The sequence below is a fragment of the Cornus florida genome, unplaced genomic scaffold (assembly GCF_030987335.1).
Source record: "Cornus florida cultivar Cherokee Brave unplaced genomic scaffold, ASM3098733v1 CherokeeBrave_3.0.0_Hap2_Chr09, whole genome shotgun sequence".
NCBI lineage: Eukaryota > Viridiplantae > Streptophyta > Magnoliopsida > Cornales > Cornaceae > Cornus > Cornus florida.
In genome coordinates this window covers 35,173,930-35,246,018 of record NW_026775579.1, presented here as the reverse complement: position 1 = coordinate 35,246,018, position 72,089 = coordinate 35,173,930, and the positions used below count along the sequence as shown (strand labels likewise).

At 38.2% G+C, this 72,089-nt stretch overlaps 2 protein-coding genes across 7 annotated transcripts; one reads left to right on the top strand and one right to left on the bottom strand.

Annotated features, from left to right (window-relative positions):
• Positions 1-3,742: 3,742 nt before the first annotated feature.
• LOC132272479 (uncharacterized) lies at positions 3,743-5,608 on the top strand. Its single transcript, XM_059773623.1, has 4 exons — positions 3,743-4,129; positions 4,217-4,589; positions 4,785-5,186; positions 5,529-5,608. The coding sequence occupies exons 1-4, from the start codon at positions 3,743-3,745 to the stop codon at positions 5,606-5,608; spliced, it is 1,242 nt and encodes a 413-aa protein (XP_059629606.1).
• Positions 5,609-34,190: 28,582 nt separating this feature from the next.
• On the bottom strand, positions 34,191-64,461 carry LOC132273664 (ubinuclein-1-like). 6 transcript variants are annotated; one of them, XM_059774658.1, is made up of 13 exons: positions 63,948-64,461; positions 60,456-60,545; positions 60,216-60,308; positions 59,997-60,073; positions 52,309-52,912; positions 47,346-47,445; positions 47,135-47,247; positions 46,902-46,988; positions 37,044-37,169; positions 36,515-36,646; positions 36,367-36,414; positions 35,276-35,377; positions 34,191-34,967 (listed from the first exon to the last, which is right to left on the bottom strand). In XM_059774658.1, exons 1-13 carry the CDS (start codon positions 64,179-64,181, stop codon positions 34,473-34,475), a joined length of 2,301 nt encoding a protein of 766 aa, XP_059630641.1. In that variant the 5' UTR covers positions 64,182-64,461; the 3' UTR covers positions 34,191-34,472. The 6 variants fall into 6 exon arrangements, with proteins under 6 accessions (XP_059630641.1, XP_059630644.1, XP_059630642.1 ...); XM_059774661.1 differs by having other exon boundaries at positions 46,902-46,985; XM_059774659.1 differs by having other exon boundaries at positions 47,135-47,244.
• Between the last annotated feature and the right edge of the window lie 7,628 nt (positions 64,462-72,089).

Below are 72,089 nucleotides of genomic sequence, written 5' to 3'. Positions count from 1 at the left end.
TGTTGATTTTGTGGTGAAACCACTTGGAGGCTTAATCTCATGACACATGGAGGGTGGAGATTCACCCACTTATTGTCCTAGGATTGGTGCACTTGTTGGCATGGATGGTTGACAAGTGTAGGGTTAATATTTTATCTTGGAAGCTTACTTGGATTCATGACAAGTGTAGGACTCACCTTTAGTCTTGCATGAGTGTGTGTGTGAAAGGTAGTGCAAGAGCAGCTAGTGAGTGGAGAAGCTCACCAAATTAGCTTAGGGTTTACACATTTTAATTCATTCATCACTTTCCTCTCAAGAACCCTAAGGAAGCCACCATTGGAGAAAAGCTTGACTAGTAGCTTTGACTTCCTTTTTGGTGCCCTTTCACTCACCTTAGAACTTTGAACTTAGAATACTTTAGGTTCCTCCCACTCCCCTCTACAAAACCCTTGTTTGGTTTTTCATTTTTAAGCTTGGCTGCCTTGGATTCAAGAGGAACAATCCACTTATGAGGTAGGGGGTGTTATCATTTATCTTCTAAGTGATTTTATTTGTTCCTATAGTGATATCTAAGTTATATGTTTGTCTTGTATTAAAATGTGAAATAAATGATTAATTGTAACTTGAATGTATTTCACCTTAGACTTGATAAATAACATGATCATGGCTTGATTCATAACATATGTTAATTTGAGGTCATTTAGAGTCGTTTTAAAAATCTAGAGGGATTAATGAATTAATTTAATTAATTTTTATTTATATGCTCCTATGACTTAAATCAAGTTTTGAAGTGATTTATATAATAACCATGACATGAACTACAACATACATTAAATTGAGCATGTTTAGATGAGAAGTGAAATCTAGGGAATTTAGTTGTTTTATTTAATTGTTCAAATTATGATTTTAAACTTATATCATACTTGTGAGGCTATGTTCTTGTTGTTGAATGATATTGTTGTAATTAGTGGCAAATTGCATAATAATTATTCAATATTCTTCATACCATTTTAGTTGAGAACTTAGGGCTTGTATTGTGTTTCCAAAATTGATTTGTGCATATTGATGGCTTTACACTGTATATATATATATGTTATGTAGATACGTATATGTAATGTGCACAAAATGTTGATTTTGAAAACTTGGGGATGTCGTTGCTATGACTATGGCTAGCGCATGGTTTTAGTACGGGGGAAAGTCCCTCTACAAGTCTAGTGCGCACATAGGGAGGTTACCCATGGGCTAGTAACCCTAAAGTAATCACATTGTCGGTTTGATCCGGCGTGATGTCCAAGTATCCACTTTGGTTTGATTTCGCATTTAAATTCCAAGTTGTTAACTTTGTGAAATTACATCTCATTGTATTATATTGAAAGTTCTATTGTCACTTGATAGCATGAATTAAATGGTATTGGATTATAACTTGGTACAAAGATAAACCCATGCATTCCCTACGAGTAAACTTGTTTACTCACCCCTAAGTTAATGGGTGTTTTGCAGGTAAAGAAGCCTTAGTGTGGGATGCACAACATTCTTAGACTTACTAGAGTTCTTGAAGTATTTTTTATGACATAGAATATGCATATGTTAGCATATCTTGTTCTACTTTGCTTACTTTGATAAAACTTGTACTTATTGTCTAAGTTACGTAATGTGCACTTAAGTGCACCTTTTGACACTCTTAGAATATGTATGTAATGAGGCCAATGGCCAAGGACACATATATGCCATGTATGCTACTTTATCTTTATAGTTTGTATGTGAAACTTAAGGGATTTCATCCATTGAAGGGTCATATTTTGCGTATGACGTCCCATGAGGCCATAGGCCATTGTAGCACGTCTATTTCATCATAATACATTTGCGTGCATGCTAACTTGGGCAAAATTCACACTATTTCATGAAATGAACTTCCTTTGGACACTTTTTGACATTTTAAATTGCAAATCTGATGTGAGGGCATTTTAGGGATTTTACCTTGACAAATTAATTCCGTTCTTCACATGGTCACTTAGAAAATGTGATTTTAGAAGGCTTTCTTCTTTGTGTTTTTCCAAAAAATGCCATCTTGGCATCAGAAATCGCATCCGAAGTTCAGCTCTCAGTTTTTAAATTTAGCAGCTTTTTGGACCCTCTGGACCAGTTTTCTTGGGAGGGCATTTTGCGCTTTTCACATTCATATTTTTTTATTTTTCTCATATGTCACATAGGAAACTCGAATTTAAGGGTGGTTTCTTCTTTGAGTTTTTCCAGAAAATGTCATCTTGACCCTCAAATTACCATTTTTCCCGGAAAAACCCTTGCTGCCAGGGTTTCTTGCTAACCATTTTGCCGCCTTCACATCTAAACGGTAACAAGGGGTTTTGTAACCAGTTAGATGAGTGTGGGCAGTGTTTTTCTTGTGAATTTTGGCCTCATAACCGGTTAGGAAGGTCTCATAACCGGTTAGATGTTCATGGGTTGCCTCTTTTGGACCGTTTTGGCCCTTCTTCTTCCGTTAGCCATATCTTCTTCATCCGGACTCCGAATCAAGTGATTCTTGAGTCTAAATTCATTAATTTTTCATTGTCTTTCCAATGGTGTGCTTGGTGGCACCCACTTTTAAGCTGGAAATGGTGATTTTTCCCCTAGGTTCATTCTTGTTTGTTTTTGAAACGTTGCTTCCGCAATTGATTCCTTTAGGTTCCGTGACCTCGTTGAGGGTCATAGTGGTGTCTTAGAGCCATGTTGTATCTCTAGAGACCATTGTTTTGTCTTTTGCTTCCACATTTTGGATCCGTTATTGGGTCATCTTTCGGTTCATCACTGACGCACCGGGTTGAAAAACTTGGGCCGTCACAAGTGGTATCAGAGCCCCTACGTTTGAAAACCTTAGGAAGACGGGTTTTAGGTGCATAAAATTCTTTTGTTAGTGTACTTTAATTTATTAGCATACCTTTGATAACATGTTTTTGGCATTATAACATAATTACATGTTTCTTGGTGACATACTTGTTATTATGATACGTCTCTATGTTTGTATGCTTATATGTTTAAGAAGCATCCTTGTTTGACATATTGCTTAAGTGCTTAACTGTTTAACAGCCTTCCTTGATTGCTTTAACATGACCGTATGTTACATATCTCATCTTACTTCGTATCTCTTACTTTCATAGTACGAGTTGCATTTGGTCATAATAACTTGTGTTATTGTTGACCTCTTTTATTGCATATGCTTAGCATCATGGTTGTCACACGTGGGGAGTCTTCGCGTCAGGGTGTTGAGGAGCAGGTGGATGACACCGAGTTTACGAGGGGTCCAGGGAGGCCTAGGATTCCAGTTCGTGGCACGGGTCCAAATCCACCACGAGCTCCGACTTACGAGGAGCAGATTGCACAGGGAGTGGCTCTGGGGATGTCAAAGTCCATTTAGGCGATGTTTCGCCAGCAAATGGAGGGGATACAGATTCCGGTACCGGCACCAGCACCGGCACCAGTTGCTAATGAGGCATTGGACTACTTCATGAAGTTACAGAGGGTTAAGATCAACCAGTTTGCAGGGAGTATGGATCCGCTTGCCTTAGAGGCATGGTTTGATCTCATGGTATGCAAGCTCGATAGCATGGCAGTACCTATAGACCGATTGAGGATCTCCTTGACAGCCTCTATGTTCATGGGAGATGCCGATATCTGGTGGAGGTCTATGACCAATATCCACGATGTAGAGGTGATGACTTGGGAGGAGTTCAGGACATTGTTCTTTGACCGCTTCTTTCCAAGGGCTATGAGGCATGATATGAGAGTGCAGTTTATAGGTCTCTATCAGGGCAGGATGAGTGTTATTGAGTATGAGACACGCTTCACTTCTCTTTCCCGCTATGCACCGGAGATGGTAGCCACCGATGAGCTCAGGACGAAAAAGTTTCAGGATGGGTTACATCTTGATATTAGGCCACGGATTTCAGTATTGGATCTAAGAACTTATGGGGAGGTAGTACAGAAGGCTATGCTAGTTGAGGCAGAGGACCGAGATCAACTTAGGATCAAGGGTTCATATAAGCAGCCACGTGGAGAGGCTTCATCAGTATCCGTTGGGGGTCAGTGGAAGAAGGCTAAGGCCGAGGATAGTTCACGCACTCAGGGACAGTCACAGCAGGCTCAGTCTACATCTGTAGGTCCAGTATCTTCGGGGTCAGCCCGAGGAGTCATTTGTCACCACTGTTAGCAGCCGGGGCACATCAAGCCTCGTTGCCCACAGTTGCAGTCTCAAGGCAGTCGTTCTCAGACTAGTAAGTCTTCAGCTTCGACGCAAGGACTTCAGGGGGTTTGCAATTATTGCAAGCAGCCTGGATATGTCAAGATGGGAGTATCCATGCCTACAGAACAGGGCACAGAGTGGCGCAGGCCCACAGGCCACACCGGCACAGTCGACAGTTGCACAGTCAGGTTTCAGGGTGCCTCAAGCACCACAGCCAGTTGCACCAGTCAGTTCGTATCTAGTAGGAACCCTACACCTACTGTTTCTGGACATCAGTCAGCTCAGCAGGGCAGTTCACAGCAGTCGGGGGCTCAGGAACGAGTTTACGCACTGTCACAGGCCGATACCTCCGCAGGGACTTCTACAGTTCGAGGTATCTTTCCAGTTTTCAGTTCTTGGGCTAGAGTTCTTGTTAACACAGGTGCATCACATTTATTCATATCTACATCGTTTGCACATTCTTTGGGTCTGGAGGTCACACAACGGGATGGTTTCCTTTGTGTTGACACACCAGTTGGTGGTCCAGTGTTTTTGGACCGTGTTTGTCGGGGTTGTGCTATCGAGATAGCTGAACGGATATTGGAGTTTGATTTCATTGTTCTCGACATGATGGGCTTTGACGTCGTTCTCGGGATGGATTGGTTGTCCTTTTTACGTGTCACGATCGATTGCTTCCATGGGCAAGTGTCTGTTTGCACTCCCGCGAGGTATTGTTTTCACTTCATGGGAGATCGGAGCGATTCCCACCCGACGATGATTTTTAGTATCGGTGATTGGAGTCGCCACAGGTCCTACTTGGCTAGCCTGTTAGTTGACGAGGGTAGCAGTCTAGGCCGCATTTTTCCAACAGTTGTAGACGAGTTTCTGGATGTCTTCCCGGAGGAGTTGACAAAACTCCCTCCTCTTCGGGAGGTTGTCTTTGCCATCGATGTTATTCCCGATACTGCACCTATTTCTATGGCACCATACCGTATGGCACCGGTAGAGCTTGATGAGCTGAAGGCTCAATTGGAGGATTTGAAAGCTAAGGGTTTTATACGTCCTAGTGCTTCACCCTGGGGAGCATCGGTTCTTTTTATGAAGAAGAAGGATGGGTCTTTGAGACTTTGCATCAATTATCGCAAGCTGAACCATGTCACAATCAAGAATAGGTATCCTTTGCCTAGGATTGATGACTTGTTTGATCAGTTGAAGGGAGCGACATGCTTTTCAAAGATTAATCTGAGATCAGGTTACTATCAATTGAGGGTTAAGGATGAGGATGTATCCAAGACCGCTTTCTGCACACGGTATGGCCATTATGAGTTTCTAGTGATGCCATTCGGTTTGACAAATGCTCCAGTAGCTTTTATGGACTTGATGAACCATGTATTTAGTGACCATCTTGGTTAGTTCGTTGTAGTCTTTGTTGATGACATTCTTGTATACTCAACTTCGGTGGAGGAGCATGAGTATCATTTAAGGACAGTGTTGCAGATCCTTAGGGATAATCGGTTATACTCCAAATTCAAGAAATGCGAATTTTGGCTACCAGAAGTGAAGTTCCTTGGACATGTTGTGTCAAGGGGCGGTGTTACAGTGGATCCAATGAAGATTGAGTCAGTGATGGATTGGGAGCATCCGAAGACAGTGTTTGAGATTCGGAGTTTTCTTGGCCTAGCTGGCTATTACCGGAGATTTGTTCAGGATTTCTCTCGTTTAGCAGCACCTATGACTCGACTTACCCGCAAGGGGGTCAAGTTCATATAGAACGAGGCATGTGAGTTTGCTTTTCAGGAGTTGAAGGTCAGGTTGACATTGGCTCCAGTTTTGATCATTCCTGAATGTGGTTTAGGTTATGTGATCTTTTGTGATGCTTCACAAGAAGGTTTGGGTTGTGTCTTGATGCAGACATAGCGGGTGGTTGCTTATGGGTCTCGATAGTTGAAGACTCACGAGTTAAACTATCCAGCACATGACTTAGAGTTAGCAGCAGTTATCTTTGCCCTGAAGGGGTGGAGACACTATTTGTACGGGGAGAAGTTTGAAGTTTTCTCCGACCACAAGAGTCTCAAGTATCTCTTCTCTCAGAAGGATTTGAACTTGAGACAGCGCAAATGGGTTGAGTTTATGGAGGATTACGATTTTGAATTACAGTATCACCCGGGTAAGGCCAGTGTGGTGGCCGATGCATTGAGTAGGAAGTCATGGGGAACTCTTGCTAGCATTTCCATTCACAGATGGAAGATGCTAGAAGAGCTTGCAGATCTTGGTTTACAGTGTTATGAGGATGTTTCACCGGCTATTTTGTTTAGCCTTGTGGCTCAACCAGCATTTGTTAGCAGAGTTATTGAGGCACAGTTGGAGGATGGGGAGATGAAGGCCATCCATGTTCGGATTTCAGGAGGCGAGAATGTAGAGGGTTGGACCTTACATTCAGATGGTGGTCTCAGGTACAAGGGGATGATGTTTCTTCCATTGTCTTGTCGTGAGGACATTCTTTGGAATTTCCACCACTCTAGGCTCGCAGTTCATCTTGGTGGTACAAAGATGTATCACAATCTGCGACGACAGTTTTGGTGGCAGGGCATGAAACGGGATGTTTCATAATTCATGGCTCAATGCCTTACTTGTCAACAAGCGTAGGCAGAGCATCAGCGATCGGCAGGATTGTTGCAACCATTACCAGTAGCTGAGTGGAAATGGGAGCATATCACTATGGATTTTGTGACGGGACTTTCGAGGTCTCAAGCAGGGAATAATGCCGTTTGGGTCATAGTTGACAGGTTGACTAAGACGGCTCACTTCTTACCCATGACAATGACAGATAGTGCAGAGAGACTGAGTGGACTGTATGTGAGACAGATTGTCAAGCTTCACGAGGTTCCTGTATCCATTATTTCGGATAGGGATCAGCGGTTCACCTCTCACTTTTGGCAGAGTTTTCAGGAGGCTCTTGACACGGGGCTTCATTTTAGCACGGCATTCGATCCTCAGACTGATGGACAGTCAGAACGCACCATTCAGGTATTGGAGGATATGTTACGGGCTTGTATCTTGGATTTCGGTGGTAGTTGGGAGGACTACTTGCCTTTAGTTGAGTTTGCCTATAACAATAGTTACCAGTCCAGTATTGGCATGGCACCTTTTGAGGCGTTGTATGGCAAACCTTGCAGATCTCCAGTTTGTTGGACCGAGGTGCCTTGGGTTCCAACATTGTTATTGAGACTACAGAGATGATCAAGTTGATTCGGGAGCGGTTGGCTACCGCACAAAGTAGACAGAAGAGTTACGCTGACAGGAGGAGGCGATCATTGTCTTTTGAGGTAGGGGACCATGTCTTTCTTAAGATTTCTCCACGTAAGGGGCTCCTGAGATTTCGACAGACTGGTAAGTTGTCTCCTAGGTTCATCGGACCATTTGAGATTTTGGAGCGCGTCGACGAAGTTGCTTATCAGTTGGTATTGCCGCCAGACCTAGATAGGGTTCACGATGTCTTTCATGTCTCTAGGTTGAAGAAGTACGAGCCAGACCCATCGCATGTTCTGCAGTGGACTGATGTGTTTATTAATGAGGACGTGACCTACGAGGAAGGTCTGGTCCAAATTCTTGATTCACGGGAACAGGTCTTGCGGACCAAGACCATCCCATTGGTCAAGGTCTTGTGGAGACACCATGGCATTGAGGAGGCTACCTGGGAGCTCGAACAGGAGGTTCGCTCTCAGTATCCCCATTTGTTCTCTCTTTCAGGTACGGTTCGATTTCGGGGACGAAATCCCTTTAAGGAGGGTAGGTTGTAATGACCCTGTCATTTTACGTCCTTTCTTTTTTCGGAAATTATCTTTTTTCGTCTTTTCCTTATTTCGTCCTCTTCTCGTTTTTCACTTTTACTTGCACAACCTCATTTTTTTTTTGTGTTTGGATTTGATTCTGGTTTTGCATACGTGCATGATATTTAAATTCCATGACATCTACATTTTTACTTTTGAAGAAATGCATATTAAATGCTTACTTTCTTTGTAAAAGCCATGAAAACAAGACTTTTTGTAATTATCTATAACTTGAGGGGTTTTTGGGTATTTAAGTAAAGTAATTATTTTTCGTCTTAGGGACCATTTTGCAAATTAATTTGGAAGATATTTTCAAGAAGGACGTTTTTGTAATTTTCAGAAAATGTGACAAGTGTCACATTCCTATGGTGCCACTTGTTGATTTTGTGGTGAAACCACTTGGAGGCTTAATCTCATGACACATGGAGGGTGGAGATTCACCCACTTGTTGTCCTAGGATTGGTGCACATGTTGGCATGGATGGTTGACAAGTGTACGGTTAATATTTAATCTTGGAAGCTTACTTGGATTCATGACAAGTGTAGGACTCACTTTTAGTATTGCATTAGTGTGTGTGTAAGAGATAGTGCAAGAGCACCTAGTGAATGGAGAAGCCCACCAAATTAGCTTAGGGTTTACACATTTTAATTCATTCATCACTTTCCTTTCAAGAACCCTAAGTAAGCCACCATTGGAGAAAAGCTTGACTAGTAGCTTTGACTTCCTTTTTGGTGCCCTTTCACTCACCTTAGAACTTTGAACTTGGAATACTTTAGGTTCCTCCCACTCCCCTCTACAAAACCCTTGTTTGGTTTTTCATTTTTAAGCTTGGTTGCCTTGGATTCAAGAGGAACAATCCTTTTGTAAGGTATGGGGTGTTATCATTTATCTTCCAAGTGATTTTATTTGTTCCTATAGTGATATCTAAGTTATATGTTTGTCTTGTATTAAAATGTGAAATAAATGATTAATTGTAACTTGAATGTAATTCACCTTAGACTTGATAAATAACATGACCATGGCTTGATTCATAACATATGTTAATTTGAGGTCATTTAGAGTCATTTTAAAAATCTAGAGGGATTAACGAATTAATTTAATTAATTTTTATTTATATGCTCCAATGACTTAAATCAAGTTTTGAAGTGATTTATATAATAATCATGACATGTACTACAACATATATTAAATTGAGTATGTTTAGATGAGAAGTGAAATCTAGGGAATTTAGTTGTTTTATTTAATTGTTCAAATTATGATTTTAAATTTATATCATACTTGTGAGACTATGTTCTTGTTGTTGAATGATATTGTTGTAATTAGTGGCAAATTGCATAATGATTATTCAATATTCTTCATGTAATTTTAGTTGAGAACTTAGGGCATGTATTGTGTTTCTAAAATTGATTTGTGCATGTTGATGGCTTTACATTGTATATATATATGTTATGTTGATACATATATGTAATGTGCACAAAATGTTGATTTTGGGAACTTGGGGATGTCGTTGTTATGACTATGGCTAGGGCATGGTTCTAGTACGGGGGAAAGTCCCTCTACGAGTCTAGTGCGCACATAGGGAGGTTACCCATGGGCTAGTAACCCTAAAGTAATCACATTATCGGTTTGATCCGGCGTGACGTCCAAGTATCCACTTTGGTTTGATTTCGCATTTAAATTCCAGGTTGTTAACTTTGTGAAATTACATCTCATTGTGTTATGTTGAAAGTTCTATTATCACTTGATAGCATGAATTAAATGGTATTGGATTGTAACTTGGTACAAAGATAAAACCATGCATTCCCTACGAGTAAACTTGTTTACTCACCCCTAAGTTAATGGGTGTTTTGCAGGTAAAGAGCCTTAGTGTGGGACGCACAACATTCTTAGACTTACTAGAGTTCTTGAAATATTTTTTATGACATAGAATATGCATATGTTAGCATATCTTGTCCTACTTTGCTTACTTTGATAAAACTTGTACTTATTGTCTAAGTTACGTAATGTGCACTTAAGTGCACCTTTTGACACTCTTAGAATATGTATGTAATGAGGCCAATGGCCAAGGACACATATATGCCATGTATGCTACTTTATCTTTATAGTTTGTATGTGAAACTTAAGGGATTTCATCCATTGAAGGGTCATATTTTGCGTATGACATCCCATGAGGCCGTAGGCCATTATAGTACATCTATTTCATCATAATACATTTGCGTGCATGCTCACTTGGGCAAAATTCACACCATTTCATGAAATGAACTTCCTTTGGACACTTTTTGACATTTTAAATTGCAAATCTGATGTGAGGGCATTTTAGGGATTTTACCTTGACAAATTAATTCCGTTCTTCACATGGTCACTTAGAAAATGTGATTTTAGAGGGGCTTTCTTCTTTGTGTTTTTCCAGAAAATGCCATCTTGGCGTCGGAAATTGCATCCGAAGTTCAGCTCTCAGTTTTTAAATTTAGCAGCTTTTTGGACCCTTTGGACCTGTTTTCTTGGGAGGGTATTTTGGGCATTTCAATTTTTCAATTTTTCTTGCTAGTCACGTGTAAAACTCAATTTTGAGGGGGGTTTCTTCTTTGAGTTTTTCCAGAAAATGTCATCTTGACCCTCAAATTACCATTTTTCCCAGAAAAACCCCTACTGTCAGGGTTTCTTGCTAACCATTCTGCCGCCTTCACATCTAAACGGTTACGAGGGGTTTCGTAACCGGTTAGATGAGTGTGGGCAGTGTTTTTCTCGTGAATTTTGGCCTCATAACCGGTTAGGAAGGTCTCCTAACCGGTTAGATGTTCATGGGTTGCCTCTTTTGAACCGTTTTGCCCCTTCTTCTTCCGTTAGCCATATCTTCTTCATCCGGACTCCGAATCAAGTGATTCTTAAGTCTAAATTCATTAATTTTTCGTTGTATTTCCAATGGTGTGCTTGGTGGCACCCACTTTTAAGCTGGAAATAATGATTTTGCCCCTAGGTTCATTCTTGTTCGTTTTTGAAACGTTGCTTCCGTAATTGATTCCTTTGGGTTCCGTGACCTCGTTGAGGGTCATAGTGGTGTCTTAGAGCCATGTAGTATCTCTAGAGACCGTTGTTTTTTTTTTTTGCTTCCGCATTTTGGATCTATTATTGGGTCATCTTTCGGTTCATCACTGACGCACCGGGTTGAAAAACTTGGGCTGTCATAAACTCGATCTTTAAAGGAAGTTGTCAATCCAAAGGAAAGAGTTTCAGAAACGATTTCCGAGCACTCGCGACGACACTAAGTGATGAGTAACTGAACTCAGAAAGAAAAATTCAACGAAAAAAAAATATCCGTAAAATTTGAGGAAAAAAAAAAAAAAAGAAAGAAAAAGGAAGGAAAATGACCGGGTCATTACAACTTACCCTCCTTAAGGAAATTTCGTCTCCGAAATTAGGAACATCACCGGAAGAACCAAACAAGGACCGAACACAAGGTCATACCGAGGAAAGGATCATAAAGCACTAAAGGACAACTCCAGAAGGCTCGAGATCAAACTGAAGGAATGCGAAACTACGAACCAAAGACAATACCTCAAATGAATCGGCTTGTCAACTCAATGTCAATGACCGAGAGAATCCCTAGACAACAAAACGTCGAAACACGACAAAAGAAAAGAGCAACATGGCAGTACGAACAGTGACCAGAACTCGCCCACGACGTACTCAAAAGTGTGGTAGCAATGACAGTGCCTAGCGCTTACCCACACTTACTCGTTAGTAAGGTAGCATCGACGACAACTAGCACTCGCCCACAACACACAACTTTGCACGGTAGCATGACAGTATAAGTCACTAATTCATAACCTACCCCTAATGAGTTCACCCGTGAAACCTATCGTTACAAATGACATCAATGTCAAATGATCTTTACCAAAAGTGCCATGGAAACCAGGCATTTCATGAGAGTTGCGATATGGTCCAAAGATGTCTGGCCGGACCATTCTAGCCAATCCCAAAACTCTGACAACAATGTCATAGGCACCGCTACACTTAAGGCCTTAAATCCTCAATATTGAAAAAACTGACAACCCTAAGTCTCAAAACACCATTGTTAACCACACCAGTCATGACTCCAAAGCCTGACGAGTCTGTACCCTCAAGCCAATGGATCAGCCTTTAAAAAATCAAGCAACATCACCATTGCCCAAGTCACAATGACTCCCAACAAGACAATGCATCCCAGAATCCCCCATGTCGTCCTAAAGCTGACCTACTACAAAGCTACGCCTAGGAATCCAGACACCGGATCAAGCTCACACGTACAATCCCAACAACCAAGGTTATATAACCCCAAGAACAGTACAGGAATGATAAAATAATGAACTAAATAAAGCAATTAGTCACAATACATATATATATAAGATGACCATGTTAGGACTCATAAAATTAAATCATAAGAACCAGATCACACCATATAACTAAACACATAGTGTACAAGGGCAATCAAATATGCTACCTATCACATAGGGGTCCAGTAATAGAGACACGATACATATCACCTATGACGTTAACATGTTAGAACAAATATAGTAAATGGAAAACACATCATCTATATCATCACACAACTACAAATTAGTCACATCCCCTAACATGTTTCTAAGGCATGCTTAAAACAACAAGGCATATAAACTTGTAAGAAGGACTATACAATTAATAATCCCGCAAAATCATACGAAATAAGGGATGAAATGCCTCTCAAAAGAAAAAACTCGCTGAAAGTGAAGCCCAAAAACCCGGATGGTTCCAATCTCTTTCCATGTGTGACTGCCCAAGTTTTGTAAACCTGGTGCGTCAGTGATAACCAAAAGCTGACCCGATAATGGTGAAATGCGGAAGCGAAAGGTGAAACAACGGTTTCTAGAGATACAATGCATCTCTAAGACACCAATGTGACCCTCAATGAGGTCACGGAAACCAAATGAAACAAATGCAAAAGTGTCGTTTCAAAAAGGGACAGAAAGAACCTAGAAAAATGGTCATTTTGCGAAAAGTGGATTCAGGTGCTATTGAGCACACCACTGGAAAGACAATGACAAATTAGTCAAGTTTAAAAAAAATTTTACTCAATTTGGAGTCCGGACGGGGGAGAAAGGTCAAAAACAAAAATGATGTCATGGCTGCAACTGAGAGTAAAAACGGGCATCTAAATGGACTTTTTTGGAAAAACTCAAAGAAGAAACCCCCCCTAAAATCAAGTTTCCTACCCCAATTGCAAATGGAAACAAAAAAAAATGCATTGTAAAATGCCCAGAATGCCCCCGAGAAAATCAGGTCAAGAGGAAAAAAACTAATCCGAGCTACAGCCCAAGTTTTGGAAATAGGGCTTCGGGAGGTTTTAAAATTGCCTAAATTGAAAATGCACCCACAAGACCTCTAGAAGTTTCGGATCGATTGCGATGAATTTCAAAAAAACGTCGATGAATAGTACCAACTACATTTGTACTAAAAATTTGCAAAACCTGGCAGTAAGGATTTTCTGGAAAAATATGAATTTTTGAGGGCCAAGATGATGTTTTCTGGAAAAACACAAAAAAGAAACCCCCCTCAAAATCAAGTTTTCTACATGATAAGTGAGGAAAAATGAAAAAAACTCATTGTAAAATTCCCAAAATGCCCCTGTAACAGAATAGGGTCAAACTCAAATATATGCAACTTTGGGTTTTTGTTTCATCAAGGAAAGTATTGTTTGCTAAAGTGAGCATGCAAGTGTATGTAATATGATAAAATAGATGTGCTACAATGGCCTATGGCCTCATTACAATATATTTACAACATTTGACATGTCAAACCTCCAAGTTAGAAAAATTACATTTCATAGACAAATGACGACGGCCGTTCTAATACGCCAAACTGAATGTAGTGAATGTGTGGTTCAAGAAAAGCCTTTTATGTCAAATTTAAATTTATAAAAACCACTACCAACACTACTACTAACGTAGCAAGAGTGAGTAAGGATCGTCCCAAGGGATTATACGTGTTGGAATTTCAACTTCGACTCTAGCGTACCAAATGATTGCAAAAGAGAATTGGGTTGGTTGATTACTTCTAGAAAAGAATTAATTAAAATGCAATAAGATAAAGAGTAAGTAAGAAGGAAAGGTCTTGGGGTGTAGAGATCACCACCAAACAATACTATTCCAAACCATAATCAAGTGACTAATGAGGGAAATGAATGTGTTGCAACAATGTTGTGTGTATAAAAGACATTCAATTGGTAAGGGTGACTCAACAAGTGCAAATTGTCTCAATCAACATGTGTGAGGCCACAATACATCTATTGGTAGAGGAATATATTGTCTAGACATCATGTGAAGAGAACAAAATATCAAATCAAGTCATTGAACCTTTCATTAAGCTCATAGTCCAAGCAATCCATAAGGATGACTTAGTTAAACATGCATTATCTAAACATCATGTGAGAGGCCACAATTTATCTATTGGGAGAGGAATAAATTGTCTAAACACATGTGAAAGATACAACATATCATAACTAGTCATTAATCCTTCATTAAGCTCACAATCCACATACAACACAATATTAGAGGAATATGCCATTTGGACTCACAAGCATGGAACATCAAACATCAAGAGTAGATTATCCTCCCATCTAACATTATACTACCACTACACTAAATCTACACTACTAGCATGAAAATAAAGCTATCTAGACTAGGGGAGAGGCACAAGCCATCAAGAATAGGCATAAACCATCAAATGAACCAAAATAGCATTCATTTAGCATATCATCTTGATAATCTCTAGATCTATAGCATCAATACACATAGATATGCATCAAAAACACTAAATCTAGAGATAAGCACATGAATATCCTACTCTAGCATACATAGACATATGGGTAGAATAGAATAGTCAATTGGAAGCATTAAACCATACAAACCATGAAATAATCAAGATTTATATATACATGAATATCAAGATGTATCATACAACACTAATCCCTCAATAATACACAAGATTATAGTATAGAAAGCATGCTTGGGGCTAACTCTAGCCCCAAGAGGATGTCTAGCCACTCATGGTAGTGATGATCCAACCCTCAAGGGCTAACTCCATGGCTGCTCCTTGTTGGTGAAGATCTCCTCCAATGGTGCTCTAGCTTCCCTCCTTCCTCCTCTCCAAGAAGAGCCTCCAAGATGATTTTCAATGTGTGACAAGAGACTCTAGACTCCTCTCCAAAAAGTGTATCATATTCCTTATATAGGTAGGTCAAATACACCCTATAATGAGCTGTGGTCGTGCAAGGCATATTCTCCAATGATTGGATGAAGGACGGAATAAAAGAGCTGGACTTTAACTTTTTCTCGCTGGAGGAAGTTCGATCGATCGAACCTTAACTTGGATCGATCGAAGATGGGTTCGATCGATCGAACTGCATCTTGGATCGATCGAAGTGGTCTGACTCCTCCGGATAAGGACAAGGCTGAGATATTTCGAAGATATTTATGGGGAAAAGGACAAAAGTGGTTGGTAGGCGTACAGCTGTGGATAAGATTAATCATTTAAATAGGACAAAATAGGGTTCGATCGATCAAAGGTGATGTTGGATCAATCGAACTTGGAATTTCAGCAAAGGCCAAGGTTGGATCTATCGAGAAGTACTGTGATCGATCATATATGTTCGATCGATCGAACTCTAAGTTAGATCGATCGAACTTTTCAGCTGCACAACTTTGATTCCTTTTTTCTCCTTGCTTTCTCCACTTTGCTCCCTCCTTTGGTTTATCTCAGGATTGCTTCAATTAAGCTCTTATTTGGCTGAGTTAGCTCAATTTTGGGATTAGTGCCTGAAAATATAAATACCACGTAATAAGTCTAAAACGGTAAAGTAAGATAGATAAAGGTACTAGAATGCTTAAGCTTAACGGGTTTAAATGCGCACTTTTCAGTGCTCATCACCAAATTATGAATATGCTAACACTTGCATGTGAACAAGAATGCTTCTAAAGAAGCTCAACTCAGCAAATCACCCAAGCAATTGCAATCTCCAATCTTGTATCCTGTACCTGAAATATGCCCCAGTATCGTAGGGGTGAGTAATATAAAGTTACTCGTAGGAAATAAGCATGCATCGACCTAAAGTTTTACAAGTTGCATGATTTAATTATTGTGGTTCATTCCACCTAACGTCTATGTCAAGGTGAGACTTAGGGAGCATCCTAGCTACCTAAGATCATTTCTAGCACCAATCACCTCATTCATGCAATTTTAACAACATAGGGCCATGCTTACACAAAGCAACAACATAGGAGCATGCTTCCACAAAGCAACAACATAGTGGTTCTCAAGGTTATCAACTTGAAGTTTAAAATGCAACATCAACTAAATATAACAATTTAGCATAATTAGAATATCTAATACCACACATCAAGACATAGATTCTCTAGGTTATCAACTAGCAATCTAAAAGTGTGAAATCAACTTAATATATCAATTTAGTATGGATGTACTTAACAACATCAAATCGCCAATTACCAAAACCACAAGTCACAATTAAACATTGGTTGTCAACTTGGAATTGAATGCAAAATCAAATAGTGGAAGACTTGGACATCACAGCTCGGATTTTCGCCGAGACAAGGCAAATTTGGAGCTACTAACCCCCAGGCAGCCTACCCAATGCGCGAACTTTATAGGGCTAATTTGGAGCTACTAACCCCCAGGCAGCTTACCCAACACGCTAACTTTTAACTTAGAGGACTCTTGTCCCCGTACTAGAGCCAAACCCTAGCCATCACAGCTTAACAATGTCCCAAGCAACTCCAAAATAAATAAGTTAACAACTTATATACGTATTAAACAGTACACGAAACTACCTTCATGCATAAGTAGGTTATAACCACACAACACATGGTCTAAATCCACAACAACTATAGGATGACAATGTCGAATCTTCAGAGCGCGATTCGTTATGCGCTATAATAACATCACATGTCGAATCTTAAGTGTGCGATTCGCTACACGCTATAACAATATAATCCAATATTGAAAACATAATTTATAAATCTATTACAAGTCTAAAATCATGCTTCAAACATACTATCAATGCCAATTTCAAGATTTAATCATTAAAGCAATAGAAACAGAATTTAATCAAATAACTAATTAAATTTCCTAGCTTTCAAATCTCAATCAAATGGCCCTTAATCAATGCATATTATATAATATATCATAGTATATACATACATTCACTAAAATCTCAATTAGGCCAATGGCACAACAAGGTAGAATTTAATTATATCATGATAATTAAACTTCTAAATTTCAAAGCAACTTCAAATGGTCCCAATTTAATATATACTAGTACACAAGTCCTAGTCATCATGATTATCAAGTAAAAAAACTTAATTGGGCCAAGGGAACCATTAAATAGATTTTAATTAATCATTTAATTTAAAATCTTTAGATTTTCATACTTGTCCAAATACTCCCAAATTAAAGTATGTTAACAAACATGCTAAGACTTAATTTAAAAGCATACTACAAGTTCATTTCATGAAAAGTATGGCCATGGGATTTAATCTTTCACCAAAGATAAATATTAAATGAAATGTACAATTCTTATTCAATTAATCCCAATTTAATATATGTTAACAAACAAATTAAAACATGATTTTCTAGCATGCCACAATTCTATTCTAAGTTATACACATCCTTGTGAATTAAATTTCATACAAAGAAATAATTAATACTAATTTTCTAGAATTGATACAAGGCATCCAATTAAGTTGTATAATCATGCTAAACACTCAATACAATACACACAAAAGCCTAGAACATCCCCTACCTCAATTTGAGATGAAAATCTCAAAAGCCACCAAATGGAAACCGCTCCGAATCTGACGAAACTTCTAGGTTTTGTCGGGGACTACACCGTGCACATAACCCCCAAGGAAGCCCCATCAAAATCACAACTTGAATTCAAACCCAAAGACAAAGAATGGTCAGAAATGGGTTCTAATAAGGGTGAAAGAAGCGCGTTGTCAACACGAACACTAAACGCAAAGGCCCTTCTATGTTCTGACGAAGGAATGAAGCTCAAAAGAGGAGAGAGAAGGTGGCAGCTTCCCTTGGGCTGCCATGGAAGCTTCAGGTCATGCAAGAGAGTGGGGAAGATAAAAAAATAAAATATCTCACCCCCCTTTTATAGAAATCTCAAAAAGGGCCCCGAACGGGCCCAACCGGGTCCGAAAAAGTGAAATTTGAGCAGACACGCTCAAATGACAAAACTCTATGAACGAAAAAGATTCAAAATGAGAAAATATGAACAATGGAAGAAACGGCTTCAAAAATTGAGTCCCGAGCAGAAAGTTATGCCCCAAACAAGTTTAGCGCTAACTAGGGCCAAAAACCCTGAAACTGGAAAGCAATGAGCAGAAGGAATTTCTAAGAGTACACGACTCGACGAAAAGTGAAAATGAATCCTGTACGAGGATCCAGGCTCAAAATAAGGCATTTGGCAATAACTTTCATTAATTGCACAATGGCCCAGACAAAAAGTGAAAACTGCACTAATGACCCAGAATGAAAATATCTTCAAAAAATATTTTCTTAAAAACCCCTGAAATAAAATATATTCAAAAGATATTTACAAAAAACACCCCAAGAAAAGAAAATAATTTCAAAGAACTTTGCATCCATGCCCCTATGGACACCGGGAGCAACCAGAGTACTTTCTTGCAAAAGTAAAGATACGTATTTCGTGGAAATCACTTAAGATGGAGATACATGAAGTCAAAAACCAACTTCGAACACAAAAAGTGTGGTTATGCCAACAAAGTGTCAAACGGGGAAAAGACAAAATGGGGAAAAGGACGAAATAGGAAAAAGGACTAAAAGTGAATAGTGTCGAAAAAATGAAAAATGTGGAAACGACTCGGTCCTCAAAGGAAGTTGTCAATCCACAAAAAAGAGTCTCGAAAATCACTCTAAAGCACTCGAGACGACACTAGAAAGGAAAAACAACAAAAAAAAAAAATATCTGTGAAAATCCAGGTCATTACAACCTTCCCACCTTAAAGGGGTTTCGTCCTCCAAATCCAGCCCCAACCAAAACAAAAAGGCGAAACCAAGATAACTACGGAGTACATCTCCGAGCATCCCACATAACGCGATACAAAAGCAATCCCAAAGCTGAAGGACAACGCACAAACCAATGTCATTCGCACCCACGTGCTAATGACAGGACAACCTCTCCAAAGGAAGGTGACTAAATGGCCACCCAACAAGTCGGAACTCACACACAGTACCCAAGGTGAGACAAAGGAACGGAAGACAACAACCGTAAACATCCCTCTAGATGAACCATCATACCGATCCAACAACGACCACCAAAAGATCTCCAAGATAACCACGTATCATATCAGGGTACCGAACAAGATGATGCGGCAGTACGAATAGCGACCAGAACCCGCCCACGACGTACTCAAATGTGTGGTAGCAATGACAGTGCCTAGTGCCCGCCCACACTTACTCATCAGTAAGGTAGCATCGACGGCAACTAGTACTCGCCCACAACACACAACTTTGTACGGTAGCATGGCAGTATAAAGCACTAATTCATAACCTGCCCCCCACTAGGTCTACCCAAGAAACCTCTCGATACAAATGACATCAATGTCAAAAATAATCATTGCCAAAAGCACTACAGAGACCAACATTTTGTGAGAGTTGAGATATGGTCCAAAGATGTTTGACCAAACCATCTTAGTCAATCCCAAAACTATGACAACAATGCCATAGGTACCGCTATGCTTAAGGCCTTAAATCCTCAATACAACAAAGCCAACATCTCTAATGTCTCAAAATACCCCTATTAACAACATTAATCAGGAATCCAAAACCTGACAAGCAAATCAACGCCTACAGAAATCAAAACGAACCTCACAATAAGACATTTCATCGAAAGTCCTTCACATCTCCCTCAAACAGATCAACTATAAGACTACACCGTAATCAAACATAAGATCCACATCCTTATCACGGATAACTAAATCCTCAAAATACAAATCCACCAAGTGGCACACACATCAAAATGCCAACAACTAAGGTCACAAGATGAATCTCTCAAAACCATGCTTGGCAACACCAAGCTAAATCAAAATTCCTCAATTTTTATCGATCCATAAACAACCACTGGAACTACGATTCCTCAAAACCATGCCTAGTTATAACTAGGGCGAGAAACTCCACAACAAGCCATATCCAACAGCGATCCTCTAAAACTCCTGCTAAAGGTTAACCACATCCAGACCTCCAAAACAGAAATAAGTCTCTAAAAGACATTCTCAAAAGAGTATCGAGCTCACCTCACAATCAAACAAATCCTCAATGATATGGACACAAGTCCCCATAAAATGATCTCACACCAATTAACTCGAGTCCTAAAAAAGACAACACCACAACCCCATCTCTGAAATGAAAGACAACAAGGTCAAAGACTTCACCCCCTACATGGAAGTAAGTCGACCAAAATCCATCAAATCCTCACCAAGGACTCAAAACAACAATGGTGATCCTCACAGACCAACCAACCAAGAACTGTGCACAACGCAACGAAAAGAAGAGACTCACTCCTTGTAAAGTCCTTAACACGAATCAAGAAAAGAGAAGAAACCCTATCCTCCTATAAGTGTCGATATGACAAACACGAAAACGGAACATCCTTCCCACCTTAGGGAAGTGGATAGCTTAAGATGGAACAAATGTGACAACTCCTCTACAAGGAATCTCACAATGAAACTCTTACGGAAACCCACATGTACACTACATACGACTGAGGAGAAACAAAAGGGAACCCAAACCTGGAAGTCATGCATGTGACAAGGTATATAACTACCAGAAAGAAATCTACTCATATAGATAAAAATCAAAGGTAGATGCAACACGTCTCCACGTAAGCACAAAAGCATGTTATTAAAGCATAATAACAGTATGGCATCTCTAAGCATATAAGGAAGGCATGCTAATGCCACACAATAAGAAGGAAATGTGGATACACCTCTATCTACTCATATATCACAACATCATAAATCATACTACTAACATGGTAGTAAACGAAACTGCAAAAGATAAAATGATACAACAATGAACCCTATGGACATCGTGTCCTAGAGTGTCTAAGCAAAAGGAAGGATCAGTCCTAGCCATAAACTGTCTCCAAAAGCCAATACGACATCAACCTATCTCAAAACAAACGTGAGCCCTTACCACAATGGTAAGACTCTAACAATCTAACTCCAAATCTAGAGGTGACACTACAAGTGACGCTAACAATGCAATGCTCTCTCTACCCGAAACATCAATCAATCGACTTGATCCCAAAAACGTCATCACTCAAGGAGAACTCCAAAGAAAATGGCAACTATAGCCATGCCAACAACAACCAAATCAATCACCACGACTGATCCCCAAAATAAACACCATCATCATCGATCAAAAGGACAACGCCTATCAAAACAAAATCAACACTGATTCCATCCGAACTGCACATGTAGCATGCCAGTATGGTAGCATGACAGTGCCATGCACCCACCCATAACGTACCCGCCCACGAAAAACGCAAGTTCCAGAGTAATCATCCTGAACAATCAAGGATCCTAAGAGGTCCATAAACTCATAATGGCCCCAAACCAACAAATCCAGGACTATGGTAACGCCAAACAACTCATCTCATGAGAGCCTAAACAAAAGGTGACCATCCACCTACCTTAAAACCAATACTAGGTTGACAACAACTTATACTACCACGAAACTGCGACTACAATCACCATCAACCTCAACTCGTGCCTCAATGACCAATCCTGTGTCATGCCAAATATGCAACATAATTATGCATATACAATTCTAATCTAGCATACGTCACATGTCATGCTCTTTACATTAGAATAAAACAATGCTAAACGAACGGCATACAACATGTAGTACGTAAGCACATAAACATTTTATCAACCAAAACATGTTATCATAAAGCATATAAACACTTAGAGCATGGCAACAAAAGCATGATATGCACCCAAAACCCATCATCCTAAGGTTTTCGAACCTAGGAGCTCTGATACCAATTGGTGACGGCCCAAGTTTTGTAAACCCGGTGCATCAGTGATGACCAAAAGATGACCCGATAATGGATCCGAAATGCAGAAGCGAAAGGTGAAACAACGGTTGCTAGAGATACAATGCGTCTCAAAGACACCAATGTGACCCTCAATGAGGTCACAGAACCCAAACAAATGCAGAAGTGTCGTTTCAAAAACGGACAAAAAGAACCTAGGGGCAAAATGGTCATTTTGTAAAAAATGGATTTAGGTGCTATCAAGTACACCGCTGGAAATACAATGACAAATTAGTCAAGTTCAAAAAAAATTTTACTTAATTTGGAGTCCGGACGGGGGAGAAAGGTCAAAAACAAAAATGATGTCGTGGCGGCCCGACCAAGACAACCCACCACTACTGCAACTGAGAGTAAAAATGGGCATCTAAACGGACTTTTTTGGAAAAATTCAAAGAACAAACCCCCCCTAAAATCAAGTTTCCTACCCCGATCGCGAACGAAAACAAAAAAAATGCATTGTAAAATACCCAGAATGCCCCCAAGAAAATCAGGTCAAGAGGAAAAAAACTAATCCGAGCTACTGCCCAAGTTTTGGAAATAGGGCTTTGGGAGGTTTTTAAATTGCCTAAATTGAAAATGCAGTCTTAAAATGCACTCACAAGACCTCCAGAAGTTTTGGATCAGTCGTGACGAATTTCAAAAAAAAGACGATGAATAGTACCAACTACATTTGTACTAAAAATTTGCAAAACCTGGTAGCAAGGATTTTATGGAAAAATATGGATTTTTGAGGGCCAAGATGATGTTTTCTGGAAATATACAAAAAAGAAACCCCCCTCAAAATCAAGTTTCTACGTGACTCGCGAGGAAAAATGAAAAAAAACTCATTGTGAAATACCCGAAATGCCCCTGTAACAGAATAGGGTCAAACTAAAAAATATGCAACTTTAGGTTTTTGTTTCATCAAGGAAAGTATTGTTTGCCAAAGTGAGCATGCAAGTGTATGTAATATGATAAAATAGATGTGCTACAATGGCCTATGGCCTCATTACAATACATTTACAACATTTGATATGTCAAACCTCCAAGTTAGAAAAATTACATTTCATAGACAAATCATGAGCATGCTAACACTTGCATGTGAATAAGAATGCTTCTAAAGAAGCTCAACTCAGCAAATCACCCATGCAATTGCAATCTCCAATCTTGTATCCTGTACCTGAAATATGCCCCAGTATCGTAGGGGTGAGTAACATAAAGCTGCTCGTAAGAAATGAGCATGCATCGACCTAAAGTTTTACAAGTTGCATGATTTAATTATTATGGTTCATTCCACCTAACGTCTATGTCAAAGTGTCAAATGGGGAAAAGACAAAATAGGGAAAAGGATAAAAAGTGAATAGTGTCGAAAAAACAAAAAATGTTGAAACGACTAGGTCCTCAAAAGAAGTTGTCAATCCACAGAAAAGAGTCTCGGAAATCACTCCAGAGCACTCGAGACGACACTAAGTGAAGAGGAACTGAACTCAGAAAGGAAAGACAACTGAAAAAAAATATTCGTGAAAATCCGAGTCATTACACCGTGAGGAAAGGAATCATCTCTTAGAATGAACACTAAGGTTCACGAAACAAAAAGTCTACAAGTCTTTCCCAGGACTAACTCATACCCAATGTGGAGTCCTAACGCCACACAAAACAACGACGAGGTAACGGATATCTCCAATACTAACCATTACAAGACGCCAACAAGAGAACACCTCTCAAGACGCCAATGAGTTTGATGAGAACTCTACAAGATCTTATTGGAACCCTATACACAACCCCAAGTCTCCAATGACGAGGGAGAATAATTAATTGCACCAATACAATTAATTACATGAAACCACTCACACCCCAACCTTAGCTCGTAAGAGCTGTCCAAGGCAGAATAAGAAGGATCCTAGGTTAACGCACCAATGAAATCCTTAACCAACACTCCAAGAAGAAGAGACGCGAGACCTCACCGTTGAGGCTCACGAAAACAAAACTCCCAACCCCAAGGAAGGACTCGAGTTAATCCGACTCATCGTCCCATGACGCTAAAAACAAGACCCCAATGACGTCATCACATTAAGGTCACCATGAAACCCCCAAGAGATGATACTAACGCCTCTAACACAACCACGACTACAACACGAAGAGACAAAAGGAAATGAGATGAAGCGGTGCCTCCATGGCCCACGTCTCATCCCATTAGACGAAGATTACTACCCTATACTCACCTGAGCCCTGGCGAGAAGACTCTCCATGAGTCAAGACCGTGACGCTATTAGCGTGAAAAAGAAACGAGATCGATAATAACATAAGTCATTATGAGCGAAAGCAACTCACACCGTGAATGTACGAAACAAGTAGCACGTCAATATATGCAGCATACAGTCATGCTAAAACAGATAAGCATATACAACATGCTAAAACACATAATGAAAACTTCTAGGTACTTAAGCACATAAACATAAAACACATGTAATCAAGAAGCACGTAAACATGTTACAATACTGAAACAAGTTAACAAGTAGCATATGAATACGTATAATACAGCAACAAAAAGGTTATATGCACCCAAAACCCGTCATCCTAAGGTTTTCGAACCTAAGAGCTCTGATACCACCTGTGATGACCCTGGATTTTACAAACCCAGTGTGTCCTGTGATGACCCAAAACGGATCCAAAATGCGGAAACTAAACATAAACAAGTCTATTGAGATGTACATCATCCCTAAGGGTGTGTTTGGTAGGGTTGATTTGGAGGGATTGGGAGAGAAAAGGAAAGAAAGGATAGTGTAAGAGTTTGTTTAGGTAACTTAATTGGAGAGAAAAGAGAGGATAGGGAGAGATAGGGAGGGATAGGTATCCCTCCCTATCCCTTATAAGCTTTCTCTCCCAAATTGAGAAAATAAGGAGAGATAGGGAGGGATAGTAAGTTGTAAATTCTTAATACCATAAATACCCTCCACAAATTAATATGAAGAAAAGTTATTCCATTTATGTCCTAATTTTGTTTTCATCCATTATTTTTATTTTTTATTTTTTATTTTTTAGTTTTGTTTTTATCCATTGCATTGAACTATCACAAAGAAACATTTCAAATATCTTATATGAGATTTTGGAAATGGATAATATGTGAAGTGGTTATGAAAGGGTAGGATAGTAATTTGGTCATTATCCTTTGTTTTATTTTCTCTCCTCTATCTTATCCAAACAAGAATAATTACCCTTTCTTTTCTTTTCTCCCCTGTCTATCCAAACATGAATTAAAATTATTACTATCGTTTCTTTTCTTTTCTTTTCTCTCCTAACTAATACTATCCTTTCTTTTCTTTTCTCCCCTGTCTATCCAAACACACCCTAAGATACAAGAGTGGCTTTCCGAGGAATCCCGTGACTCAGCGGAAGTAAAGACCGAAGTTAGGGTTTCAAAACCCTCCAAGGAATGGACCAAGGCAAAATGGTCATTCCAAAATAAAATAGGTGCCACCATGTATACCATTGGAAAGATAATGAAAAATCAACAAAGATAGACCCAAAAATTACTTGATTCGGAGTCCGGATGACAAAGATATGAAAAATAGAACAAAGCGGCATCCTGCGACTAAGCGACACTAGGACCCTATCTCACTAAAACCATCATAACTCTCACTACGGTTGGGTTTTTAGTGTGTGGTTGGTACCATTGGAAAGCTCACTTCAATATATTGAATTTAGAGTAAATAATGACCTAATTTGGATCTAAAATGAGCAAGTTATGACCATTTGAAGACAGGTCATCATGGCAGCCAAACTGAGTCAACTCAATTGGTAACTAACTCGGCGCTTTTAGGCCGAGAGCACCAAAAATGACTAAAATGAGGCATGAATGAACCCGGTCGGCTCCCTTAAGAACCAAGTCAGTTCTTTTAGGAACTGAGTCGACTCGGTTGAAGAAAGAGTCGGCTTTTTTAGGTCGAGAGCATGCTGAACCTGATACTTTTGAAAAAAATGAAAAAAACAGAAGAACTGAAATGGAATCGGGATTTCCGAGACCGAGATGACATTTTCTCAAAAAATGCCGTGAAGAAACCCCCCCTAAAATCACATTTCCCATGTGATGGAGTTAAGGCCAAAATTTATTTCCCAAAGGAAAACCCCAAAATGCATTAAACTATAATATGTAAGAAAAATGTAAAATGAGTCCATAGGAGTTTCATTTCACCAAAGAAAGGGCTTTTCCAGAAAACGATCATGCATGCAGATGTAACTTACCTATTAGGACATGCTAAAATGATCCATGGCTTAAAAATACCGCCGATGTAAAAACTGACCTATCCAAACCCCAATGCGTGAAAAATGCCCCTCAAAGGTAAAAAAATGCAAGAACCAGACTTAAATACTTTCAAAAGTATGTTTGGCCCTTGGCCATACTTCATGCATATTAAATGAGTCCTAGTGGATGTGCTCATGCACATTTTGTACTACCCAATTTGGAAATGAGCGCTTAAAGGCTCGGATTTTCTTATTTTAGCCCAAAAATGCAACGTATGAACTAAAATGCAAAAAATGAAAAATGAAATGGTATTTGACCCTTGGCTACACCTCATACATATTAAATGAATGCTAGATAACCAATGTCATACCCAATGCATACTCCGATGCAAAAATGACATGCTAAAACCATTGGCTTTCATATTATTCACATTAAATGCAAAATTCTACATTTATGAGTATACATGGATTTAAAAACGAGTTTCACCCTTGGCCACATATCATATACATAAAATGAATATCGAAAAGTGTGCTTAGGCACACATTATAAGTTCCAAGGCAAAAATGACATTTTGGCTAACTATACAATACAACTTAAAAAGTAAAATCCAAACATGCTAACACTTGCATGTGAACGAGAATACATTTAAAGAACTTCAATTCATTGAAACGACCTAGGGATATTGTGCATCCCAAACCAAGGTATTCATACCTAAAAATAACCCGATAACTTTGGAATGAGTAAACAAGTTACTCGTAGGGAATGAGCATGCATAGACTAACATTTTACAAGGTTATCGCATTAAGGTTAAACAATTCAAAAGGATCATGCCACCTAACGTCTATGTCAAAAGTGAGACTCAGGGATCATCCTAAGCTACTTATGCAATTGAAACGAACTACGGCATACAAGTATACATGTTTAAGTATACAAAATAATGTTCAAAACATGATATACGACATATAAGCATACATTTACAAGTATACTAAGTCATGTTAAATGAGATAAGCAACATCTAGCATACATACACAAGTAGACGATATATATAGAGTACTCATAGATCAAGTATGCAAACACAAGTATATTAAGCTAAATGAAATACGCATAAGACAAGTATACACGGCATAAGTACACTAGAATGAGATCCGATTTCACAAATCAAACATTCAAGGTGTAAGTATACTAGATAAAGTTTAGATACACAAATGAGGATACAAGTTCAAGTACGCTAAAGGAGATCCAAATACACGAAGAAAGCACCAATTCTCAAGCTACAAGTAATCCATGATTAATAACTCAAAATTAAATGCGAAATCAAATAGTGGAAAGATTAGGACATACGGTCGCTAGACTAAGCAAGTATTTTCGGGTAATTACGACCCACAAGGCCCTCCACCTAGTGGTTACTTATGACTTAGAGGACTCTTGTCCCTGTACTATAGCCAAACCCTAGCCATCATATAAATTATGTCCTTACAAACTTTCCAAAATCAGTAAGTTCAAAACTTACACAAATTCAAATGCAAGTCACCACATTCCATGCACAAGTAAGGTTGAATCCACACAGACCATAGCCTAGAATTCAACTCTAAATGGCATATGAGATGTCATGTCTTCAATATGCAATTCATATATAAAGTAAGAATATTTTACAACAATTGAACCAAATTACCATCCTAAGTCACAAGTACTAAATAAGCTATAATTTAGTACCTAACTTTCAAGGTAAATAATTGTAATATTTTAAACAAGTTATACACCTACGCAAGATATATTTAAACAAGTTTTGCAAGATAATGATATCCTATATCGTGTTAAATCTAATTACCATTTTAAGAGGTCACAAGCACTAATTCTACATCTAATTAGTAATATGCTCATAAGGTAATTAATTGTACTACATTTCATGAGATTATCACCTTAACATGAAAAGTCTCTAGATTTCAAATCAATTCTAAATAGGCTCAAATTAATATATGTTAAAGGACATAGCATGGTCTTCACATATATCACATCAAAATCAATTTAAGTGATTAAAACACTTAAAATAAAATTAATTAAGCTGATTAATTAATTTTCTCTAGATTTTCAAATAACTCCAAATGTCCTCAAATTAACATAGGTTAAAGAACATACCAAGGCCTATTTTAATATCACATTACAAGTTGATTTCATGCTAGTTACAACTATGTGAATTAAACTTCCATACAAGTGATAGATTAAATAAAAGTTGCAATACTTATTTAACTACTTACAATTTATTATATGTTAACAAACATATCAATGCCTAATTTAATTGCATGCCACGATTTAATTCTAAGCGACACACATCCATTAGAATTAAATCTTATATAAGAAAATAATTAAATAAAATTTCTAGATTAAATACATAGGCATGCATACAAGTTGTATAAGCTTATAAAACAATCAATACAACATTAATATAAACCTATGACGTCCCCTACCTCACTTTGAGATGAAATCTCAAATCCCCACCGAAATGAAACAGCTCTGAATCCGACGATACTTCGGGGTTTTGTTAGGAACAATGTGATATCCCTCGGATCCGAGACACGGGTTGATCAGGCCCAGGCCCAAACCCGAGGGATATTAAACGATTAATATTTTATAATGAACACAGAATATAAACCGAAATAAGAAAATAAAGTTTAAGATGATAGAAACTAAAATAAAATCCTCCAATATAAAAGATCCAATTATCCAGCTTAAAAACCTTCAAGGTTACAACTTGGGAATCCAACTAGTGGACCCCGAAATAAAACTCCCACTGAAACTGAAAACTGAAAGTAAAGATATTCCAAAACTAAATCATGAAGTGAAATCCTACATCATCGGTAGAATGAATGAGAGTCCCTGCTTAGCACGATCAAGCTTGAGACTGGAACCGTCCGTTACCTGAAAAGAACAATAAAGAAGTGGGTCAGGCCCACATGCAAGTCCTAAACCAACTGTAATCCATACAGTGCCCGATACGCAGATACACCCTAGATACCTTCAACAAGACTACGTAATCCATAATTATACATATATATCCACACTAAGGACATTCGCTGAACTATAGTAGAGGTCTCAACCTGAATAGAAGGCAACATGCGAAGACGCACCCAAAGATGGGCATGAGTACCTAGACCTAACATGGTACACTTACCTACTATATCCAGCTACGCATCCACTGCATATACGCACCCTAACCAACGACTCTGAGACTCACGCTCATATCGTGGTACCATAACCATATATCTAAAGTCCATCCAAAACCATAGTATGTCATTCACTTATTCAATGAGGAGACATACAAAATACCGTCCAGGTAAGCCCTCAACTTATTCAGTTGAGTGACTTAATTACAACCAATTAATCCAGGAAGTCACTCAACCTAGCCAGTTGATTTGACTTAAACACATTAATGGATTCCATATTTTACAATCCATATTTTCCATCCAGTAGGTTAGGTTAGCGTTTTTAAGCTAGCCCATCCCCTAGTATGCCACCGTCCCATACCGGTGCATACAATCCTCCATAATCATGCAGATTATAACCTATAAACAATTATTAAATGATTTACAGTTCAAATCCTCATCCATGAAATTGTAGGAAAACAGTTTATATTCTAGCAATTTAAATCCGAGCACAAATTCAGTTAATTGCAGAAAAGATTTAAATTTGTCAACCATTAATATCCAGAGCATGCATATAACACATTTATTAAATAGATAACCCTAAAATGCATTTAGAATCAACATATAGGTTCATGTTAATCCACTGGATTCACAAAGTTTAGCCTAAGCAACTAAGTCTCCTTCTGTCGGTTAATCGTATACAATGTACATAACCTTTCTACAATTTGTTTTGTTAATTTAGAGGCAAGCTTTGATCAATCAAGGATCCTATTAGCACTTAAAATTAGCTTCTTAGTCACACTGAAAAGCCCCAGAATTTTTAAACATAGTTCAGACCCTCAAAATTCCAAACAGATCGTTAAAATTCAACTTCAAAACTAAGTTTAAGAGAGAGCCTGCTCTACTTTTAAAAGAGCAGGCTCTTGGAATTCCTAGAGCCACCTCTAAGGAGGGTAAAGCCGGCTCTACCTCTCCTAGAGCCGGCTCTTTGATGGGGGAGCCGGCTCTTTGTATTCCAGAGCTGGCTCTCTCCTCCTCCTCGAGCCTCCTTCAACCTCTGTTGCTCTTACAACTTCCTGCAATGTTTCCGGCCATTCACAACCTGTCTAGTTGGTTTAAAACTAATCCTAAGAGTTCCATCTAAGTCCAGTATCATTCCTAAGATGTGTTTACAGCAGTTAAATACAAAAACAGAGGCTACAAATTCATCAGATTTTTCATGCTTTAAGAAACAATTTAATCACATATAGGCACAAACTGTAACTGAATAAATTTTCACACATACAGAACATTGATATTCCATCAAATATACACAAGAAACTCAGTAAATTCTTAATTAAATCCTAGAGGCCACCTAGGTGCACAGAACACAAGCAAAGGGAAAAAGAAGGGAAAGAACTTGCCTTTGAGTTTCAGACTCGAAACTTTTAATTCTCAGCTTTTGTGGTGATATGTTTGTGTCATAAACTGCAAGTCTGCTTCCCCAGTAACTTGGTTCAACCTAGAGACACCTTCTATCTTCCTCTGTTCTCCCTCTGTACCTCACAGTTTCTGTGTCTTTCACAGAACTCAATTCACGTCTCCGAGTTAACTGCTATGAATCCAAAAACCCTAAGCTTACTGCACGTAATATATTTATAAGCTTAACTCTGAACCCTAATCCTTGTAACCCTAAAGCCAGAGCCCATCTCGGCCCATAAACTAACCTAGGATAAATACCTACGTAGCCACCCATGTGAATTGCAACCCTAAATTCACGTAGAGAACAGAAAAACTAAATTCCCTTAAATTTAAATTTTCATTAAATAAAATTGATTAAACAATTAAATAAACACAATTAAATTAAATTAAATTAAATTAAATAAACAATTACCAAAAACAATTTAAGTAACATGACTGATTAAACAAATAAACCATTAAGCAATTAAATAAAACTATTACGCAAATAAGCAAATAAAATGCAAATAAACCATAAATTAAATTCCAGGAATAGCCTTTTAAAATTAGGGGTATTACAGACAACGGGGTGAACATTAAACCCCAAGGAGGTCACACCAAAATCTAAACTTGGCTTCAAACCCGAACTCGAAAAATGGCCGAAAACGGATTCTAATAAGGGGGAAAGAACCGCATCGCCAAGACCTACGATAAACACTAAGGAATCACCACTTTTTACTAAAGGGAAGAGGTCCAAAGGAGGAGAGAGAAGATTGCAGCCATGAGAGGAGCTTTGGCCGGCCAAGAGAGGGGAAAGAAATGAAAAAATATGATTTTTCATTTTAGAGACCCCTATTTATAGAAAAACCCTAAAAGTGTCTTGAACGAGCCCCACCAGGTCCAGAAAAGTTGAATTTGAGTAGACGCACTCAAATGACAAAATACCGTGAACGAAAAAGAACCTAAATGAGAAAAAATGAACAACGGAAGAAACGGTGTCGAAAACTGAGTCCCGAGTAGAGAGATATGCCCCCAAACAATTTCAGCGACAATAAAACTGGGAAAAACGACCGGAATGAAATTCTAAGAGTTCACGACTCGATAAAATGTGAAAATGAATCCCGTACAAGGATTCAGGCTCAAAATGAGGCAATTTGCAATAACTTTTGTTAATTGCACAATGACCCCTCCAAGAAAGGATAACTGCGAAATTTGGCCAGAATGAAAATATCTTCGATATTTTCTTTAAAACTCCTGAAATAAATATCTTCAGCAGATATTTACGAAAAACACCCGTAGAAACATCAATGTTTCTGAAGAATCCTTTCATCCACGCCCCTTCGGAAGAAAGAAACAACCGGCGAACTTTTCTCCAAAAGTAAAGCTATGGTTTCAAGGAAACCAACAAGAATGAAACTACGTGAAGTCAAAACTCAACTCCGAACACGGAAAGTGAGGTTGTGCCAACAAAGTGACAAACAAGAAAAAGATGAAAAGTGAATAGTGTCCAAAAATAAAAATATAAAAACAACTCAGTCTTTAAAGGAAGTTGTCAATCCAAAGGAACAGACGCCATTTTCGAGCACTCAAGACGACACTAAGTGATGAGTAACCGAACTCAGAAAGGAAAATTCAACGAAAAAAAAATATCCGTAAAATTTGAGAGAGAGAAGAAAAAAAAAAAGAAAAAAAAAAAAAAAAAAAAAAAAAGAAAATGACTGGGTCATTACAGAATCCTCTAAAGTGCAATTTGTATGCGATCCCCTGCAATGTCTTGTAAGTGGTCTATATTTGACCACGTGTTTCTTCATTTAATAGCTCCTAAGACTGTGTTTAGCAATTACACCTCCATTTATAAGTAACATCATAAGACTCTAAAAATTAACATCACCACTTAGGTAATATATAAGTATATATATATACAAGAATGCTTTGAGACTAAGGAAATGAATATATATAAGTATATATATAACACCACCATGATGAATGAAGTTAGATTTATTTGTGACTATTAGTTTTTCAGCGCTATGAGAATACCTTTTTTTAATGGTGAAGGTGGTGAGTGTAGCAATTAATATTAAACTTTGCCAAAAAAATTTCAAAGATATGTTAAATAATTTATACCTTAGTGTGTTTTTTTTTAATATTTGGAAGCAAAAAAATAAATAAATAAATAAAAATAAAATAAAATAAAATAAAAAGGTGTGGCTCTTTTCATTATTTTTGGAAATATCAAGTGTTTTGTTTGTTGTCTAAAGTTAATCGCAGTGACTTTAATTTTGATTTAAATTCTTTAAATTAACATGTTGAAGTGTTTTTAAAATACTTCAATTTCAAATAATAACATAAATGATATGTTGAATTGAGTTACGTTTATATGTGACATTACTTAGTTTGCATTATGTGTATATCTTATTTTGAGGGTAAAGATGGTTTTCACTTTATGAAGTATTTGGCTGTCAACAACTTTTATTTTAAGTGGTGATGTTACCTTATTACAAATGTGTTGCTTTTTAAACTCCTATAATGTTACTTATAAATGGTGGTAAAATGTTACTTATAAATGATAAATGATGGTATAATCGCCAAACAGTCTTAGAAGCTATTAAATGAAGAAACACGTGGTCAAATATAGACCACTTACAAGACACTGCAAGGGACAGCATACAAATTACACTTCAAAGGATTTGCGCTCGGTCTGAGCCCTTCATCTACGTTCCAATTGCATTACACGATTTCTTCCTCATCAATGCAAACAAAGGTAACAGTGAATTTGAATATAAATGCTTAGTTTTCTTAAGTTGCTCCCACTTTGCCTCTTTAGAAAATTTGAATTAGTTTTTGAGAGGCTTAATTCATGTATAAATTTTTATAAAATCATTTATTAAAACTTCTGTAAATATAAAAAAAGACAAAGTTTCTAAAAAACATGTTTTTTGTTTGTGCATTCATGATTCTCCATCGGTGAATCAATGAATCAACTGCATGGAATTGGTCAAATTGATGAAATTGGAGAAAAGTTAAGTTCAAAATTATAAAATATTGAACTAAAATTTTCAATAATTCCACCAATTCTAATTCCATGCAACCGAACATAGCCAAATTAGAATATATATATATATATATATATACATACATACATACATACATACATGTATACATATGGACTTTCAATTTGCATATTCTTTTCTAAGGTAAAGACTACTATATCTCCACAATAATTCATATTCATACACCCCTAATTAATAAGAACGGAAAGAAAATTCCAGTCAAATGATATGAATACAAATTGCCTTCAGAATTAATTACAGCTTTGTGATGAATCTATTCGAGATAAAATTTGGATCAACAATGCATGTCAAACAACATTTATTTACAAAACTAGACGAATATTATTTGGTCAGAATGAATTAAGCCGCCAAGAAGTAACTATTAACAATGTTACACGAATTATATCTCCGGGGTGTAAACTTCATAATTGAGCTACATCTCGTCAGCCCTGTTGTTCAAAGCTTGGAGGAGGAGGAGGAGGAGGAGGAGGGGGAGGAGCGGACTGAAGATTAGGTTTCTGGAGAAGACCGGAAAACTGCTTGTTAGATTTGTGTCTTTCCTCTCCTTGTGCAGAAGTTAACTTCTCCGGACGGAAGTGAGCTTCTCCCACATCCAATTCTGGCTTCCTCTTTACCTTTTTCTTCGTCAAAGCCTCCACCGTCCTGGTGTCACTGGAATTACCTGAATTTCCTCCTTTGACCACCTCTTGTTTTGGCAAGTTCAAGCCCGGATCATTCACTAAGGTACTAGGTATTCGAGTAGCAATAGATGTTGTATTGGCTACTGGCCTATTGAGTGAAGTGATGCCAAGGTTACCTGAATCAGTAACCAACTTCTCTTGCATATATTGTGGCTGAGGTATACAACTAGCTTCAACTTGAATAGTCTCCTCTGTCTTTGGGGTCAACAATTTCTTCCTCCTGATTTTTTCCTGATCCTAAACATAACAGAAAAAATATAGCCATTAGATAACATGAAGATCGGCTTTCAGGAAACTATACATGAAGCCTCACATATATAAGCATTTGCAAAGTGGGACTAAAGCCAAGTATTCTTACAAACTCCAAAATCAAATATTCTTACGAATTCCTGTGAGAAGTTTAGTAACTTTTGCTCCCATCCGAAAACAAGTGTTGGATAAATCTCATATACACAATGCAGAAGCTCTGAATTACGAAAATCTTTACTATGCTTCAAGATGATACTGGAATGTGCATACACAGGGAAGTTAGAGAACATCCATACCTTCTGCCGGCTGTACAGAGCCCTCCTCCTATCTTTTGCCCTAACTATAGCGCGTTTAATCCCATGGTTGTTCATTAATCCATTTGGCCACAATTCTGCAAGCTGCATTGGAGAATTTTAAAACAACTAAAAATAGTAAAAGAAGCTTTATAGTCATTGCTGAAGAAGGCTTGCCATAACAGCCAATAATTTCCAAGAAATGAACTCAAAGTCTCAAACAGATAGCAAATTCAAACAAGAACAGAGACAAAGCACTATACATCATTTCATATCCTTCTAGGCAAAAAGACACTCACCAATGAAATTTTAATCAATAGAATGTGAGATGCAAACCAACTAAGCAGCACGGAGATGGACACGGGACATGAACACCGGACATGAACATGGAACGACATGTATATGCCAATATGTAAAATTATAAAAAAGTAGGATACATACACGGCTTGGACACAGTTAATATAAATATATATTTACATTTATATATCTATTGAATGAGACAATCATAGAATTTTAATTAACTTATAAATTCTATACTAGAGTTACATAAGCTAGAAAGCTAGAAGATGATGATGCTCGAATATAAAAAAAGATTAGGCTATATTATATATATATATATTACTATCCTATTTGGTCATTATAGTTATGTTTTTGTTCCTAGAGGTTAAACATTTTGATGTATGTTCATAATCTTGTTACCAGAATTGTCGTGTATTTGTTTTATATAAGACAGAGTGTAAGATGTGTTGGTCGATTGTCCAGATTCTCCAGAATCTAACGACCAAGTGTCCGAAATAGTAAAATCAATTTTTAAATAATGGACATGGCCATGAAGTGTTATACATGTGTCTATCTGAGTATCCATGGATTATTGGTGTCGGACTCGGACACATCACCTCATAGAAGTGTCCGTGCTTCTTAGCAAACCAATAACGATTACAATAAATAAAGCCTATTGCCAGAACTGTTTTATCTTCTTTCATGGCAACCCAATACATCATGTGAATTTTCACATGACACCATGAAATCAGGAAAAATACTGCAATAGCCCTTCTTTCTCTTATGATGTAGAAAAGTATGTTCGAGACAACTACCTCTGCATACAGCTTTCTGACTTGCGGACCTGCATCTTCATCCAGCCCCTAGATACATATAATAAATACTGATTAAGATATAGCACAAGAGAATTTCTCCAACATAGCACCATATCCAAAAGCATATATTCCAGACAGAAAACAGTACTTCAACATAAAGGTCATAGAGATCGCATATCTTCTCCTCCAATGCATCATCCATGCCACATTTTCTTTCTTCTTTCTCTTGGTTACCAATTTCTTGAAAATCATCAGATACACCAGCTTGTTGCTCAATTGCCTGAAATATCATACATTATGTATCAGTATATAATTATACCAACTTTTGTCATTATTATAAGAAACACCAAGAAAATAACAAAAAGTATTAAGACAAACACATTTTGGTCACAAAGCACTAATTCCACGTCAAATACTTTTAGGGTGTGCTCGGTTGCATGGAATTGGAGCCTGGAATTGGTGGAATCTGAGAAAAACAACTAAGAAAATTGGACAAAAATTTTCTCAAATTCCACCAATTCCAATTTCAAGGCTCCAATTCCACGCAACCGAACACACACTTAGGAACAAATCCTATTGTCCAATAAGTATTTTTTAAATTTGGAACAAGTGGGTAATTCACCAAAAAAAATACTTCAAAAAGGACACTGTATGCCTCAAAAATACAACAACAATACCTTGGGCTTAGGAGAAAGAACCCGCACTTTAATCATCTCAACAACTTCCTTTTTAATCTGCTGAAACCTACCCTCGTTCTCCTGTTTCGCTGACAAATCCATAGTAACCATGACCTTTAAGTTTCTCTGTGGCAAAAACATGCTGCATTGATCAATAATCAATGTAATAACTGCAAAGAAAGCACCCGTGCCAAATAATCATGACGACTAAAATACTGTTAAATAAACACATTATTAGTGAATATAAATTTGACTATAAGGTAATATTGTTAACAACAGGAATTTTTTTTTTTTTTTTTTTTTTTTTTTTTTTTGATAAATAAGAAAAAATAAATAAAAGAGACTATATACACTTTGCCACACTCAGTGTGACCAAATGCTACAATCTACAGTAAAAGCATCACATAATCTTATTGTGTCTAACTCTATCACAAACTATGTTACATGGACTTGGGTACGAGTTTTAGGTCTAGGAATGCATCCAAAACGTCAGATTTATGAATTCCTAAACACAAGGACACAGTGACACAGCTACAAGCTCATACTACTAAATATTCTTGTTTTATTTTTAGAATAAATAATGTGTTTATGTAAGACGAAGTTTTCAACATAGGCATTTCACTGTTTTGAAGCAATAATGTATGGAACTTTATTTATTCATTTATTATTATTTTTTTATTAGCAATAATGTATGGATCATATTAAGAGAGTTTTATAGACTATAATGATAAACTTCAATTATTGGTATTTTTCTTAGGTGCATGTTCAACTAGACGTGTAAGACATATATCTAATACCCATGTCTGTGGTATTCTGTTTGGCATAAGTACTTCACGCAATTTTAACATAGATAACAAATTATCGCAAATTCTTCACATGGTAAGGTAGCACAAACATACTTAGAGCAATAAATGATATTCTACTAAACCAATGCACCTGCCATTATTTCATCAAGACCATGCATATGAGCATAATTTGATGAAAACTGAAATTTAATCCACTAACAATTAAATATATGACTATAGTCAAAGAGTTCCAAAAACATTCCAGAAATCTTATCACAGTCTGTCGGTTAATCACAGTGATATCAGCTTCCCATGGAAAAGCGTGTAGCTTTCATCTGCTCAAAGAAGAAGAAGAAGATTTAGTAAAGGTTGTGATATAGAACAGCTCGCTCACGATTATCTGAACATACAGGATCATCCCAAATCAGGAAGGCTGAAAAGGTAAGGAGAATATAAGGAAGTAAATAAATAAAGAAAAGTCAAAAGAATCACCGCAAATCAAGGAGGATGAAAAGGTAAGGAGAATAGAAGGAAATAAATAAATAAGGAAAAGTCAAAAGGAGATTTGGTATAGTTGTCAGAAATAGAAGATATTATTCTCCATTGCAAGATTTAAGGAGGATTTTACTCCATCAAATCTCAAATTTCCCCTTTAATATTATTTCACGCATACTTTCTTTTTTTTAATTTTATTTTTGACTTACTATATAAAGGCAAGAGATGTAAGTCTACAGACATCATCATTATCAATATAATTTTAGTTTCTCTCTTGTGAGTGTGTTCTTTGTGAGTTCAAGGGTTTAAACCTGTTCTTTATCGTTTCCGCTACGTTAGTTGGTATCAGAGCAAGGTTCTGAATCCAAGATTCGCCTTTGTTTTCGATGGCCGGTTCACGAGATGGAAGCAACGCCTCCAGCGACTGTGATAATGATGGAGTAGCTCTTTTGAGGGCTGAGTTTACTGAGTTCCAGACCAACGTTAATCGAACGTTGCTTGATATGCATGAAACTATGCGTCAACTATTGGCGAGATTAACAACGGTAGAACTTAGCCGCGAGAAAAATAGGCTGCCCAACGACGCTGATCATGGACGTCCTGCTGGTAATCGCAACCACCGAGCCATACAAGTGTTTGAAGATAATTGAGGTAGATGGGAAATTGATGATTCCAAGGATTTTCGTATAAAGATTGACCTACCCACCTTTCAAGGTCATCTTCATATTGAAGAATTCTTGGACTGGATTAGCGAAGTTGAACGTTTCTTTGACTATATGAAAATCCAGGAGGAGAAGCAAGTCAAACTCGTGGCCTATAAGTTGAAAGGCGGTGCATCAGCATGGTGGGATCAAGTGCAAACTACCCATGCACGTGAGGGTAAGGATCCGGTACGTATGTGGGTTAAGATGAAGAAGTTGATGAAAGCTCGACTTTTACCCCCTGATTACGAATAGGTTCTTTATCAGAAACATCAGTCCTGCACGCAGGGAAGTAGAACGATTGCTGACTATGCTGAAGAATTTTATCAGTTGTCATCCCGTAACAACCTGGTGGAACCCGAATTTAGTATGGTGGCCTGTTTCAAAGGCGGGTTATGATGGGATATTGAAGAGAAAGTGGCGCTGCAACCGTTATTCAAACTGTCTGAAATTTTCACAGCAGCAGAGAGAGCAGAATCGTTACTGGAGAAGTCAAAGAATCGGTCTCATGGTTCATATAATACCCAACGTCCTACACATGACATGGGTAAACAGACCACGGTAGCCCTTGCTCCAATGACATGGCGAGGCATTGGAGATGGTCCAACAAAGACCAAACCTGCAGCACCAATAGGCCCTGTTGGGAGGGGAGCCCCAGCTGTAAGAGAAAATCCCTATGTACACCCAAGTATGGGCAAGTGTTTTCGATGTGGAGAACCTGGCCATAAATCCAACAATTGCCTCAAGCAACCGACAGTAAATCTGGTCGAGCATGAAGAAGGCGAGGGTGAGGAAGGTGAGTTCCTTACCTTTAAAGAAGAAGAGGTGACTGAAGGAGACAATGGCGAGTTGTTGTCCCACTCTTTAGTCGTGAGGAGGTTGATGTTCACGCCAAAGGAGGAGGAGCACCCGCAGCATCATATTGTGTTCCGTACGTGTTGCACTGTCAACCATAACCATAAGGTATGTGACGTTATTATTGATAGCGGCAGTAGTGAGAACATTGTTTCCTTAACAATGGTTCAAAAATTGGGGCTTAAAACAGAGAAACACCACCATCCATACAGAATTGGATGGATCAAGAAAGGCTTAGAAACGCGAGCAACTGAAACCTACACTGTTCCGTTCTCAATTTGGAAAACATATGCAGAGGAGGTGCGTTGTGATGTAGTCGACATGGATGCATGCCATATGTTATTGGGCAAACCATGGCAATTTGATGTCGATGCCACTCACCGTGGTAGAGACAATGTGTATATTCTATACAAGAATGATCAGAAGATTGTTTTGGATCCGATGAAAGAAGCCGAATTTCCCAAAGGAAATTCAGTTATATTGATCAACAGTGAGGAATTTATGGGCGAAGTAACAACTGCCCTGAAATCTTTGTTGTTATGTGCAAGGGGGAAGTAGTTAAACAACCTCCTTTTATAGTACCAACAATAGTGCAGCCATTACTGCAGAAGTTTAGTGAGTTGGTGCCGGAAGACTTACCTGATAGTCTCTCTCCCATGAGGGACATTCAGCACCACATTGACTTGGTGCCTAGGGCGAGCCTGCCAAATCTACCACTTTACCGAATGAGTCCCAACGAGAGTCGGATATTACAAGAGCAAGTGGAAGAGTTACTACGGAAAGGGTTGATTCAGGAGAGCATGAGCCCATATGCCGTTCCGGCCTTGCTAGTACCGAAGAAAGATGGCAGTTGGAGAATGCACGTTGATAGTCGCGCAATTAACAGAATTACTGTCAAGTACAGATTTCCCATTCCATGGTTGGATGATATGCTGGATATGTTGGCGGGATCGAAAGTCTTCACCAAAGTGGACCTCAAGAGTGGATACCATCAGATCAGAATCCGCCCTGGGGATGAGTGGAAAACAGCGTTCAAAACAAAAGAAGGCCTGTATGAGTGGTTAGTCATGCCATTCGGATTATCCAATGCGCCAAGTACTTTCATGCGGTTGATGAATACCATTTATTGGTCGATTTGTAGTTGTTTATTTCGATGATATTCTGGTTTATAGTCAAACAGAGGCAGAACACCTTTTGCACTTGAGAGAGGTATTAACAGCTTTGCAGAAGAATAAATTGTTCATTAATCTGAAGAAGTGTAGCTTTGTGACCCCAAGCCTAGTATTCCTCGGCTATGTGGTTTGTAGTGATGGCATTCGAGTAGATAAGGAGAAGGTGAGGGCCATTCGGGAGTGGCCTACGTCGAAGAATGTGGGAGAAGTACACAGTTTCCATGGCTTAGCCACGTTCTACCGAAAGTTCATCAAGAACTTTAGTAGTATTATGGCTCCCATCACAGAATGCATGAAGAAAGGAAAATTCCAATGGAGAGGGGAAGCTGAGATCAGTTTTGCCTTAATCAAGGAAAAAGTCAACAGCCCCTTCCAGATTTTGAGAAGCTATTTCAGGTAGATTGTGATGCCTCAATAGTGGGAATCGGAGCAGTTCTATCACAAGAAGGAAGGCCAGTAGCGTTTTACAGTGAGAAGCTGAGTGAAGCACGCAAGAAGTGGACTACCTATGAGTTGGAATTCTATGCGGTGGTGCAAGCTTTGCATACATAGGAGCATTATCTTATCCAGCGAGAGTTCATGTTGTTTACAGATCACCAAGCACTGAAATCCATTAACAATCAAAGTAGTGTCAATCGGATACACGCGCGATGGGCGGCTTATATCCAGCGATTCATTTTCTCGCTAAAACACAAGTCGGGCCAACAGAACAAAGTTGCAAATGCACTAAGTCGGAGAGCAGCTTTCTTAGAAACTATAAGGGCTGAAATCACAGGGTTCAAATGCCTAAAGGAGTTACATGAGGCTGACGAAGATTTTGGCCAAGCCTAGGCAGCATGTAAAACAAGCCAATCCTTTAAAGGGTTGCACATGCTGGAAGGATTTCTCTTTAATGACAATCAGTTGTGTATTCCACAGAGCTCTTTGCGGGAGCAAGTGGTTCGTGAATAGCATGGAGGAGGATTAGGACATTTAGGGCGTGATAAGACGCAAGAGCTGGTAGAAGAACGGTATTATTGGCCACAACTCAAGCGTGACATGGTGAACCATGTGCGGCGGTGCTCAATCTGCTAAACTAATAAAGGCCAATCTCAGAATACTGGTCTTTACACACCGCTGCCTATTCCAGATGCTCTATGGGAGGATTTATCCATGGATTTTGTTCTAGGGTTGCCGAGGACGCAGCGAGGAGCAGACTCTGTTTTTGTGGTGGTCGATCGATTCTCCAAGATATCCCATTTTATTGCATGCAAGAAGACAAACGATGCAGTCCAAATGGCCAATCTATTCTTTAAGGAGGTGGTTCGTTTACATGGGGTGCCACAGTCCATTACCTCAGATCGTGACACCAAGTTTTTATCTCACTTTTGGTGGACTTTATGGAAGAGATTCGATACCTCTCTTAATTTCAGTAGCACCAGTCACCCCGATGGCCAAACAGAGGTGGTGAATAGGACCCTTGGAAATCTAATTCGCTGTATTTCAGGAGAGATACCAAAACAGTGGGATCTTGCTCTTGCCCAGGCAGAATTTGCTCACAATTGCATGGTTAACAGGTCCACTGGCAAATCCCCATTTGCAGTTGTGTATTGTTGTCCTCCAAAAGTTGCTTTGGATTTGGTTTCCTTACCGAAGTTGCCGGGGAAGAGCGTCGCTGCAGAGAAAATGGTTGAGCACATTAAGACCATTTAGGAGAGTGTCAAGAAACATCTAGAGGAAACTTACGCCAAATACAAGGCCGCAGCTGACAAGAGACGAAGGAAAAGAGTTTTTGAAGAAGGAGACTTGGTTATGGTGTATCTAAGAAAGGAGAGGTTTCCAGTGGGAACATACAACAAGCTGCAAGCCAAGAAATATGGTCCGTACCAGATTCTAAAAAAACATCAACGACAACGCCTATGTGATTGATTTACCTACTGACATGGCCATTTCTTCTACCTTCAATGTGGCTGACATACAGGAATATTATCCTCCAGATTCGGGTAACTCGGGGACGAGTTCTTTTTACGCAGGGGAGACTGATGTAGAACAGCTCGCTCACGATTATCTGAACATACAGGATCATCCCAAATCAGGGAGGCTGAAAAGGTAAGGAGAATAGAAGGAAATAAATAAATAAGGAAAAATCAAAAGAATCATCGCAAATCAAGGCGGCTGAAAAGGTAAGGAGAATAGAAGGAAATAAAAAAATAAATAAGGAAAAGTCAAAAGGGGATTTGGTGTAGTTGTCAGCAATAGAAGATATTATTCTCCATTGCAAGATTTAAGAAGGATTCTACTCCATCAAATCTCAAATTTCCCCTTTAATATTATTTCACGCATACTTTCTTTTTTTATTTTATTTTTGACTTGCCTATATAAAGGCAAGAGATGTAAGTCTACAGACATCATCATTATCAATATAATTTCAGTTTCTCTCTTGTGAGTGTGTTCTTTGTGAGTTCAAGGGTTTAACCCTGTTCTTTATCGTTTCCGCTACGTTAATGTAGAATAGCTCCCTCACGATTATCTGAACATACAGGATTATCCCAAATCAAGGAGGTTGAAAAGGTAAGGAGAATAGAATGAAATAAATAAATAAGGCAAAGTCAAAAGAATCATCGCAAATCAGGGAGGCTGAAAAGGTAAAGGAGAATAGAAGGAAATAAATAAATAAATAAATAAGGAAAAGTCAAAAAGAGATTTAGTGTAGTTGTCAGCAATAGAAGATATTATTCTCCATTGCAAGATTTAAGAAGGATTCTACTCCATCAAATCTCAAATTTCCCCTCTAATATTATTTCACTCATTCTTTTCTTTTTTTTTCTTTTTTTTTTTTTTTTGACTTGCCTATATAAAGGCAAGAGATGTAAGTCTACAGACATCATCATTATCAATATAATTTCAGTTTCTCTTTTGTGAGTGTGTTCTTTGTGAGTTCAAGGGTTTAACCCTGTTCTTTATCGTTTCCGCTACATTAGGTTGCTTTTCTTATTGGGATGAAGGTTTAGAGTATAAGCTACGTAGTTGCTAATATGACAACTACAAAGTGGATTATCCCTAACAGATGTATAATGGGCACAGAGGTGGAGTTAGTGAACTCAGGTTCGTGTATCGGGTGCAGGTTTATATCCACGTGTCGGATGTGTCAAATCCCCAAACAAAAAGACACGTGGATACTACTAAATATTTATATTATTTTATATATTTATTTTATATCTAGGTAAAATAATGTCTTTATGTAACATACTGTGCAATATTGGCATTTCACTCATTTTTGAAGCAATAATACAATAAAATTGAATTATTGGACATGATTTTTTTAGCACATGTCCAACCAAAAGTGTCGAACACATATCCCATACCATGTTGGATTAATGTGTGTCAGACACGGATACGTCGCCTACTATTGAAGAGTCCATATAACATAGATATGCACTGTAAGGTGTATTCTATATTTTTTCTTTGCGGAATTCGTATGGTTTTGCCAGAATAGTGTCACAGGCCCACAATTTCTCCAATACTCTAACCACACCCATCTGGCAAAGGCGTTGTCCCTCCTTGTGACAAGACCATGGTCATGCTAACTCCCGCACTCACTAGTACCTCGTGCTAGTGTTGTACTGGCCCTCGCCTTCACTCTGGTTTGCACATTCACACACACTTGGTCACTTGGTTGGCAAGAGGAATAATATACTTCTATTACTACTCAAATATATGTTATACAAGGGGACTTGGGATCCTGTGATTGACTGGTTTGAGAAGAGATTGGCGGGGTGGAAGAAGCAATATTTGGCGACGCCCGGGGGGGGTGTTCAAGAGCACTCTCTCAAACCTTCTCACTTATTTCCTTTCTATGTTCCAAATTCCGTGTTCTATTGCTGAAAGGATCTAAAAACTTCAAAGGGACTTCCTGTGGGGCGGAAGGGGCGAAGAGTTCAAGTACCACCTCGTCAAGTGGGAGCAAATTTGCAAGCCCTTTAAGTTGGGTGGCCTGGGCATTAGGAGGCTGGTCCCCTTTAATAGAGCTCTCCTAAGTAAGTGGCTGTGGAGATTTGGTAGGGAATGACGCCACCCGTGGAGGAGGATTGTCGCATGTCGTTATGGGGAAGAGAGAGGTGGGTGGTCTTTCTGCCCAGTCTCTAATGCAGGAAAGTTGGCGTGTGGAAAATTATTCGGAAAGGTTGGGACGTCTTTTCCTCTCATATCAGATTCAAAGTGCGGGATGGTAGATCTGTCCGGTTCTGGGAGGATCTATGGTGCGGAGACCAGCCGTTGTCTTGCTCTTTTCCCAGACTTTTTAGAATCGCTGATGATAGACATGCCTTTGTAGTTGATTTCTATCAGCTTAATAGTAGTGGGATTACATGGGATGTGCGCTTTAGACATTCTTTTCAGGATTGGGAGATGGATAAGGTTTGCGCTCTTATGGATATGTTGTATCAACAGGAGGTAGGTGGCATAGGTGATGATGTTCTTCTGTGGGTTCCCTGTACCCATGGACGATTCGATGTCCGATCCATGTTTCTGTGTCTTTCCAACTTTGCTGGTTTTGATTTACCTTGGAAGACTATTTGGCGCTCTAAGGCTCCCCTTAGAGTGGCATTCTTTGTTTGAACTGCTGTTTGGGGTAAGATCTTGACATTGGATAACCTGAGGAAGAAATGCATTATCATTGTCAACCGGTGCTGCCTATGCAAAAACGATGGTGAGTCTACGGATCATCTACTCTTACATTGCCCCGTGGTGCACGATCGCTGGAATCTTATCTTCGGATTATTCGGCATTTCTTGGGTGATGCCTCGGTCCACAAGGGGCATGATTAAAGCGTGGAGGGGATGTTATGTGGGGGGTCATGCTTGTGATTGTTGGAGGACCGTTCCACATTGCGTATGGTGGTGCATATGGAGAAAGAGGAATAACAGATTTTTTGAAGGAAAGGAGGCGCCTACGGCGACTTTGAAACTTTATATCATTTGCTCCATTTTCAGTTGGGTGAAGGGGACACTGCTTTTCTTCTGACAATGTTGTTGATTTCTTGGACTCACTGGGTCCATAGGTTCCTGTTTTATTTTTGGACATGGGACGCGTTCCCCTTTTGAACGCTCTTTTTAATGAATTTTTTCTTATAAAAAATAATATATATGGTGTACAAGGCTCTCTCACTCCTAAAGCTTGTTGATTACAAATGACGCATCCTCTTCTTATATAGACACCCTATCTACCTTCTAAAACTTTCTACATAAATGTCCTACATATTTACACTACAAAACTATCCATTTTTCTAGAATATTCTAGAACCAACTAGCTTCTACAAATTCTCCAACATTCTAGAATCTCCCAACTTTCTCCAACACTCCACAATCTTCTGGAAGATTCTAGAACTCTACTCTCCTCATGCCATGCAAACGCTATATAGAGTCCTCAGCGCGTCGCCCCTGAGGTGCAGCCTCCCTCCAAGTTGGTGGGGCGTGACAATGGGACCTCAATTCACTTGCGGATGACGTTGGAGTTGGGATGTAAGAGGACATAAGAATTTGCAGCAGTGCATCTCACACTAAGGCGCTGAAATTTGAAGTGCTGAATATATTAATCTGTAAACTTGTTTGATATTGAATTAATTTTAAGCGCTGGATTCATTAAGATTGTTTGTTAAATGCAAAAGCTGAAATCTGAATGTTGTATCTATTACATTTTTGCCTTGAATATCTTCTACACATAATATTATGATAAAAGATATTATATTAAAACATAAGCATATAGAGCCCTAGCAGAATAAAGCAACTTTTGAAGAAATCTTAAATTGAAAAGCATTGGAAATGAAGAAACAGGTGTGAATGAGCATATTAATAACTCATCAAAAAGAGATACCTTTAATGTTCTAAGCTGTATCGAGTTACCAAGAATACCCATCAGACGATTGAGCAGCTCCTTTGATATTTTTCCATGGCTTGCCTGCTGCAACCATCCAAAAACAAATAAGGCAAAGTTTCTTTCTAAAAGCTTCATGTTTAGAAAGAGGAGAATAAAAATGTAAGAGCAAGAATAATCCCATCAAAACAGAAATCCAAGAATTAAATGGTTATGTTATTATTCATCATTACCGCTAGTCTAGCAACTTTAGCAAGCTTCTGCTTTACTTCATGTGGTAATCTCCTTTTTACCGCCTGGGACGAAGTATCTGCATCTGGAACTTCCATAGTAGGTGGTCTTGCTGCTATTTTTTTAAGAAGGAACAATTAATCAATTCATGAGGAACTTTTTCACATTATCAACAATACATATCATAATTCTCAAAACAACAGTTGGACATACATTCTACAACCATCTTCTCCAACTCCTTGATAGCCTTTTCAAGTGTTGTACTTTTTGGCCGGACACTAGAACCTTCCCTTCTATGCATGACTGGAGCCTTCTGCATTGTTTTAGATACAAAATCAATCTTAGCAACATAAATCGTAAAACGCATATATCCACGTGAGTGATAGGAATACTGAATGCAAAATATAACTTATAAGCACAATAGTGTAGAATATACCAAATTCTGCTTGTACATCGGACATTGATGCAAAAGAACTATGATTCATACTATGTATATGAATACATATTAAAAACATGGGAAGAATTAAATGTAAACATAAAAAGGAATTAAATGGAGTAATTTTTTGTGTATTAACATCGTAAGAAAGCATCTAAAGATTTTCTAACCAACTAATGCAGTCTATGAACAGCTCAAGAAAAGCAAGTCTGAAGAAGAGAGATCATGGAAATTTGTTCAAAAGATATGCCCGCTTGGACCCCTCCATATTCAAGTTTACCTCTAATAAAATCTTATTTTATGCTTTTTGAGTTAATTTGTTTTGGTTTAGTCTTATATATGTTACAATATTTAGGAGTCAAGGCTGTTCTGACAATATATATATCTGTATATATGTATATATATATTTGCAATTCAAACTGTAACAGCAATACATGGGTCCTATTTTGGGTCAAGTTATGGTATTGGGCCCATAGTTGTTAAAGGCTCAAGGCGCACAAGGCGCCATGGTATCCTGGAGCCTGAGGCGCAAGGTGAGGCATGGGCCTGACTTAAGTGAGGCGCAAATTGAAATATATTACATCTGTAGCCAACAACAAAAGCTAGCAGCAATATAAAGCTTACAAATACAATAAGCACTATGGCCAAGCAGCAATACAAACTCTAAGTCTCTAACAAAATATCCAGATGCAATACAAGCAACCCAGCCAAGCAAACCAAGTACAATAAGCAGCTACCATTTTTGGAGAAAATAATAAATCATAAACCAAATACAGTAAGCAAAGTAGCAAACCAAACCCTTAAGTTGAATAGTTAATAATCAGCCACCTTTTCTGGATAAAATTATAAATCATAAACCAAATACAGTAATAAGAATTGCAAACCAAATGCTTAAGTTCAATAGTTAACAAACTTAACATACTAACATAAAATAAAGAAATAAACAAGAAAACGGACGAAAAAAAAAAAAATGATTTTGAAGAAGAGAGCAGCTGCCAAGGGAAGAGGAGGGGGGGAAAAAGAGAAGAAGCAGAAGTGCAGAAAAGATTCTGCAGAAGAAGAACTGACTGATTTGGGTTGGGTCCGTTGGGAATTGGTATAATCAACTTTTATTTTATTTTTATAATTCCTCTTATAGAATTTCACTGTTAGTAAACTTTCACTTTTATAGAATTTCACTGTTAGTAAACTTTCTATGTTAGAGAATCACTGTTAGTAAACTTTCACTTTTATAGAATTTCATTGTTAGTAAACTTCCACTGTTATAGAATTTCATTGTTAGTAAACTAGTAAACTTCACTTTTATACAATTTCAATGTTAGTAAGCTTCCACTTTTATACAATTTGACTGCTAGGAGATTATTACACACAAAAACAAACAAGCGAGTTGGGAAATTAAAAAACAAATGACTCTTCAGTCAGGCGCGCCTTTCTTGCGCCTTGCGCTTGGTGCGCCTGCAACAAAGGCACGAGCCCAGGTGCAAAAGGTGCACCTCGATGCACCTCACACCTTTAAAAACTATGATTGGGCCTATGTAGTTTTTTTTTTTTTTGGGTTGACGATGGTTGTGGTGTATGGCACACCATAATTCATCACCGGGCACATGCAGTCCCCCCATCCCACATGCACCGGGCAGTTACCTTGAAAATTCCCTAGGGTTAGCATTTTACTAGTCAAAATTTCTAAATTTCTAAATTCCTAAATACGGAGTCCGAGCCCTAATAAATTTAGAATTACCTATAAGTCTGTACAAAACTACAAGTATTTCTAAATTCCTAAATAAGGTAACTTTCAGGAGCTTTTGAAGCTCTCTCTGGACAGTGTGAAGTCATTCTAATTCCAAGTATTGAGCATAAGTGAATCAAGCTGTCATGCCTAAATTACCTACAAGTCTGTACAAACTACATGATGCTTTCAAATGAATGGTAAACAAGATAAGGTAACTTTCAGAAGCTTTTGATGCTCTCCTGGGACAGTGTGATGTCATCCTAATTCCAAGTCTTAAGCATAAGTGAATCTAGCTGACATACTTAACTTATCCCCCTTTTTATTTGCTTTTGTTTTTTGAACCATATTAACCTGCAAGTATACCTTATTGAACATTTTCTTACGATTTCAGAAGATTCAGTTTACAATCTTTTTCTTTGCCGAGAATTCAATTATAGCAACTCAAAACTATAAAATAAATAAGAGATAATCTAACAGAACAGCCATCAATTTGTTTAACTTTACAACCTAAAAGCCTACCGACCTAAACCTTTCCCAACTACAGAAACTTCCTCCTTAAGACCTAATACCTTCAAAAAGGTTGCTGTCCGCCAATTCCAGCAACCTTTCTCCTGAACTTCCAATGATCGAACACTGCCATTTCCAAACCCTAGCCATCCACAAGCCCAAAAGCTTCTGGCCCCTTACTGAAAGCTAAATCTATAAACTTTCGTAGCCTAAGCTCACCAAATATTCAACTGCATGCAGCATTCCCCTTCATTAACAAGATGCTACCGTACATCAATTTGACATTGTAGTCTGCAGAAAATTGTCTTTTGAATGTGATTTTATTAGTCAACTCAGGAATGAGTTTAACCAAAAGAGGTCTCAACCTTCGAATTTCTACAAACTTGTACAGCTCTAATTGATTCAGATATTTTAGTTCTCCAAAGCTTATAAAATTAATCTTGAATTTTACATGATGTCAAGGTGAAGTAGAGAACAAAACCTAATACACACAATTGCAAAGGAGTTGCACTTGGACTGCACTACTAGTTACATTATGAGTCCACATCTCAACCACCTCACTGTACTGACTTAACCCATGCTTCATCAAAAATATCTATTTCTTTATTATTATAAGTTATTTGCAAGTTTTTTCAGCCATTCAAAGTATGAGAATGTATTGCACACTTAAAATGCAAATTAGACTGCAGAAAAAGAAATAAATAAAAATAAAAAAGCAAAAATAAGAAAGTTGCAGGGGAAATGAGGAGATTGAACTTGGTTAAAGAATGATTCATTGGTATGTTCACTAAAATAAATGAAATAAAATTGTACTACACAATCGGGGTCCTGAACTTGATTTTAACATATTTACTAAGCACACAGAAATCTCTACAGTTGATATGGAGAAATTCAACTTTTTACATTTTTCAGCCTCGTGTTATCTTATATTTCTTTTTTTGTGCAATCATTTTGACTAAAAAATGTGTAGTACTACCTCTGTCCCATATTAGTAGTCCACTATTCCATTTTTGGATGTCCCAAATCAATCGTCCCCTTGGAAAAGTCAAAGCAAATAAATGTCATCTTTCCATCATTGCCCTTTATGTTTTCAAAAAAATTCAAACTTCGTAATATATATATTTAAACTAAAAGGTACAAATTAGTAACTTTAAAAGGGGACAATGCGTTAATGGCATGTCCCCTTAAAAATTTCAAAAGTTAAACATGGACGTCTAATACGGAATAGAGGGAGTAGTAGTGTTGCAAATCATGCCTAGGTCAAGTGTAGAAGGAAACTTCACTTTATACCTTCATTAACACAACTGAATAAAGTATAAAACCTACTTAACGCTTGTTTTTATCCTGAAGACTTGAGTATTAAAGGCCTCAAACGAAAAAAATTGCACGCCAGGCCCAGGTTTAGCATTGCCATCCCAGGGAACAGTCCCATCAAATAGGAATAATAGTGTGACAGTAAAAGCAGATAACTGATCACAAAACGATGTACATATGCTAACTCTGTGACCCAGAGAAAATTGTTTAGTGTGCAGAGAAGTGGAGTTAAAACAGATGGCTAAATACTGATGGTCATACTATCACACAACTTGACCCCAAATTTTCTACTAACACTACAGAAAGAATTTACTTCATAGAGATTTGAGTGGCAAAGGACATGCAATCAACAATTTGAACACCGATTGTAGCAAAAATGAAGAAAGTCCAAGCTTATTTTCTACATTTTATAATTGAAAGTAACATTCAAGTGATAAAGGCTATTCACCAATGGACAACTGAAAGCCACATAAGAGTTTAATCAACACAGAATAAGAATATCAAGATCAAACAAATATTTGGATAATATAACCTAGAGATCACAGATATATCCATGTTCCTAAGAGTAGCTCCTGCACAACCTCAAATTGATCCACAGGGGAGTAGACCATCAACCTTAAAGGCTTAAACTACAGTACACAGAAGATAACCATAAGGTATATCACAAGTAACAGGAAATGACATAATAGCTAATTAAAATTAGTAAACATAAATTGACACCGCCCTTTGGCACAATATGGAACCTCTCATTACCACCCGTTCTTTTGTGGGGTCCTATCATGATAGCTAGGCCCCAGCCTTTCCTCTCCCTGTGGTGATATTCTTGACACATCAGAAAGTCTTAAGACAAGTCCTAGGGTTATCACTTGCAGCAATGATTATGAAAATGAATATTAAAGAAAGCAAATTTGAGACATCACAAGTGATAAATTAAAATATCTTGTGCTAAAGTCAAGCAACAATCAGTGCCTTATAATGCTTCAAATGGAAATAAAATACCAAAGTTCAAACCTACATTAAGGCAAAGTTTGACGAATCAAATTTTGCTTACCTAAATATACAAAATAACAAATTGCTTAAAATCAAACTAAATCAGGAAAAGCACATAGCAACCATTCACAACATCTCTAGCACACAACAAAATGGAATGAAAACACGGAAGGGAAAAAAGAAGTGAGAGAACTACTCACCGTAGTTTGCATGGAATACTTGCCCTCTGGAACATTAATCTCAGGCTGTTCAAGAATACCATTTTTTTCTTTTCGCAGAACTACTTGTTCCAACCCATCAACGTTGTTCGATAATCTTCCAGATTGAGGTTTGACTTGTGCTAAAGTACTTTTCTCATGCGATCTCTGATAGGAAGGATCGTTAAATTCACTAGCATCTTTCAATTTGTTAATGTAGTTTTTAGATAAAAGCACTCCTGTCTTCTGCATGTCAATATCCTTTTCCCCCACTAGAGACAAAGCAGCATCACCATTTGACACTTTTGAAAAAGAGGGATCTAATGTAGTTTTATTATAACCAGATTTCTTTTTAGAAGATATTACAGCAGCATTCATCTGATTATGAAATTTCACATCGTCAGAATGTTCAACTGGTCCAGTAATACTCTGAGAGTGACTAAAAGAATTCTTCCCAGCCAATGGCAGTGACCTTCCAGCAGCCTTTTTCCCTACTTTTGCAGGTCTATTTGTTAGGTTACCATCACTATTCTCACCACAGCCTTTTGCCAAATCCTTTTTTCTCCGCTTCTTCGGTTGCTCGTGAGGCGACGAGATAGGTTCATTGCTAGGAAAATGGAACAACTTGCATTAGGAAAGAAAAAAAATCCAAAACAAATCCACTGATCTAATAAGACCATCTGGATTGGGAACTCATTGAAGACTGTATTACATAACACAAGACAAATATAGCTTTCACAATCTAACCATACAAATTTCCCAGAAGCTAAAAGAATTTAAGATAGTGAAACAAATCAAGTTTAATGTAAAGCAATGTACAACGAAAAAGAAGCTAATAGGTAAAAGTGGATTTTTGATACCATCAACAATGAATAACGGATTCTACCCTGATCACTTCAAGCACATTTTGAACAGTTCAGCAATTTTAAGATAGCTAAGGAGAAAAGGTATAAATCCATCATTGTACTGTCAACGATAACGATAACGATGACGATGACTCACTCCCTGTTTTTTTATATTTACCATCCCATGCATTGCGAAAAGATAATGCAATTAATCTGCTGTTCTTGTTCTGTTGCGTCACTCCTGCAGTCTTATTTATTAACAAAAACAGAGAATAAAAAAAGGAAAGCTCCAGATGCCAACTCAAATATTTATGATATATATATATATGTTGAGGAATTAAAATATTAAAGTCACACCCTCTCTAACAGCTTAAGCTTTTAGAGTAGATGGTTGTTAACATGGTATCGGAGCCAAAGGTCTCGAGTTCAAACCTCACTGCCACCCTGAAAATTAAAATTGAAAAACACGCGCTGGACCAAAAAGAAGGTCACACGTGAGGGGGCGTGTTGAAGAATTAAAATATTAAAGTTACACACTCTCTAACAACTTTTAGAGTAGATGGGTGTGATTCTAGTGAACAATATATATGTATATCTTCGATCAACATTTATCTCCATAAGAACTACAAATCTCAAGATAACCCAAATTAGGTCGCATCCGAGTAACTGTTCCTTGAGGTATATCATAGGTAATATATATTGTTTGACTCAGTAAAAATCTTAATTTTTATTTGTTTTCCAAGTTAAGATGTACACGTCACTATGTGCGATTTCACCCCACTAGGGGCGATTTGTAAGGCGATCTGTGTTTTGGTTGTTTGGAATGAAATCTTTTCTGGATATCGCAAGGTTACCAAGAATTTCGCTTGGGGGAGATGTGAAGTCGGCGGTTCCTCATCGCGGTCCGTCATTGTATATCGACGGGGAATCCGTCGGAGGAAGGATATCTGTTCTCTCCTCTTGTTTGGTCGGAAAATTTGACAAGGAAGTGGGGAGTTGTGATCGCGTGAAAGAATGGGAAGCGAGGGCTTGGAATACGACTTGTGGAGTGGGGGTTTCACCGTTATCCGATTCAATGCTTCTTTTCCGGTTTCCTTCTCAGGCAGAGGCCAAACGTGTGTTGAAAGAAGGGCGAAGACAATGGGGTTCTGCAACTTTGAGGATCGATGTGTGGTCCTTTCGTGTTGGTTGCCGTGGCGTTCTCAGTGATCAAGGTCTCAAGCAGATCCGGTTGTTTGGACTTCCATTACATTTATGGTGCCATGCTCTGTTCGTCGAAGTGGGAGAACTTTGTGGTGGTTATGTCAGATCTGACGCGGATGAGACCAGGGATGCTGAAAGCGTTCGGATAATAGTACGAGTTGGTCGTGATTGTCCGAAGTTTGTGTATATCAACGACAACACTTTCTGCTACAAGGTCGCGATTTGGGAAGAAATTTCGCCGGAGCTTGTTCCTTCAACAAAAAGTCTTGAAGGCAGTGACGGATCTCATCTTATGTCGGAAGAAAAATGGAACGAGCTTCTTAGCAAAGGTGAAGAAGGGATTCTCGAAATTCAACAGTGGCTGAAGGATCGTGAAATTCAGCAAAAGGTGAAGTTTACTGGAGGTAGACGTCGAGGTGAGATTCACACGACGAGCAAACGCGTCGTTGATGAGCAACACCGGTGTACACGTGGTGAACGATGGGCTACCCCTTCAGATTCAGCTTTATCCTTATCTCTTGAAGATAAGGTAGGGAAGGATTATTTTCGGGCTGATAAAGGTTTTACTTTAGGCCATAAGTTATCAAGACAGGTCAGGAAATTTGGGCCTGATAATCATGGGCTCATTCAATCTCAACCTTACAGAGCGTATTTGGGTTCTGGGCCTGTTAGAAGAAGACTACAGAAAGGGCCACTTAGATTTGGTCAAACTGGGCAACTCCAAACTGGGCCTCTCAAGTCTGGGCCTATTAGAAAGGTACGAAAAGGGCCTAACTCATTATCTATCTCACTTACAAACATCAAACCTGGTCCTAATGAATCACAAGCCCATACCAAACCCTCTAATATTTTGATGAAATCCGAGAGGAGATTGACGAACGTCGGACGCCATGGATCTCGGTGGACTCGGAATGAAAAGCAGAAATGGGTCGCACGTTCTCGCACTTCTTCTCCAGGTTTGAGTCCTAATCTTTCTCTCAACACTCTTTCTACTTCTTCTCCTTCTTCTTCGGGTGAAGTGGCTAGCGACAGGAATGTTGCTGAGAATGTTTCGGGTCAACAGAGAAGTATCATTGGGATTTCAACTTCAATATCAGAATTGGACGTCTCAAAGGTTACTACCGAGATTACGGGTTTTTTCAATGGAGTGACAGTTTGTGTTGGAAAAGATTTGCATTTCAAATTGAATAATGATTCAGCCGTAGCTTTGCTTAAAGAGCTTCGGCTATTTACTTCAGTTAAAGGTTTGAGCAATTTTTCATCTGAGCATGAGGAGTTTTCAGTAATCCCATCCAAAGAAGTTAATGCTTCGGAAATAGAGGGGATTTTACAGGAAGGAGAGGTTGATGTTGCTCTTCAGCAGCACCCTTTTAACGCATCTTTTTCCGGGACAAATCCTGTTCACGATGAAGTGGACTTTATGGAACCTTTGGCTGTTGTGCGGCCTAATTGTTTGGAGACAACCACTGATCTGGGCATGGAATGGGTCATCGAGAATATTGGAGCAGTTAGTGAAGCTTTGGGTGTCTCTGCAGAAGGTTATGAGGAACAAACCCTGTGTATTCTCCACGAAATTATTGCAGGAAATGGTAGCAGTGAACCAATTCGTGACACAAAAGAAGTCAAAGTCAGAAATTCACATCGGAAAGGCGAACAGGAAGTGAAGAATTTGATTTCTTGTGTTAACTACGATGGAAAGAATGGGTCAACCAAAGAAAGGGGGAGAACTATGAGTGGTAAAAGGGGAGGAGGTGAATTGATTGTTTTTGGTTCTTCATGAAGCTACGACTTATAACATGGAATGTTCGTGGTCTTAATGACCCGAAAAGAAGAAGAGTTATCAAGGTCGCTTTAAGGAAGTGGAGTGCTCATGTTGTCTGCTTACAAGAAACTAAATTGGCTGATATTACTGTTGAGATTGTCAGGAGTCTTTGGGGATGTAGGTTTGTGGACTTTGAAGTTTTAAATGCAACAGACACTTTAGGTGGTATTCTCCTCATGTGGGATCGTAGATGGTTGTCAAGTTTGAACTGTTGGAAGGGTATTTTCTCGGTGTCATGCATGTTTCAGATGGAAGAAGACAATTTCAAATGGACGTTTTCAGGTGTGTATGGGCCTGTTACTGATAGTGATAAACCAGTCCTGTGGGAAGAGCTTTGCTTTGTTAAGGACTTATGGTCATTGCCTTGGTGCTTAGGTGGGGATTTTAACTCTGTTAGATACCCATTTGAGAGATCCACAGGAGGTAGGTGGTCTTCAGAAATGACCATGTTTTCAGAATTTATTGACAATAATTTTCTTATCGATCTTCCGTTGGAAGGAGCGGCTTTTACTTGGTCTAATGGTAGGGAACCGGTTACTTTTTCTCGATTGGATCGTTTCCTGATTTCTGGGGCTTGGGAAGAGCATTTCCCGGATGTCTCTCAGGCTGTGTTGGTTAGAGTCACGTCTGATCATGTACCTCTTGTTTTGGATTGTGGTGGTTTGAGGTCTAGACGCACTCCTTTCAGATTCGAAAACATGTGGCTTAGATCTGAAGACTTTCAAGGGAAGGTTCAGTCTTGGTGGCAAAAAGGGTCTTTCACAGGCTCTGCTAGTTATGTGTTAGCTAGAAAGCTTCAGTTTCTTAAAACTGAGCTTAAGAGATGGAATAAAGAAGTTTTTGGGAATCTTGAATGGAAAAAGAATAGAGCCCTTGTTGATATTGCTGAGCTTGATCGTTTAGCTGAGGTGGGACAGAGTAGGGAGTCTTTACGCTCTCAAAGAGCCTCTTGTCAAGCGGTTTTTGCTGAGATTGCTCATATGGAGGAGATTTCGTGGCGTCAAAAGTCTCGGGCTTTGTGGTTAAAAGATGGTGATCGGAATACAAAATTCTTTCATAGACTGGCCAATGCTCACAGAAGGTGTAATCATATTGGAAGGATTCGGGTTAATGGTTCTGATTTGTGGAGAGAAGAAGATGTGCGCGGAGGAATTGCTTCTTTTTATCAGCAGCTTTACACTGAAACTTTGGATCGAAGACCTACTCCTGATGGTCTTCCATTTAATACTATTTCTGCGTTGGATAGGGATAGTATTGAGATTCCATTCACGGAAGAGGAAGTGCTTAAGGCACTTTCTAGTTGCAACGGGGACAAAGCACCAGGGCCAGACGGATTTACTATGCGCTTTTTTAAGGAGAGTTGGGAGGTGGTGCGAGAGGAGGTGATGAGCACTTTTTAGGATTTTTATTCTCATGGCACATTTGAAAAATCTTTGAATGCATCTTTTATTGCTCTCATCCCTAAAAAGGGCGGTGCATCTGATATCAAGGATTTTCGGCCAATTAGCTTAATCGGATGTATGTATAAGCTTATTGCCAAGGTTCTTGTTTCCAGGATGAGTAAAGTGTTGGATGGTCTTATCTCAGAATCGCAGAACGCTTTTGTTGGTGGAAGGCAGATTTTGGATTCTGTTCTTATTGCTGGGGAATGTGTTGACTCTAGATTTAGAAGTGGGGTTCCTGGCGTTTTGTGTAAGCTTGATATCGAGAAAGCTTATGATCATGTTAATTGGAAGTTTGTTTTGTATCTTCTTCGGAGGATGGGATTTGGTGATAGATGGATAAAATGGATTGACACTTGTATCTCATCAGTTATGTTTTCTGTTCTTGTGAATGGCTCTCCTGCGGGTTTTTTTGCTAGCTCACGTGGTCTGCGACAAGGTGATCCATTATCTTCTTTTCTTTTTCTCATCGTTATGGAAGGTCTGACTAGATTAATGAGAAAAGCGGAAGATTTGGGTTACATTAGGGGGTTCAGAGTTGGCAGAGATGTTGATCATCAGATCCAGATTTCCCATCTTTTATTTGCTGATGATACTTTGGTATTTTGTGATGCTGATATTTCTCAACTCAAATATCTGAGGTGCACTCTTGCTTGCTTCCAAGCAGTTTCTGGACTTAAGATTAATGTCGGAAAGAGTGTGCTTGTTCCAGTGGGGGATGTTCCAGATATTTCCTCCTTAGCTGTTGTTTTAGGGTGCGGAGTTGGTTTTTTTCCTCTTCCTTATTTAGGATTGCCTTTGGGAGTTTCTTCTACTCTGGTTGGGAATTGGGATTCAGTGATTAATAGATATGAGAAAAGATTAGTAGGATGGAAAAAGCAGTATCTATCTAAGGGTGGGAAAGTCACACTTATAAAGAGTACTCTTTCATCCCTTCCTACCTATTTTTTATCTTTGTTTCAAATTCCATGTTCTGTTGCTGATAGAATTGAAAAAATTCAGAGGGATTTTCTGTGGGGTGGAAGGGGAGAGGAGTTTAAGTATCATCTTGTTAATTGGGGATCAAGTTTGCCAACCATTGAGATTCGGAAGGTTAGGCATTCGAAAAATTGTTCCTTTTAATCGTGCTCTCTTAGGAAAGTGGTTATGGCGATTTGGAAGGGAACGACATGGTCAGTGGAGAAGAGTTGTCTCGTGTCGTTTTGGTGAAGAGAGTGGGGGTTGGTCATCTCTTCCAGTCACTATTACGGGAGGCGTTGGTTTGTGGAAATTTATTTGGAAGGGATGAGATGTTTTCTCTACTCTTATTAGATTCAAAGTTTGTAATGGCAGGCATGTTCGTTTTTGGGAGGATCTTTGGTGTGGCGACCAGTTGCTTTCACACTCATTTCCTAGGCTTTATAGCATTGCAACTAATAAGCATGTTTTCGTGATTGATTGTTATCATCTTGATAACAATGGAGTTACGTGGGATGTGCGGTTTAGGCGGTCTTTTCAGGATTGGGAAATGGAGGAAGTTTCTGCTTTTTTGGATATTTTGTATAGGCAGAAGGATATTGGCAGAGGGTGTGATGATATTTTGTGGGTTCCTTTGGCTCATGGTCGGTATGATGTCCGCTCTATGTTTATTCATTTATCCAATTTCGTTGGTTCCGAGTTTCCTTGGAAGTCCGTGTGGTGCTCTAAAGCCCCTCTTCGAGACAGCTACATTGGGGAAGATTTTGACTTTGGACAATTTGAGAAAGAGAGGCAACATCATTATTAATTGGTGTTGTTTATGCAAAGATTATAGTGAATCCGTGGATCACATTCTTTTGCATTGTCCTGTGGCGTTTGGTTGTTGGAGTTTTATTTTCAGCATTTTCGGCATTTTTTGGGTAATGCCTAAGCACTCCTCTCAATTGATTAACGCTTGGAAAAGCTGTCCTGTTAAGAAACAAGCTCGTGCTTATTGGAAGATTGTTCCTCATTGTGTCTGGTGGTGTTTGTGGCGTGAGAGAAATAACAGATCCTTTGAAGGAAAAGAATCGTCCTTAGCTAATTTAAAAATTCATATTCTTCGTTCTTTATTCTTTTATGTTAGAGGAAGTACATGCTCCTCGATTGATGATTTCTTTGATCTCTTGGATTCTATTGGTCCTTAGATCTTTTCTCTTGTATTAGGGATGCGTTCCCCTTTTGAACGTTTTTCTAATATATTTTTACTTATCAAAAAAAAATATATATATATATATATATTGTTTGATGTCTTGTTAGATATTTTTCATTACATTACCTAACTAGACCAAAAATGCTGAAAATCAGACAAAAGCTAGAATATACCTAACGAATATATCAAAACAGAAATAGTAATTAACAAAGTGGCTCGGAGAAACTCACATGCGTTCCAACTTCCCCCGATTAACAAAGAATCCATTGTGTTTTATTGCTGAATTATCAACTTGAAAATACTCATCCTGCACAATGAGGAAACAAGAACTGTAATGAATAGTATCATTACTAAATGATAATTTTGGTTATAAACAGTACAGCCAAGTGGTGCCACAGAAATAACAACTAGAATTGCCAAATATATAGATAACAGGTAACAATACCAACCAGCTCTGTGTCATCTATAAAAGAATCTTCTGTGTCATACTCATCATCATCAGGAACATCATTGAGATCTTCCTCGTCACTACTATGCTTACCCTAAACAGTACAAGATGTCACATTACCAGTTTATTCCAAACATTGTAATTTGCAACACATATAAATTTCAAAAAAATTGTGCAAATGCGAAGTGCCTACAGGAGCAGCGTACAAATGAAAATTTAAATTAAATGAAACATTGCATACCATGTACAAGCGTTCGATCTTCTCAATGACAGCACTGAAACGATGATTAGCAGGGTTTTCATCCTTCACTTCATTTTCAGCAGGTTCTCCCTAAAAAGGAGAAGCACAACTAAGGTTTGCAATGGTTGACTCAAAGCAATCTATTGGGTGGAAAAGGAGACAAAATGTTTTACATTCACAGAAAATACCTGTAAGGATGCTATAATTAGCATCAAACCATGCTTACACAGACTGGCAGACCTAAATTGAGCAATGCATACATACATAATGAGTACCAAGAAGTAGACATTTGCGCTATTTAGGCTATGATGGAGAAGTTGGAGATGATGCTAATCACGGAGTTAAGGCAGGATGGGTTAAATGGATGAGTGGATCCGGAAAATTGTGTGATCGGCATATCACTCAGAGATTTAAAGTGAAGTTCCATAAGACAACTATTAAAAAACCTATTAGACCAGACATTCTTTATGCAATAAAATGTTTGACAACTAAGCACACAAAGTGAACGTGGCAGAAATGCAATTGTTGAGATGGATGTGTGCAAGACAAGAAATGATTAAATTAGAAATGAACACATTCATGAGATTAAGTAGCACCCATTGGAGAAAAAATGAGAGAAAACTGATTAGATGGTTTAGGTGCAAACAACACATTGAGGGCATAGTTATTAAAGATTCGAGGATCACCTAGGCACCAAGGTTTCCTGGAACCTAAGTGCAAGGCAGAATGAAAGGCGCAAGCCTGATTGCAGTAAGACACAATTGTTATAGAAATGAATGTTAAATACAAGTATGTGCAGCGCACCAATTGCAAAAGGGCTATGTCATTTATGTACTCTGAACAAATGGAACACTCATACACAGAAGGACAACAAAGCATCACACCATTTCATTTTGCTGAGTTGGACTTCCTACTAAATGTATGTTGAAACTCCAATACAACAAAACAGCTTCAGGTGTCTTGTTTTGACTATCAGACCATTTTCAACAGGCCAACTAGAGATTATTCACAGAGATTTGTCACTTTTTATTTATCAAAAAAAAAAAAAACTAGAGATTATTCACAGATGGGGCAGTTCTCTAGCTTAATCGGTTTTCAGGTTGGGTGATCATTATTCATTAGAGGATTGAATTCCTAGATGATGTCTGATGCTCTGTTCGTTAGGAAGGAAAGAAGATGGGTGGAGGGAAAATAGGAGGGAAGGAACAAAATTCATTTGTTCGGTAGGAAGGAGACACGGAGAGAAAGGAAAATAGGAGGGATGAGTCATCCATCCTCCTTCACAAATTTTCATTCGCCCAAATTTGGGCGGAAGACAGGAGAGAAAAAAAGTGGCGCTATTATAAAAAAGTTCAAATTACGTAATTATCCTTCACAAATATTAATAAACTCCACAATCTCATCTCAAGAAAAGACTCTCCTTGGTTAGAATCTGTCAACCGAATCTTTCAGCAATCTCTGTGACACAGGTAGCAAACTCTCTCTTGCTCCCACTCTATACACATACACAGATTTATATATAAATATGATCAGTCTCTTGCTCCCGCTCTATACAAATGCATATACCTACACATAAATATGGTCTATTTAAAAACTTATTTGATTCATGTGTTAGTGGGTTAGTGGTAAAGTCTGCTAAGGCAGAATGATCTCGTTGACATCATGGTTTAGGAGAGTTTTCTTGTCTGCTTCATTACAATTTCATTCTCCAGGTCATTTACCCAAATAGTAATAAATGAATATCTATTCACTTTATTAGCACCATTATTGCACCTTTGATGATATTATTATCAAAAGATCAAAACAGTTAGTGCAGCACCATAGATCTGTTCTGGGTCAATGGGAATATGGTAGTCAAAGTTGATAAACAGGTGATGAAACCCTTTGATGATGACCATTGATCCACGGTTGAAGTTAAGCCAAAAAAAAAAAAAATCAAACAAAACCAAATATATATATATATATATGACAAACAACAAATTTAATCGTACTTTTCACATAATAAAAGTTTAAATAAGTGGTAAAAAATAGTGAGGGTATAATGATAAAAATAATTTTAAATTTTATTTCTCTTCTCTCCTAACGGACAAAGTAAATTGTGAGATTCTTCTCTTCCATTCAACCGAACAAAACGAAAGTAGTTCGTAATCTCTTCCCTAGGGATGTCTCATCCTTCACTCCTTCTCTACCTTCCATCCAATTTTCTTCCTTCCTACCGAACGGAGCCTGAAGCAAGAAGATAGTTCTAAAGAGGGGTTCCGAGCTCTTTCCAGGTTGGTGGTTGTTATGGAGGCATCCACCATGGAGTCCATAACAATTTTGGACGGCATCTGAAGCCCCAATTGTCTCTTCACAGGAGAAACTTTGATGGGGTCAGCATTCAGGAGGATGAGTAGGCTCTACATATGGAAACGAGCTAGCAACTTGGAGGTAGTGTTAAATCATAGTATGAGGTGCTTTGTAAGTTTGTAGCAAAGGTGATTCTCCTTTCGTGTGGAAAGCTATTTGGCACTCAAAGGCTCCTATAAAGGTTGCTTTTTCCTTTTCTTTATTTTATTTTATTTTTTTAATTCGAATGTCATTTTTTATTTTTTTTGATAAATAATAAAATAAATGAAATCTCAAAGAATCCCACGATTCAATGAATTATAATACCAACTGAATTCGAATGTCATTTTTGAATATTTGATGATTAGAAAAAGAAGGGAAAAGTTCTAATGAAGTGATGTTGCATGTGTACGAGGGTCGGTTGGAGCCTTTGTCATTCAGTGTGGCTTGATAAATATGGAGCTTTTTATTCTCCTTTTGTTGTAATGTGAATTTTTCCAAGTCAAAGAGGAACTTGCTGAAGAATTGGAATAGGGTAAGCATTAGGCTCGGGATGTGGTCCCTTATGTTTTTTTACATGGAATATTTAGAATGACAGAAATGACTCTTTTCTTAATCTTTTAGGTTGTCTTTCTTTATTTTTATTTTTCCTCCCAAATAGGTGTTCTCCAATGTATATTGCCCTTATGCTTGGAGTTGCACCCTCTCTTCTATAATAAGAATTTACTTATCAAAGAGATGAAGAAGAAATCATTTACAACTGTTTATAAGCAGTGAAATAGGACAGGACATATTGCATTTATATAATAAGTACTCGTGTATTAAGAAAAACTCAAAATATCTTGTACTAGAACTTCTTCAACGAAATCAAAGGTTTAAATACTTAATAGTTTAGCTCCAATTCTCTGTACATATAACACAACCTCTTAGCCTACCAAAACAAACAACCACAATTGTTGCATCATTGAGCAACAAATGGTAATATTAGTCCAACTAATAAACAGAATTCACAATGCTTACTAATTATCAATATATATATATATATATATATATATATATATATATATATATATATATATATATATATATTATAACAGTAATTAATGAAACCAACTTCAGAGACAAACCCAATACTCATTAGATTGAAGTTAAACCGACTCTTACCGGAGCAATGCGAGACTCCAGAGCTGGGAGAGGAATGGAGGGCGTTTGTTCAGGGGCCGATTTAGATCCTTTGACCTTACTGGCGTCCTTCGCAAGCTTTTTCCAAGAAACAATTGTGGTCTCCCCAGGTCTGAGCTCGACAGTGAACCTCTGCCGGCCACCGACCGCATCGAAAGATGGTGAAACCCTCGCAACTTCGCCACTTCCAGCGCCGCCGGCCTTCTCTTCCTCCATCGAACAGTATGGAATTGGAATTTGAGGTACAAAATCTAGGGTTTCAAGATTTGAGAGAGAGAGAAGGGGTGGTAAAACCCTAGATTGAAGGAATGAAATGCCTAGAGAGTGAAAGTAGAGAGAGAGAAGAGTGGTGTGCGCGGGATATTGAAACGTCTGGAACTTCTAACCGCAAATCAACTTCTCTTTTTCGTCTTCTCCATCTTCGACGGGTAAAGCATTTTCTCTCTCTTTCCTATTCTTTTCCCCGGAAAATATTAGGATGGAAAAGGTAAGACCATATGAGTTGTTTGGCTAATTTAACTTTTTGTTTGGATTGAGAAAGTGAAAAAAAAAAAAACAAACAAACAAACAAACAAGAGACGACACTTTGCTTGGAATCGAATTCTTTGGATGTAGAATTGGACGAGAAAGGTTAGAATTAGGGGCTGCTTTTGTTTCACAGTAAAATATTTTCTAAAAATTATTTTTCTTATTTTTTGATGTTTGGGAAATTCTAAAGTTAGGACATTATTTTTCTTGTAAATCAATTTACTCTCAAATGACTGAAAATGATTTAATAAAAAAAGAAAAAAAAAATTCACTTACTCATGTACTAACTTGAGTTATCTAACCATTCGTATTCTTATTGAACCTCTATGTCCTTCTAACAACTATTCTTTTTCAATCCTCCCAATTTAAAAATCTAATATTCAATCTTCTTTCTATACGTATACTTAGAGTGGGCGAAGGGAGAAAGAGGGATACAAATTTGGATTGGTCAAGGAACATATTTGGGTCGATAGGATAGAGAGAGAGTGGAGAGAGAAAATAACAATAAGAGGGAGGGATGGTTTAGCGGTAAGAGAGAAAGTAACAAGGAGAGAGGGGGAAATGGTTTAGGGGTACTGTTGATGTAAAAATCCTCACGACTCGTAACAACTGCGTTTATCTACAAAACAATAGAGATTATATTACATCGGATGGCACCGGTGGGGTGCCTGCCGAGGATCCTCCGACAATCAAATCAGTTTTTGGAATCGTATAACATAAAAGCCATTCTCTATTAAATGTTCATGAGTTTTTTCTCATACCTCATTAACTGTCACACGATGTATTTATTATCGTTCTTGAGAGGAGGTTGGTTACACAAATGTCAATCAGGAATATTTGAATAAGATGGATCGTGATCTTCATTCACCAACTAAATGACAGAGTCGTTGTCATATTTACCTCTTGCATTCTAGGATTTGAAAAATGGACTCCGTTGTTATCTTGATTGGTGAACTTCAAATTATTTTATCCTCGTTAGGTACTATTCCCTAGTGGTGAGGAACACTAAAGAAAGAGTTAATTGTGCACAAAAACTGATCTAGAAAATATTTTACGCACTGCTACCAAACACCAGAAAATAAAAAATAAAAAGAACATTTTACATGAAAATTTAAAATATTTTCCATGGAAAACATTTTACGTCAAAACAAATAGATAAAATGAAATTTTATTTGTTTGTTTGAAATAAATTAAATTTTTTAAAATTTTTTTTCTTTTTTTAAATGCTTGGATATAATAAAAATTTTGAAAGGAAAAAAAATTTAAACCATTTTACCCCTATAAAGATGTGAAAAGAAAAAAATTTAGACTTTAAAAATTAGGTAAATTACACTGATCTTCTCTGAGATTTTGGCAAATTACACACGAGCATACCCTTCAAGGTTTATTACTTCTTCCCCCGAGATTTGGCGCATGTGTTCAACAACACCCCTACTATTTTATTTCCAGCAGACTTGTTGACCAAATTTTATAAAATGACAATGCAATATAACATATTATTATAATATAAGGGCATTACTAACTTTTTACTGTTAAGGGCACAAAACTTGCTATTTTATACTAAAAAATAATTAATTAATTAATCTTTTTTATTAGTTAAATGTTATTATTTTTTCTGTTTTATAGGAATTAATTTTGAAATGAGAAGAAAATAAGCAAAAATTGCAAAAAAAGAGATAGTTTATGGCTACATAAGGATAAAAGTTTATTTCTTTCTAAAAAAGACAACTAGAAGCTTTGTAGGAGAGATGATTCAGAGCATAACCAACTTTAATAGAGGTCTTGAGTTTAAGACTTCATTGCATCACAGTCAATCAAATTCAAATTTGGCTCCATCAAATAAGCAAATATCATTTCAAATCGGAAAGTAGCAAGATTTTAGAAAAAAAAAAAAAAAATTATGTATTTTTAATTTTTCAATTTCCCTCTTGTATTTTAATTTTCAATTTTTTTTTTCCCATTTAATTCCTCCCTTATAAACTCTATAAATAGGGACATATGCAGGTAAGGGTTAGAAGATAGCGAGGGAGTTCGAGATTTTATATTGTATTGCATTCTTTTTCCTTGTAATTCTTTCTTTTATTCAATGAAAAACATCTTTATTTCTATGTTTTATTTTAGGAAGGCGATATTCGTTCTCCACTTTTATACAATTGCACTCCATTTTTCTTTTTTCTTTACGGGAAATGACAAGAAAGTCCTTAAACTCATTAATGCATCATCCTTCATCTTATAATACCACATCTACCCTTTTCACTTTAAACTTTTTCTTCTTACCTTGTTTGCTTTTTTATTTTATTTTTTTCACAAAATCCATAATCTTTAAATTTTAGGACTTTATTTATCAACAAATACAAGGTAAACTTAAATATTCAAGTAAATTTCAAATTAATTCTTAAAAATCACATTTGGGAAAAAAAAAAAATTAAACTAAACTCAAACCATAAAAAGAATATTTTTAAATTTTTTTTTTTTTTTTTTACCATTCCCATTCCCAAATGTCAATTAGGAAAAAAAAATTTCTTAAAAATCACATCAAGAACAAAAATATTTAAACGTAAACTCTAAGCATAAAACAAAGAAAAAAAAAATATCATTCCCATCACTATTTTCATCAAAGGAGTTTTATGCTAGCAAGATCAATTACATCGTTATAACTCTGTTATTTTTTCATTTGTAAAAATCTTTCATTATTACTTACAAATATCAATATCAAACCCTAACGAAAGAGAAGAGAGTTAATATAAAATAGAGAAAAAGTTTAGAAAAGCAAGAAGCAAGATAGAAAAAGGAGTTAACAAAGTTAACAAAAAAACGCAAGATACCAAAAACATTAGTAGGGAAAGTTAGGGAAAGAGGGGGAGACAAAAATATCTTACCATAACTGAAAAAGGTAAATGTGATATTGGTGAAAATTAATTATTAATTTTTGAAGTTAGGGTTAGAGGTGTCATTTTCTTTAAAATTGGAGTGCAGTTGTATAAAAGTGAAGTGATATTGTTAATATTTTAGCTTAAACACCTCATCTCAAGGGAAAGATGAAGCCACCATGGCTAACATGTAATTGAATTTATTTCATATCTTGTTTTAATTTTCCGATTTAGAACATGTCTTTTATTCTTCTATTATTTGTTCTTAGATTGATAAAAAAACATAGAGGGAGGATTCTTCATGTTTGCCAATTAATAGTAATTTGGATAATGTCTACTTATATTTACTAAAGATATACCCGATTAAATAAAAAAAATTGTTCTCTCAATATATAAGCAAGTATTATTTAACTCTATATTTTCCTTTATCTTTCCAAGTAGTAATTGGATTGATGAAGTGAATTGCTTATAAGAGGAAAATTGACAAGAACAAAAGAAATTTGGTTATATGAATCCATGGTGGTGAATTCTCATCTGTGGAGGGAAAAATCTCCCTCCAATAAGAACAATTCACGTCATCATAAATATAACTTTACCTTCAATAAAGGTCAAAGCCCATTTCATCAGAAGCCCAAGTTGAGTTGGTCATTAGCCCAAAACTACCGCTATCTAACTACGGGCTTTACTAAAGCTCGAATCAAGACACCAGCAGTCATGTGTATCAAGTTAGACGCGGCCCAAATCCATTTAAAGAAGGAACCAGTCCTACAAGGAAAATGATTCATCAAAAGAATAAGTTCTGTGTAAGGAAAATCCAGAAAGGGAAGAATTATAAAGAGGAAAGAATTCTATTTGTAAAGAAATTGATATATGGAAAGAATTAGAGGACAAGCAACGCGAATCGTACCATAATTCTTCTAACTTTTGTATATAAATAGAGGCCCAGACCTCCAATAAAGGGATCCAAGCAATTCTACGCTTCTCTAGATATTGTTCATATTTATTTTTACTGTTCTTGAGTGTGTTGTATTATTTTTCTCAATTGTTATTGGTTGAGTAGAATTTTGCACTTACACTTTGGCGCCGTCTGTGGGAATTGTGTGCAAATATATTCCCATTCTTGTTTTTGTTTCACAAGTGAATCCTGCAGTTAACCGTCCAGAATGTCGAACGGAGGATCTTCAGCAGACCAACAGACGGAGTTGATGCAAAAGATGCGTGAAGAATTTCTGCACCAATTTGACGTACTTCGTCAGGCAAACGAAGTAAGCGTGGCTTAGATCGCCTTGCTTCAACAGTAGAATAACGCTCTACAAATGACGCTGGCTCAGTTGGCACCACCGCCACCAGTGGGTGACACAGCAGCACCCCCTAGTCAGAATATTCCTCCGATTACTGGACTTCCGCCTGATGGGGTTCCACCTAATGGGGCACGACCCAATGAGGTTCAGCCGAATGAGGTTCAGCAGCAACGGAAGGCAAGATCTGAGGCTGCAGCTTCAGATAACGTCCCTCATCACACGCAGGTTGAGCAGGTCGAATCCAGCCATTAGCTTACGGTGTGGTCCAATGGAATCCCAGATGGTGCAGGTGTTCAGGATGCCTTTGACGAGAAGAGACTCCTGAAGATTCAAACACCTGCCGAGATGGCTAGAGAACATAAAAATTCTTTGATCAAAACTTCTTTCACTGACGATGTGTATCTGGTAGAGAGGCCCAAGAAATTCACGATGCCTTCTTTCACCCAGTTTGATGGAACAGGGGATTCTTCTCGGCACCTAGATCATTATGCTCAAAAGATGGCTTTGGATGATCGTAATGACCCTTGGATGTGCAGAGTTTTTCCTACCAGTTTGACAGGAGCAGCACTAGAGTGGTTCAGGAATAGACCGCATAAATCCATCCCGGATTATGTAACTCTATACACCATGTTCCTGGTACAGTATTGCGGAAATAAAAAGCAAAAGAAAAGCATTGCCAGCCTCTTCACTGTAAGGCAGAAAAAGGGGGAAACATTGCAGGATTTCTTATCAAGATTCAATATGGAGGCATCAGAAATAGCGGATTGTCATCCCGCAACTGCTATAGAGACATTTAAACTCGCAATGATTCAGGGGACGAAGTTCCACACTTCCTTAGTCAAGTATTCTCCTCCCGACATGTAGACTCTAAATGCCAAAGCCCAGATCTACATTCGGCTTGGGGAAAATATAGCCCACCGAGTGCAGCACGCTACCCTCGTGACAGTGGAAAACAAGCCTCGAGAAAGAATCCCAACTCCAAAGATTCAAAAAAGCCAACGTTCCTCAACGCCAGTCACCCAGGTACCTGAAAAAAGGCAATGGGTAGAGGAAAGATTTACACCTCTCCAAACTACCTTGGCTCGGCTCTTCCAAGAGAATAAGACGAAGTTCACAACTCCACAGCCAATAAAGCAACCCCCGGAGCAAATAGACAAAAGCAAGCATTGCGCTCATCATCGAGATTATGGACATTCAACCAGCGATTGCCGATCCCTCAGGCGATAGGTGGAGAATATGATCGCCAGAGGTGAGTTGATGGATTACCTCATGACAAAGGAGCACGCAAAGCCCCGCGAGGTCTATCCCCGCAAGGTAGAAAATACGCAAGTAAAAGTCATCCATGCAATACATGGCAGGTCTGAAGATGATCAAGAGTCCAAGGAGGTGTACAGGTCCAGATTGAGGGCAACCCACAAGCTCAGGAAGATATCCTCGATCAATGCTATCAATTCTGGTAGCATTATTATTGGATTCGGAGATGGCAACCCATCCAGAGTGCAACTCCCCCACGAGGATCCATTGGTCATCAGTCTTTTAGTGGCCAATTGTATGATCAGGAGGGTTTTGGTAGATCCAGGAAGTAGCGTTAACATAATCACAAAGACGGTCTTTGATCAGTTAGAGATCACGTCATCATCTATTCGACCTACCTCCAGCCCGTTGATGGGATTCGATGGCACAAGAGTAGATCCCCTTGGAGTAATAGACTTGTCCGTAACCGCGGCGAAGAGGACTCTGAAGGAGAACTTTGTTTTAACAGAGATCCATCCTTCTTACAATCTCATCATGGGAAGAGGTTGGATACATCGGATGAGAGGAGTTCCGTCCACCCTCCACCAGGTGATGCGGTGCTTATCTCCGGACGGAAAAGAAGTAATTAATCTGTGGGGTGATCAAGTCGCAGCAAAGGAATGCTATATGATGACACAGGTTGAGGCGAAGAGGATGTCAACTCAACAGTAACCAGGTGAGGCTTCCAAAACAGGACCCAAATAGCAATTATAGAGCCCACTGCCCAAGTATCTTAAGGGAAAAGAGGAAGAGGAAATTGCGAAGCCCACCGAGGAGACCCTCGAAACCGTGGAAGTTATCTTCGGCGACCCTCAGAAGGTTACTTATCTAGGCTCTTCTTCCACGTCCGAAGAAAAGGAGGCATTAATTGATGTTATCCAGAGCAATGCAGATGCCTTTGCATGAGATCACTCGGACATGGTAGGGATCAATCCCACAATTTCCTGCTATAGCCTGAAGGTGGATCCGGAGTTCAAACCGGTCAAGCAGAAACACCGAAGGTTTGCCCCTGAACGCAATCGCATTATAGCTGAAGAAGTAAACAAATTATTACAAGCAGGTTTCATTCGGGAAGTACAATATCCGCAGTGGTTGTCGAACGTGGTACTCGTACAAAAGAAGAATGGAAAGTGGAGGGTTTGTGTAGATTATACCAACCTCAACAAAGCCTGCCCTAAAGATAGCGACCCTCTACCCAAGATAGACCAGATGGTTAACGCTACCACCAGCTACGAGAGGTTGACATTCCTAGATGTATACTCGGGATACAATCAGATTCCTATGGACCTCAAAGATGAAGAAAAAATGGTTTTTATTACAGAAAAGGGGACTTATTGTTACAGGGTCATGCCCTTCGGACTGAAGAATGCTGGAGCTACTTACCAACGCCTTGTCAACAAGATATTCGATAATCTGCTGGGAAAGATAGTTGAAGCATATATAGATGACATGGTGGTTAAAAGTGTGAAGAAAAAAGATCATCCGAAGCATCTACAAGAAGTTTTCAATACTTTGAAGAAGTACAACATGAAGTTGAATCCATCAAAGTGCTCCTTTGTGGTATCATCAGGTCAATTCCTCGGCCACATAGTGAATAAAAGAGGGATAGAGGTAAGTCCGGCTCAGGCTAAAGCCCTCATCCAGAATCAGGAACCAAAAAATCGCAAGGAGGTGCAGGTACTTATTGGTCGGATCGCAGCACTCAGCCGGTTTATATCCCGATTGTCAGATAAGTGCAAACCATTCTTCGATGCTATATGATCCAATAATAAAGATATATGGGGACCTCAGCAGCAAGAGGCCCTCAGTCGGTTGAAAGTTTACATGGCTGAACCACCCATTCTATCCGCTCCAAAACCCAGGGAGGTTCTTATTATGTACTTGGCGATTTCTAATACATCGACAAGTGCAGCATTGATTAGAAACGAAGGAAAGAGGCAATACCTAATCTTCTACACAAGTAAGACTATGACAGATGCGGAGACGCGAAATAGTAAAGCAGAAAAAGTTATCTTAGCTTTGATCTATGCCAAGAGTAAGCTTCGGCATTATTTTGAATCTCATAGCATTGTGGTACTCACCAACTATCCTATACGGGGTATACTCTCTAAGCCTGATTTATCTGGGAGAAT

What these genes read in the sequence shown, in the direction of transcription:
- LOC132273664 (XM_059774658.1), bottom strand. Translation starts at nt 64,181, where the DNA reads ATGGAGGAAGAGAAGGCCGGCGGCGCTGGAAGTGGCGAAGTTGCGAGG. An exon ending in AGTATTCCATGCAAACTACG is followed by an intron (nt 47,446 to 52,308) that starts GTGAGTAGTTCT and finishes AAAACAATGCAG; the next exon opens with AAGGCTCCAGTCATGCATAG. An exon ending in TTCTTTCTCCTAAGCCCAAG is followed by an intron (nt 36,647 to 37,043) that starts GTATTGTTGTTG and finishes ATGATATTTCAG; the next exon opens with GCAATTGAGCAACAAGCTGG.
- LOC132272479 (XM_059773623.1), top strand. Translation starts at nt 3,743, where the DNA reads ATGAGGCATGATATGAGAGTGCAGTTTATAGGTCTCTATCAGGGCAGG. An exon ending in AGCAGGCTCAGTCTACATCT is followed by an intron (nt 4,130 to 4,216) that starts GTAGGTCCAGTA and finishes CGTTGCCCACAG; the next exon opens with TTGCAGTCTCAAGGCAGTCG. An exon ending in TATTTCTATGGCACCATACC is followed by an intron (nt 5,187 to 5,528) that starts GTATGGCACCGG and finishes ATGAGTTTCTAG; the next exon opens with TGATGCCATTCGGTTTGACA.